The following is a 71,851-nucleotide window of genomic DNA, read 5'->3' on the forward strand; positions in this document are numbered from 1 at the left end:
CTTTTTTTCTTTCTCCCCCTTCTCTCTCTCTCTCTCTCTCTATTTCTCTTTCTCTATACTCGCTCTTTAGCCCATCAGATTTATTGAATACAACGCCGGACAAACCGACACATGTGTTCTGAGAGCGAAACAAGGATGAAAGAGCGCGTGGCAGTTCACGATGATAATTTTTAGACGCGACTAACGAGGTTTCTCCGAGTTCAAACAGCTCCGCTGTTAAAAGATGATGAGATTAAACCTTAAACTCCGCGGCCCACATGTCATAGTCACCAATGTCGATTTTAAAATTATTGGTTATCATTCGACATAGTACGAGCGTGGGAGCCACTCAAACGCGCATATCTCATGATGAACCCATATGAGAGTGTGGCTACAATAATTCTTCTAAAGGACTTTTTCCCACTAATCTCATGCACGTATGTATTACGTAAGGCACGCGTTTTACAACGAAAGCTGTTACGAAATCACAACTCGGGTCACGCACAGTTGTCCGCCGCCGCCGGTGTCGGTAACCAGATCGCACAAAGTTAGAAAGTACGACCGTGCTTGTGACTTGTTCGCAAACTTGCCTATTGTTATGAATTTGCTCTGTCGCGATGGTAGCGGTGGCGAAGAGCGGCAAGCCGTCGAGCGGACTTCGATGAAGCCTTAGCCCGAAGGTGAAACAGGGAGGCAATCCGTTTAGAAAACAGCAACAAAAGTAGCGTTTACTGTAGCAGGTTGTCGTTTTACAGAGCCGGCCAGCACGACAACGTCGGCTGGGGCAAAATCTCTCTAACATGGGGCCGGCTCGGCCTTAAATAGCGTCTTTGGTCCATTCTCTCCGACCAGTTCTCGGGCTCGGAGGGGGGAGACGTAGCCATACCCGGAACTGCAAAGTGGTTCGGCGGAGGAAACGACGTTATCCCCGGACTGCACGGTTCTCCTGCACAGAAGGCGGCGCTGGGAGGGGGGGGGGAGACAGTTCGTCGAAACAGGGCTAGATCTTGCGAGACGTGCTCCCGAACGAGGAACATGTCTGTGGCACAACAGCACCCCCGCCGCCAGACAATGCATCCGGAGTTTTGAGCCGTCAGCGCGGCTCGGAAGGAGGGATGCTGGTTGACCATCGGTAGCCGTTCCGCTCTCTCCGCCCGTTGAGACTTCCATAGGCCTGCAGAGGTTCACTGGAACGACGGAGTCGAACACAAAGGCGAACCACTCCGGCCAAAGCAAGCACCCTCCAAATGCTGATCAAATCGCCAGACCAGCAGAAACGAAAATATTTCCTAGAGATTTAACTGAGCTAAAAAAAAAATAGCATCACGAGCAATGTATCTGAGGAGCAATACATAATGTGGACACTCCTTTACAGTGCATGACACTGCTAAACCAAACAGAATTTTTTTTTTCGTGAGCGATTTTCGATTGTGACCCGGGCAGATTAGGGACGATCGAAGCTGCCGATGTTGACTCAATTTGGTCCCGAATCTACAATTTAGAATACCAAGAGTTTTCGAATCACGCACATTTGCGTCGCCTGCAAGCATAAGACCGCTAAACAAAACAAAGCCATTCGATAAGCCCTAACTCAAAGTGTTCAGCCAAAGAGCATCCCAACAAAATAAAACGCGCTTGAAAAAGTAAGTGAATAACAATGAAAATCAAACTTGCGCGGGTTATACAAAACAAAGTGAAAATTAACCTACACTGACACGCTTACCAACACGTAATGCCAAACAAAGAAGGTATTTTAAACAGGGCTTTTACTCAGCCTTCTCTGTTAAAATAAAACACACTAACTGTTACTTTTGAAATATTATGAAAACAAATTTAATCAAACAAACATATTAATATGAGCTTCTGCGATGACAAGGCAAGTAAAACTTACAAAAATTTAGAACCATTCCTTGCTCATCGGCAGACGACAAAACTAGAAAAGCTATTCTCAAATTTAAATACAAAAAATACACTTTTGGTATCAGCAGGGTGGCACTCTCAGACGAACTCTGGGAAGTCGCCCACTCCATAGTTTGCGTGGGCTGCGGTCTGGACAACAGGACGACGAAAGAACTTGTTCGCCGAACTCAGTAGTAGCGACTTGTGACCCGCAGCCGCTGGACTCGAAGAAAGGGGCATCTGCAGTGCGTCGTTTACCCCTCCGGTTTGACCAGTGACCCTTTCGCCATGGTGGGGGATAACAGCCTTTGTTACCACTCAGGCGTACGCGATGCTTCTCCACGTGATTGCCTCTACGCGGCAGCGAAAAAGATGAGACCAGGCGATGATCTCGGCGTCCAAATTTCACTGAAACTCGGTTTTTCTTGACGGACTTCCCGCCTGATCTCAATCTCAGTGATGGTCTGAGATTCAAACATTTCCCACAGAGCGTTTTCGAGATCCTACGCCTAGTACTAAACCCGGCGCCTCGAATGAAGAAGTCACAGCATTTAACGGCGGCTTTAGCGTGCTTGGCGTCAGTCGTCTTTACCGCGCTATGCTTATGCCGGCGCCTCTTTCTGTCAGAACTTCTCCCAATACTAGCAGTCTCGGCACACTTACTCACAAGTGTGCTGCCTTCTTTGTGTGGAGTTGAAGCTCCCGATTTGTTAGCTAGCGTTCCCTCGGGCCCGTTGCTAGCTGTCTCTGCCTGTGACAGAACGGGAGTCCCGATGACTTTGAAGCTAACCAACACGCTTACAGAGCTATCTATCGGTGGGGGTCTATCGCTGTCGGGGATAGCCCTTTTTCTCTGGCCTTCGAAGTCGGCCTTTTCCGCTCTTTCTGGTCGACAGGCGTCAACCTGTAGCGCCTTACGACTCGACTTGTCAAACTCTTTTTGATGCGATGCATTTGGATCATGTGTGCTGTGAAGCGGCTCCGTCTCTAGCGCTTCGCGATGCGCCTCGGCGTCCTTAGCCGTGCGATGGGCCTCGGCCCCAAACTCCTTGCGATGCACCTGAACGTCTGGCTCTATCCGACGCACTTCGGCGTCTCGCTCTCTCTGGCACACTTCTGCGGCTTGTGCTTCGCGACGGGCCTCAGCTTCCATAGCTTTTCGGCATGCCTTTTCTTTGCGCGCTTTTTGGCGCGCTTCTACTTCTAGCGCTCTTCGGCGAGCCTCATTTTCACGCGCTTCCGCCTCGATCACCTTACGCCGAGCCTCATCTCGCTCTCTCTGACGCACATCGGCGTCCTGCGCTTTGTGATGGGCCTCAATTTCTAGCGCTTTGCTGCGCGCTTCAGCGCTGTACTTGTACGCTCCACTTTCGCAGTCGGTAGCACTCATAGAAGCAAAGTGGCGGAACAAAGCGTATTTAACCCTATCAAAGTCATGCGCTTCCTCGGTGGATAAGCACTCCAAAACGCTTGCGACTTTGCACGGAAGCAACGTCGCAAGCTTTTCCCACCATAAGTCTCGCCCAACACCAACATCGTCGCAGACCTCTTCAAAATTAACGAGAAAAGACACAATGTTCTCGTCCATTCTGAAGAGTTCAAGTCGGTATTGTGCTCGTTGCCAATTAATCGCTTCAATTTGACGATCAAGCTCTTTCATTCTGAGAGCATGCTCTCTCCTTTTGCGACTCTCTTCGGCCTTCCATTGTTCGTGCCTTTGAGCTTCTTCGGCCTTCCATTGTTCGTGCCTTTGAGCTTCTTCGGCCTTCCATTGTTCGTGCCTTTGAGCTTCTTCGGCCTTCTGCTTTTGCTCACAAATAAGCTCCCAAAACTCGTCAGCTTCCTCGGCCGTCACATTCTCTGCCCGCATCACCTCGAGAATCGCTTCCTTTGTTTTAGCGGACCCGGCGGAAATCCCCATGACTCCACAAATTTCAAGAAGGTCCTGCACCAGGTACTGCTCCATCGCGATCTCGTCCCTCGTGATGCTCTGCTATTGATATTCACCGTACTCTAAAGCTAATCTCATGGTTTAGAGCACGTGAATATTAAATTATAACCAACAAAACAAAACAAAACACTCTCCTAACATCTGCCTGTGCTAGAGAGGTCTGGCGAAATGAACAGTAAACGTTGGGCACTCACCCAACCAAAGTAGCCGACGATGGTCTAACTCGTGGCTGCCGTCGAACAGTATCAGGCCTCCAGGGATCCGGTCCCACTTGCCAATGTTGAGATCCGGGGTTGCTTGTCCCAGCTTGCCGAACGATGAGAACAGGGTGGCGTATCGCAGCGTAGCCAAACGCTATCACGGCGGTCGTCCTCGTGCACGGAGATCCGATCCAACTTTTCAGCCGTTGAGATCGGGGTAGCGGGTCCCAGAGCAGCAAAACGTTGAGGACAGGGGTCTGATCCGGCGTGCCAAACGTAGGATATCGTATCCCACCGCTGCCACCACTGTTAGGAATTTGCTCTGTCGCGATGGTAGCGGTGGCGAAGAGCGGCAAGCCGTCGAGCGGACTTCGATGAAGCCTTAGCCCGAAGGTGAAACAGGGAGGCAATCCGTTTAGAAAACAGCAACAAAAGTAGCGTTTACTGTAGCAGGTTGTCGTTTTACAGAGCCGGCCAGCACGACAACGTCGGCTGGGGCAAAATCTCTCTAACATGGGGCCGGCTCGGCCTTAAATAGCGTCTTTGGTCCATTCTCTCCGACCAGTTCTCGGGCTCGGAGGGGGGAGACGTAGCCATACCCGGAACTGCAAAGTGGTTCGGCGGAGGAAACGACGTTATCCCCGGACTGCACGGTTCTCCTGCACAGAAGGCGGCGCTGGGAGGGGGGGGGGGAGACAGTTCGTCGAAACAGGGCTAGATCTTGCGAGACGTGCTCCCGAACGAGGAACATGTCTGTGGCACAACACTATATAGGCAGGCTTGATGCTGGGAAAGCAACCGCGTTGATACGACTTGTAAAGCGTTTCGCTCAACCGCACTTGTTCTGGCGGCGGACTATTGTATCAGTATATTTTAGAGCATAGTACTCCAACCGACATTGGTACTCTATATTCTAATACCAACAAAATTTAAAGAACAGAAATATAGGATATGAACTTGATGGCGTTGATTGGTTAAGGGTGCAGAGTAAACATTGGATCAGCGAGAATAAAATTTGCCCATTCCCGACGGCGCTCTCTAAAGTCAAGAACGAAGTCAGATCAGTCATGTGTCATCAATAAATAACTCTTCTCATTGCCTTGTTAGGGAAATACGCTGCAACTTACCCAGCGCACTAATAATATTCAATTGAGCGCTATAGTGCACAATTAGGGGCCACATATATAAATACAGATCCATGGGCCCCAGCCAGCTAGAAGTGCTATGCTTGACCGGGCCCGCAAGCATATTCAATTTTGCCGTTCATAAAAAAAAAATCATTTGTTCACACAATTCCCTAAAATATGGTTCCCTCTTTAGAAAGCGCATTATTCTGCATTAAAGCTCAAGTCATCGTTAGTGCCTTGTTTTTACAGTATGTCGAATGCAGGACGAAAGCCACACTCAATAGTCTACAATCATTTTGTTTTGCGCAAGCTGCATGATTAATTTTGTGCCTGTTTTTTTTTCTTAATTTCATCACTTCACGCATTTTTTTGCCGTAATCGGCTGCCCTATTATTCCCGCCATTTTTATACTGTCCATTATTCAGTCGCCCTGTCTGCCTTGTAGATTACACGCCTAGAACTCATCCCTCTCTCTTCCCTCCCTCAATATCAGGTAAAACATCGGGTAAACCTATTTGCTCTTTGATCCACTCTGAAGGACCCGCAGGTCGCGGGATCAAATCCTGGCTGCGGCCGCTGCATTTCCGATGGAGGCGGAAATGCTGTAGGCCCGTGTGCTCATATTCGGGTGCACGTCAAAGAACCCCAGGTGGTCGAAATTTGCGAAGCCCTCCACTACGGCGTCTCTCATAATCATATGGTGGTTTTGGGACGTTAAACCACACATACCAATCATCAACGACCCTGTGACAATAGTCACACCAGTTTTTGAATAAAGGCGTGATGTTTAAAACTGCGTGGAATTAGAAGACCATGAGGAAACAAAAAGATCGTGCCACCCAATAATCATTCGTTTTATGCTGTTGTTCATTGGAAAGCTAGTAGCAAGTGTTTCCCGAAGGTGACAATAATACGTGGTATTGTATCTTAACGATAACCTCGATGGAGATGTCTTCTTAGTTGTTAGAATGTTTGTTATCGAAAATTGGCTAAATAGAAAAAGAAAGGGTTCGGTAACCTCCGACTGCGATTCGTAAGAGTGGTGTGTATGCTTGAGGACCAAGCGCTCGCCAGACTGCGGCGCCAGTTTCTTTTGAACAGAATAATTACTATTCGCTAAATATGTCCCGCAGAAAACAGACTTACAGCAACGCATCGAAAAAGAAATGTTCAAGTACTGTGTGAGAATACACTATGCTTTACATGTGAATGGTCACTTTAATTGACAAGCTTTCTTTAGAGTCTCGCACTAGGGCTCTTCCACGTGGACTGCTCGCTAATTAGCTTTCTAAGAGATTCACTACCGAGCTGTATACAGCGTTGATAAAACAATATTCGCGCTTCACGTGTGTGAAAAGAAAAAAAAAAGAGCTAGAGGCACCTCGCTTGCGCTTTCCCTTGCGCTAATGATAGTGCGTTACCGAACCCTTTGTTCGTTCGCTAGCTCGGCTATTCAGTCGGGCGCCTAATGAGTGCCCGAGACATTCTGACCTGCCCTGAGTGCGATGGTGCTTCCCTCGCACACCACCTTGCTTTTCAAGCGTCACGAATGAGAAAAAAATGAAATGTTTCATTTCCGCGTGTGAAATACGCTTAACACAGCTGCAGTAAACAAGGACCGCTTGTCACGATTACCACTTTGGGGTAATGGACCCAGAGCGTCGTCCCGGCACGGAAACACCGCCAAATGCACGGGACTTAATCCTTTTTAATAAGCCTAGTGGATCTGTGCGTTCACTGTATAAGCACGCGGCGACTTTTCATATGCTTTAGCTTTTTTTTTTTCTTCAAATGGTCAGACGACATTTTAGGCACATACGCGCGGTCCGTTTAGGGTGAACGAGAACCGATTAAAACCATGCACCAGATTTCTTGTTAATGAACTTTCACTTACAGAAGAAAGGCGCTAGCAGTTTCGACTTTCAAGCATGACCTAACCGAGACCTACATACATACTCACAAAGAACTGCTGAAGTACTGTGGTCCAGTGGCGGGGGAATTTAACAATACGAGGTCATGTGTTCCTGTTCCCGCCTTCACGAGCACACTCCCGTTGAATCAAACAAATAGAGAAGGGAACGAAAGCGACAGAAAAAGCGCTGATAACTTGAGAGTATAATTTAGATGTTTTAAGCGCGCTTTTAATAATAATAATAATAATAATAATAATAATAATAATAATAATAATAATAATAATAATAATAATAATAATAATAATAATAATAATAATAATAATCAACCTGACTATACCCACTGTAGGCCAAAGATCTCTCCCATGTTCCACTTATCATCCCGGTCCTGTGCTTTCTGCTGCCACGTTATACGCACAAACTTCTCAATCCCATCTGCCCACCCAACATTTCGTCTCCTCCTCGTGCCTTAGCTTTCTCTTGCAATCCAGTCAGTTACCCATGACCAGCGATTATCGTGCCTACTCGTTACGTGCACAGCCCATGTCCATTTCTTCTCCTTGATTTCAACTTTGATATTCTTAACCCTGGTTTGTTCCCTGACCCACACTGCTCTCTTTTTGTCAAAATTACATTTGCCATTTTCCTCTCCATCGCTCAATGCGTCATCATCAATCTAAGTTGAAACCACTTTTTAAGCCTCCAGGTTTCTGCTCCGAAGCTTTATTGCATTGTCCCTCATATATTTAGATAAACATCCCGCTTTTCTGTACCATTCATTAAGACACGATATGGCAGAGTTGTTAGAAAGGTCTTCGTCCCCATTGCTTTTAATGACCTCCCTCAGTTTTTTTTTTTCCGCAACGGTGAAATAACTTACTCTTGAGGGATAGTGCTCGACTACATTAGCGTCGGCAAGGGGGTGCAAACGGGACATTTGCCCCCCTCAAGCCTCACCTGCACTTGCCCTCCTAAGCTACATCATTGCTCTTCCCCTCCCCCAGACGTCATGCAACCCTGGTTTGCACCCCTCAAGGAAAAATCCTGCCCACGACCATGGTCATCTATACCATTCATGATTCGAGCATGTTTGCCGAATGTACTCCATCCCACTTTTATTTTCCCTGCTATTTCATTCCCATGGTTCAGCTCCGAAGTGACTATATACCGGTCATAAGTAAACACATTCTTTACAATTTCTTTGCAAGTATCCACAGTGCGAATGCAAAACTGAAGTATAGTACGTTAACATGAATTTCACAATGTTTTTGTCGATACAATTACGGGAGGCGTAATCTTTGTCCCTACTTCGAACCATATGATCTAAAGCATTGCCTCCGAGATGCGGCGCACAGCAATTCATTTGTAGAGCAGACGACGGATGACAACTTGCCCTAAAGCGTGTTCTTCAGTCTAATGCGGCAGTATTCGTGCCCCAAATGATAAAAATTTGTTATGAATCGTTTATGAACTCATTCAACATTCAATTCTCTTACCCAACGTGTTGCAAACACATGGCCGTCACAGCAGCTCCATCTGTGTGTCAGTAATGGAGATGCACTACATATTAGAAGTCTCAGTGCTCTACGTATAAGAGTGAATTCAGATACTGTAGAATACCGTGTTCAAAATAGTTACTCCTATCTGCTAAAACAGCCTTTCTTCACCAAATGCGGTCACGTTTGCTCGCGTTTGAAGCTTATTGCCGCTTTTCCGTTCCGATTTCTAGATTTCTCAACTTATCAGCGCATTCTCGAAAAGCTGTGATTTGCACCACGAATATTGTCGCTAAAAACAAAATAATGCAACATGTTTTTCTATATTACTGTATAATGGCCTTCGGTTGTCTATTTACGAGATTTTAAGAAAAATCGAAGATGGTTTTTTTTATTATTCAAATTTCAGTGGAGTACACTTTTGTCAATATGAGAATTTTGAGGCAATATATAAAAATTTACATTTGCCCTACGGCAGCAATAATTTATGTACCTAATGAACATACTATATCCTTAAAACGTGTCAAGTTTGAAAACGCTACTTGCAATACTTTCGGAGAAAAAAAAAAGGGGAATACGTAACTTATTTTAAACTGTCACAAAATTAGACATTTTTAAAAACAATTTTCTTAAGGTCTGCAAATTTGAAACTGTATGAATTCATTCTTCATTAGACATGCATTTCAGGTAAAACATGTCTTCCTTGAAACAAAAATATTTGTCTTTTTATAGCATCTGCAATTTTCGAAAATGACAGGTGACGAAATTGGTGCCTCCATGTTGGTGAAGTTTGATTTTTTTTTCTCGTAAGTTATGCCGTTAATCATAAAACGAAATTGACTTTCGGGCTACCTGGTGAGAGGTGCACGAAATATAAACTACTCAATGAAATCTAAAATATCAACTTTTGGACCCGTGTCGATCTCTCGTGGAATCACCCACTAGATATATATGTATGTGGGTTGGTTCTATTCAGCGTATTTCTCTATTGCTTCATTGATAGTATGAATATCATCCATTGTGGAGTAGCCTGTGCGAAATCCTGCTTGGTCCTTTGGTTGATTGAACTTTAATACCGCTTTAATTTTATTAGCTATTATTTTTTGTAGATAGCTCGTAGAAAAATGACAGTAACATGACAGTGGCTGATCGGCCTGTAATTTTTCAAGCCCTTGACATCTCCTTTCTTGTGGATAAAATGATATTAGCGTTCTTCCAAGATTCTGGTACCCTTCCCGTCAAGAGACACTTAGTATATAAGGCGGACAGTTTTTCTAACATAATTTCTCCGCCATCTATTAGGAGGTCTGATGTTACTTATCCTTATTAGCGGTTTCGCCTCTTTGCATTCCCTCTAGGGATTTCTTTACTTCCGCTGTCGTTAATGGTGGGACGCCACATTCCTCTGGACTATTAATGCTTCTTACAATATCATCCTAGTTGTCTTGGCTGTTGTTCATCCAGATCTCTGTAGAACTCCTGCCATATACCTAATATCCATCCATATTGGTTGTAACCTTGCCTTCCTTGTCTCTTAATGCATACATCTGATTTTTGCCTAAGCACAGTTTTGCCTTCACAGCTTATAGGGTTCTTCCGCTTTTTACAGCATGTTCAATTCTTTCCATGTTATACCTTATTATGTCGGCTACCTTACGCTTGTAGATTAACTTTGAAAGTTCTGCCACCTCTATTTTGTCTCTTGCATTTGAGGCATTCATAGTATGACGTCTCTCAATGAAGTTTAGTATCTGCTGGGATATCTTGCCAGTGTCCTACCACCAACTTTCATTGCACGCTCCTTAAAGATGCTGCTCAGATTCTCTTGCATTGCGTCAATGTTCCTCCCTTAGAGCCACGAATCGAAGCGAAACGCCTAATTCCCGTACTTTCCCTCTCAGCGCCAGCTCACTGATTCAATGTTAACAGTGGATTTTCATGTAACTGCGACATCCCGTACATAAAAACTGGGAATCGCCCGGGAGAATCGACTAAAAACTTCTCACAGGAGTGGCCTTCTATAGACACCTGGGACCATATTGCGTTGCGCAGATTGTTGTATTTTTTGTTCATTTTGTCCCTTAATATCGGCTCACCGAAAACCACGACCCCGCTTAAACAGTGATTCACCACTGCCCTCTTTAAAAAAAAGGTAGTGCTACTTACTACCTTTTGAGGTAGTACAGTGCTGTCACAACATTCACTTGCTAACTAGCAACTGCAAGTAGTAGACCACAGACATTTACTACTCTGAGGAAGTAAATACCTGTGGTCGACTACTTGCAGTTGCTACTTAGGTAGTGAATGATGCGACAGCGCTTTATACCTCAAAAGTAGCACTACTTTTTTCTTAAGAGTGTGGGTTTAAAAGCTGATATAAGCGAAGGCAAATCGCAAGATAACGAGGCTACTAGCAAAGACTGCGCTTGCGCGAAGAATGGCCCGCGAACCAGCCGGCAGCCTCCCTCCACACAGGTGCAGATCCGACTAACGTTATCATTACGCAGTTAGCGCTAAGCCAGCGCCACGGTTAACTGCCTGCCGCGCAAAAAAAGTGTAACCCGCAGACTAGACAGTCGGTGCGCTTCTAATGGGACTAGGAGTGCGTGTAAACGTAAAACCCTGTAGCAGCACCGCGAAGATGACACTCGCGCCCGCGGAGTGTTTTTGCACCAGATTCGTGCGCAACAAAGCGGCGGCCGCCCTTGAAGCCCGACAACGACCGTGGCAACCGAGCACCTTCGCTCACGACTCTTTCTTTCTCTCGCTCTCGGCAAGGCTTCTTTAGGCCGGCCCGTGGCTACAGCGGATGCCCTTCATGTTTCAGGGCGCCGATTCGGCTCGCATCGCGTTGACGCGCGAAACACGGGCCCCCGTGGCCGAATAAACAGGCCCGCGTGCGTTTCCAGAGCCCGTACGACGGCGGCACGCGCGCTGCCCGCGGGACTCGCAAAGTTTCGGAAAGCGCGAAGAGAAAGGGCCGTGGAGAGGGAGAGTGGAGGAGCGCGCATGGTACGCTCGCGCTGCCGCTCGACGTCGCATTTCGGCCCACGCGTCCCATTCGGATGAACGCTTGATAACAGCTGAGCGGCGACGGTGAGTCTCTTCGCGACGTACTCCGCGATCGTCCGGCACATTTTACGAGGGATATTGCGCGAGAAGGCGGCTTACCGACGAGCCTCAGCGTTCACTGCTTGCTTTCAATGCTCGCCGCCACAGTGCGCGCAACGGAAGCACACGACAAGGCTGGGGTTGCAGCGCTCGCAGGACTCCGTCGCGGATTTCGCACAGACGCTGGCACCGAACGACGCGCAAAGTTATTATCTCAAGGTACGGTGCTAGTAACCTTAACTGTGCAGTTTTCTGCGATAATTCGTCGGGCGATTATGTCGCTTGACACGCGTCTCCGTGGTGAACATGCTATGGCCATACGACGCGCGTCCAACGCTGATGGCAGCTGATGGAGCGTCACTGTGGTGGCGTGCTTTAGCATCGTTTCACGTTATGGAAAGAGAACCAGTGACCGTATTTTCGAAACTATCAGTTAAATTTTTTAAATTGTCTTCATTCCTACGTCGACGTGATACGGTTGCACGATGAACCAAGTATATCCATTCTGCGCCAGCAGAATGGATATACTTGCGAGAGGAGAGTCGTTCGCAGTTCACTGGCCTTAAGTTTGTTTTACCATTTCGTTTATAGCTGAGAATCATCTGGTACAGCGTTGGTAATTTATTGTGCTTACGTAATGGTTATAGCGCTTGTTCACCGTTATTTTCTCGCATGGATTTTGTTTGTATATTTGCCACAGTGCACTAACTACAAAAAACAAACGTACCTTCTGTAAGATGTATTGATCTTCACTTGCGAGTTCACTGAGCAAGTGATGTGGTGTTTCAAACTAACATAATAACAGTGGACAGTGTAAGCTATATAACAATATTTTTAGCTAAAACGTAAGTAAGGCAGAATAAAATAATGTTCTGCGATATATGAACACGCCGCTGTATTTTGAAAAGGATACGAATCTGTCATTTCCTTCTTGGTTTTCTTGCCAGCTGTATTTACTACTACACTGTCTTTAGCCACACGTGACGATAACGCTATCACGGAGGTTTTGTGAACGCTCCTTGGCGTCTCTTCATCTTCGGTTCTGATAGAGAAATGGTGTTTTTATGCAGCTTAAGAAAACGCAGTCGATCGCTTTGTATACAGTGCATTGAAATCAACTTTGGTGAAGTGTACATTCTGTTCTCATCAAATGAAATGTGCGTTCAATTTTTTTTTAGATAGCGCTTAGTCGTTAAGCGATTGAGCCGAATGGAAATTAGTCTTTTTCGAATGTTATTCATGTTCCCTAAGTGAAAAGATGACCGTATCTGCTCCTAATGCGACAATGAAGCCATGTGTTCCGGACCGCGCTTAAGTTACAAGTTAAGTTACAAGTTACAAATTGACACTACGTGCTCCACACGATATCACAATGTGCCTATCCACCTGCGTGTATGCAACTACAGTATTTCAACTAACCCCTCAAACCTATGCGAAGTAAGCGCGGGAAAGCTAGATTTGTCGTCGTGGACTTTGTTGCGATTGACTCGTAAGTCGTAGAAATTTTCGAAAAGCAGAACAAGAGCAAATCATTTGTGTTTGTTCTTTTTTTTTCCTTCTTAGTATAGAGAAACGGAGTGGCCGAGATACTCGTTGACTCGATTCCCACACAGAACCTCCTCCCATCGGTGTTTAACATATCGTTTTATTCTTGCGCATGTGACAGTTATCACTATAGACGTCGAAGCGGCACTGCAATTGTTCACATTCCATTTCTTCTGTCATTTGTCTCGCTTGACGGCAAACGTTTATCCAGCTGACGTACCCGGCTTTAGTTGCAGGACTCAAGTCAGTCGCTCGCACACGTAAACTTTAACGAAAGCTATACATCTTAGCTACAGAATACCAATCAACAGAATACCAATAAAGCAACAGAATACCAATCAAGAAGGGTGTAAGGCAGGGGGACACAATCTCCCCAATGCTATTTACCGCGTGCTTACAGGAGGTTTTCAGAAGCCTAGAATGGGAACAGTTAGGGATAAGAGTTAATGGAGAGTACCTTAGTAACCTGCGCTTGGCCGATGACATTGCATTGCTGAGTAACTCGGGAGACGAATTGCAACTCATGATTACGGAGTTAGACAAGGAGAGCAGAAAGGTGGGTCTTAAAATTAATCTGCAGAAAACGAAAGTAATGTACAACAACCTCGGAAAAGAGCAGCGCTTCGAGATAGGTAATAGTGCACTTCAAGTTGTAAAAGACTATGTCTACTTAGGGCTGGTAATAACCACGGAGCCAAACCACGACATTGAAGTAACTAGAAGAATAAGAATGGGGTGGAGTACATTTGGCAAGCACTCTCAAATTATGACAGATAGATTGCTATTATCCCTCAAGAGGAAGGTATATAACAGTTGTATCTTGCCGGTACTTAGCTACGGAGCAGAAACCTGGAGACTTACAAAGAGGGTTCAGCTTAAATTGAGGACGACGCAGCGAGCAATGGAAAGAAAAATGGTAGGTGTAACCTTAAGAGACAAGAAGAGAGCAGAGTGGATTAGGGAACAAACGGGGGTTAAGGATATCATAGCTGAAATAAAGAAGAGCAAATGGACATGGGCCGGGCATGTAGCGCGTAGACAGGATAACCGCTGGTCATTAAGGGTAACTAACTGGATTCCCAGAGAAGGGAAGCGGGTTAGGGGGGACAGAAGGTTAGGTGGGCAGATGAGATTAAGAAGTTTGCGGGTATAAATTGGCAGCAGCAAGCACAGGACCGGGTTAACTGGCGGAACATGGGAGAGGCCTTTGTCCTGCAGTGGACGTAGTCAGGCTGATGATGATGATGATGATGATGATGATGATGATGATGATGATACATCTTACAGTATGTAAGTGACGAGAAAAAACGACTCTCCCGTGTATTCACGTTGCTATTGCATTCTGTGAAACAATATATAGAGCTGTCTATTACACCGTGATGGCGCACTCAATTGCGTTTGCATTTCTTACAGCCTACTATAAGTGGCCGGAATTAGCCTTCATCTTTTGGTCCTCTTGTTTGCTTAAATGATCACTCTTCCGTATCGCCTTTCTTTCATGAAGCGCTTTTTTTTTACAGTATCTTCAGTGTTATATAATTGTTGGTGTTCCCCGTCCCACAAACACGGTGTGATTATGATGGCGTCTTTCAATGTGCCGCTAGCATTTTGCTTCCTCCGAAATGCGGCCGCCGCGGCGGGGACTCGATCCTGCAACCTTTTGGGTCAGTGTTCGAGCACATTGCATAACTATTAAACCACAGTGGTGGGCAATATTCAGTGTTACGCATCTTTGCGTCGATCAATTCTGCAAATAGAGTTCGACTTTCGCAAGTCAGTCAGTCGCCGCGGCGGTATAGCGGTGGCGGTGCTCGGCAGCTGACGCGAACGTCGCAGGTTCGATGCTGGCCGCGGAGCTCTCATTTCGGCGGAGGCGAAACGGTATAAGCCCGTGTAGTGTGCGATGTCAGCACGCGTCAAGGAACGCCAGATGGTCGAAATTTCATGAGCCCTCCACTGCGGCGTTCCTCATAATCGTATCGTGGTTTTGGGTTGAGAAGCCACAAATATTAACTTGCGATGTGAGAAGGGGCCACCGAACGCAGAGCTGTGGCCTCCATACATGGCGTCGCAAGCAACTGAGGCCAGTCATCTCCGCGCGCCGCCACACAGTGACCGTGACGCAGAGAGCGGAGATACCCACTCCCCTTCCTTGTTGTGACGTGTAGTGGATCCGACTTTCCGCAGTATACGGTGTGTGTGTTCACGTCACTGTATAGTGCATGAACACCCAGAGACTACCACATTGGGTTTCGGTGACGTGAGCAGTCTCTGTATTCACGTCCGACGTCGCGCTGCGCTTAGAGTGCGTTTTGAACGGGTTCAACCTAATGTCAATAATGATGGCACAATCAAAAAATCCATGTTTCGTCAATTTAATATGCATCGGTAGCTATCCAAAAACAAAAAAGGACGACGCAAAAGTTTTCTGTCTGTATGTACTCTCTTAGATAATTTTTTGACCAAAGAAGCCCGCGCTATGGAAATTCAGTCTCAATAGTCCACGGGTTACCAACACCTGATAAGTGAATCACATATTTTATGCCCGCCAGTTTATGCCTGACGAAGTAAGTTGACACTTTGAGCTGTTCGCGGTGCTGGCACGTGTATATCGTCCCCCTTCCTTTTACTCTCTATCATCCTCCAAATTATCATCATCACTCCATGTTGTGTCCACTGCAGGACTAAACATTGCACCAATATCTCCAACTGAGCCTATCATGCGCAAGCTCATTTTATTTTACGCTCGAAAACTTCCTAATCATCACACAGGCTATTCTCTGCTCTCCTCTGTTGCGCCTCACATACTTCTAACAGACCACCTGGTATACCTTTCCTGCGCGTTACAAGTCCTGCACATGTTTTCTAAATGCCAGATATCAGCTACACCAGTTTGCTATTTGATCCATTCTGCTGTGTAGTCTAACCTCTTCTCGAATTTTTTTGTTATCTTCCAAGTTTCTCCCTCCCCCCTCATGTCAGTTAGCAGGTATTACCAGCAAAATGGTGTGGTTCAGCACTTCCAGCTTTAGGGACTCCAGTTAGTTGCGGGTCATGGTTTGGAAACGCCTGCCGTATATGCGCCACGGCCCATCCTTATTCTTCAGTGAAATACTTTTTCATGAGTAGGCTCCCTGGTTAGGAACCGAAACCTGTGTGCATGCGAACACACTCTATCGCAAACCATAGGGCTGGTTGGCAAGTGGGGAATCCTATTCTTTCGCCAGGCGTTATTTTAGTATTTTGAATATTTATCCTAAACTCCAGTATATCACTTTTTCTCTCATTCTATTATTTGTTGCAGTTTATTGCCATTATTGGTGAAGAGCACGATGTCATCTGAAAATCGTAAATAGTGGAGATATTCGCTATTAAAAACCTTTACATTTAGTGCTACAAGTCTAATTACGTTTGAATGCTTCCTATGTGCATTGAGTGAACAGCATCTGAGAGGTTGTATCTGTTTGCCCAACTCCTTTCTGATCGCTATCTTCCAGATTTTCTTGCGAAGAAGAAAGGATGCGGCGAGTCGTTATATATATTTGCTAAGGTATTCACATCTGTTCCTTCATGCTCCTTGATGACGCAATGTCTCCATGACTACTGGTATATCTACTGAGTCGATTACATTTGTGTAGTTTATAAAAAGCATAAAAAGAGGCGGCTGTATTGATCAGATTTATTATTTACCTGGACGATCACGTGGTTGTCATCTATAGCCGAATAGTCATTCCTGAAACCAGACATAGAGTGACGTCCGATGTTTCTATACTATTTTTCGAAATTACATTCCTGAAAATTCTGTACAATACAAAAAGGTGAGCTATTGAGTCTATAACCTATGAATTTTTTACGTCTATCTTCCTGTGTCGTAATATAACGTTCGCATCCATCCAACTCACTTAACTCTCAAGGCAATGTGCGTGGAATGTCTGAATCTTTTGAAGTACCTAACATCCAGCTTCCTTGATCAGATGAACTGTACTTCCATCTTATCGAGCCATCCTTCTCCTCACCACCTTCGTTTACTTCGCCTTCAACTCCATTGCGATTATAAACTTACTGCAACTCAGACTATGTTGTCAGTTTTCGGCAATTATCTGAAAACCAAGATTCGAACAGGGTGTAACAAAAGCAGTTAGCTACAATGTATATATATATATATATATATATATATATATATATATATATATATATATATATATATATATATATATATATATATATATATATATATATATATATATGAGATCTAACAGACAATAATGCCAAGGAAAATGTGTAGGGAAAGTGATTAGAACAAATGTAATGTAAATAAGAAGAAAGTCAGTCGCACGAATGTACCTTCGGAGAAAGCGTTCGGGATGTATCAAGACACATTTTGTCGCGCGCGCGCGCGTGTGTGTGTGTGTGTGTGTGTGTGTGTGTGTGTGTGTGTGTGTGTGTGTGTGTGTGTGTGTGTATGTGTGTGTGTGTATGTGTGTGTAATTGCGTTTGAGCTCGATCGTGCCCATTGTTTTGTAGTGTTAGGCAAATTGGTGTTCTTTATTAGTATTAGCCGCATTCACTGATACAAAGGCATAGTAGGTTGGCGATAGTGAGCAGATGACTAGACACCGTACCGGTGTTAAGTCACCTCCACAATCATAAATAATAAACGAGTCAACCGTAAATACTAAATAGTTATGCGAGATTTTTCTTGTCTTTTCTATTCTAATACGCTTGGCTAAACTTTCCACCCCGTCTGAGAATACCTCGAGAGCGATAGCGCCGTAAAACTGGGTATGGCGAAGCACTCACAATTGGAATGCAGCCGCGACCGGGCGCGAAGATTCGTTGCGTCGAACGTACTCATTCGTACATCTCGCCGTGAGTTCGAAGACATCGACCGTCATTCTGGAGCTATGCGAGTCATGTGAGCTTGTGGAACATATTCAGTAACTCCACATCTGTCGATGGTGCACGCGCTTAGCGAGAAACACGAATGTACGCGCACGTTGGCTCACCCTTCTCCTCCTTAACGCGGGCACCTTCAAAACACAAATCATTCGACCATGGTGACGCTATACGAGAGACAACTCGTGACTAGCGCAGATCGCAACGCGCGCGCTCCCCTCCCTCCCGCAGTCAAGGTGAACCTAATAGCAGGCCGCGACAAACAGTTCCTCGCCACACGGGCCGTCCTTGCTAAGACAAAACGCCGAGCAGGGTCCGTCTGGAGCGGTGGCCATTGTCCGCGGCGCGGACGAAATGCATATGTGACGCCAGGGCTCACAGTGCGCCGCAGCCGTTCAGCATCGGCGGCTCTGCGGACGCCGCCCGATGACCTTCTGCGCGGACTCCCCGCAAGAAGAAAAATAAGCAGTGAATTGGCCGTGATGTTGCCTTCCTCAAGCGCCTACGGAAAGCGTTGCGCCATGCCTCTCCGCGCGCGCGACTTGTGACAGCTTTCCCGCGATGTCAGCGGTGCTCGGGCTCGCATATGCGCAATTAAACGCATCATTTCGGCACTGGCTGCGCAAGCACGTTGGGCAAAGGCCCGCGCGACAAAAGCGGGCGGAATGCTTTCTTCTGGAGGTTGGATGTGCTCGCAACACCAGAAACAAGCCACCCTCCTCATTTGCCAAGAGCGCCATATCCTATAGGCACTTCGTGCGGCAAGCACGACCCTCGAGAGCGCGCTCGCTGCTCCATGGAAGGGCGGGAAAATGGCGCAGTCCGGGAAAGCCCTTGCCGAGGCTTTGCCGCGCTGACCCGTGTGCACCCACAGTGGAGGGCGCTTGGCGTTCGACGAGCGCCCACGAGGTGCTCCATTAGTACGCTTCATCGGCTTGGCCGGCGGGCCACTGGCGCGTAACCTCGGCGTTCTCACGACACTAAGGGGCTTTACAATGTTGCTTCGCTCGAGCGCCTGTCCACTGTTGCGGCAGCCAGGGTAATACTTCTACAGCCGCTATACAAGACCAAGAACAGGCCAAGCATCCGCCGTTTCCGCCATAGCTAGTTTATCGGCCATGGAGGCTGCGGGCCCGGAGCGAGCAAAAGTTCACCATATGTATGATGACCGTTACACGGCGAACTACGTCCTAGGAAATTCCGGTGGGAATAATGCCTGCACTCGCGCCGAGCAGCATGTGTAATGGGAATCCAGCGCTGCAAAGACTTAACAACCCGCAAGCGAAAAAATTATTAACTAATTCTAAATGCTTAGGGGCTTGTTCCAAATAGTTCAGTGGGGGTAGCGTTGGCTCACTTTTGGGACATGGCGGAAAACAGATAGCCACGAATTGCAGGAAATTAACAAACTATCAAAAAACTTCAGTCCTCATCGTGCAAACGACGTCTTCGCTCGTTTTTAAGTGTTCTACGTTTCTTGGGCAGTGTTCACACAAATCTACCTCCCCCCTTTCTTTTTTTTTCATTAGTAATTTGTATAAAAGTGAATTACTGGTTGCCTTTGCGAATAATATGTCCAGGTTCCTAACTGGGATGTCATTTACTCGCTCTAACAGCTAAAACGTAACAACATTCTTTTTTTAATACAGGTATAAGCTTACGCGCTATTAACTACCTCGAGTATAGTCCGATAAACAAAGCGCGGCCCCACTCTCTCGAAAAGTTTAGTACTGAAGCAACATGGCTTCTCGCACGTGAGGCATGAACTCATAAGCCAGACCAAGCTGACCAAGCCAGACCAAGCCAGACCAATCACTGGCACATAAATATTATATGAATTCCTGAAATCATGTGCATAAATGAATTCATCCCTCCTGAACAGCTGTTTATTCTCACTTTTATTGACGTTGAAGTACTAAGGTGAAAATGGAAGAATGTGTAAAGTGAATACATTAGTAGTTTTTTCGGAGACTGTTTGCTGGTATTGTGTATACGACAAACAGGGGGGCTTATATAGACAGGCTACTGAACGAACACGCTCAACAGCGGCTGCCTTTACATCAAGTAATGGAGGCCACTGCAGGCTCGTACTTACTAGGAAAAAACAATTCTCAGGTTATAATATATGTATGTACGAACAATTTTTTTCCTATGGAGTTACTGGTGTATTATCAGCCAAAAGAGTTGACGAATGGCAAGGAACATTTACGCCGCGGTGGTGCAGGGGTCGCGGTGATCGGCCGACCCGAAAGTCGCGGGTTCGACCCGGTCGCATTTCGATTGAAGCGAAATGCCGGCACGTCTACTCGGCGATGTCAGTTCGCGTCGAGGAACCCCAGCTGGTCCGTATTTCCGGCGTCTCTGATGAACATGCCATGCTTTTGGCTTGCATAAACCCACGAATTATGATTGATTACGAAGAGAGATGGATTCCTGAATTCTGTTACTGATTGATTGATTGACGTACTCAAATTGTAGAGGGTTTGCCTAAGGTAGTTATATACGGCAACTGTAACCATATAGTCGGGTTTTAATGTCGAAAACTGGCATGTTGCTCTTTTCAACGCGACATAGGTCCTCGTTTTGTCTTGTGTTCCGATTTGTAGCCTTTTGCATGAAGACGCTTTAGATAACAAGTATTATTATTATTATTATTATTATTATTATTATTATTATTATTATTATTATTATTATTATTATTATTATATTATTATTATTATAACTAATAACAATGGCGCTACTATATTAAAGGAGCGGGAGCTTTTATCTGTAACCAGAATAGATATTCCGATACATATTGTAGGAAACTCAATGGTAACAAGTTGTTGTAGGCCCGTGTGCTCAGATTTGGGTGCACGTTAAAGAACCCCAGGTGGTCTAAATTTCCGGAGCCCTCCACTACGGCGTCTCTCATAATCATATAGTGGTTTTGGGACGTTAAACCCCACATATCAATCAATCAATGGTAACAAGTGCTTGCTGGTGACGACGAATACGCCACCCTGTCTATTAGTTCTCCGAGGAAGCGCTAACTGACTAGCACCTCATGGGAAACTTAGGGGCCGCATACATGTACCGTTGAATAGCGGTGGTGCCATTGAAGGGTATAGGGGGGGGGGGGGGGGGGCTGGATCTCCCCTATTTTACCTCCCCAATATTTCCGCCTGCCCCCATCTTTGCCCCACCCCACCATGAGCAAACATATTCAAAACAGTGGCCTAAGTTTCCAGCCTCCCTGCTCCCTCAGGGAACTCGCTCACCCTTCCCCTCCTTAGTAAAGAAATCCTGGCACCGCCCCTGCCAACTCTAGTAAAGTGGTCACGAAAGACCGTCCTGCAGTGTACTAGACTATGGCTTAACCGGGTGAGGTTAGTTTTTACATTTTCGTTGTTCTGGACTACGAGAAAACCGAAACGCAATGAAGTGTATGACCTTCAACTCCATCATACTTGAGGGGTTCGTAAATGACCACATGTGAACAGGCCATTCCAAGAAAAAAAGAAAGAAAGCATCAACTATGTATTTTTTTCGTGTGACGTATAACGAAACGATAGTATTCGCCACAACAGGCGCTGCCCAGCGCGTTCGACGTTGCATTCTGGGCCTAACTTTCCGCACCTTTTCTGAGCGCGGCGTCACAATAGGGGTGATGAGAGAGTCGAAGAAAAAGAAAAAAGAGGGCCCGCGGAAAAGGCCGCGCACTTTCACGGTCGACTTGACGGGCTGTATGAGGGGGCCGGCGCTCTCACCCGCGGATGCGTGACGCTCGGTCGGCGCCTCCGGCTTTCTCTTCTTTCGCATCTAACCTAATAAGCGCCCAGCTGGCCACCAGCAAGAGGGCCTCGTTTCGTGACTCGCCTACGCAGAGAAGGCATCAAATCCTTAGCGCGTCGTCTTCGAAACGAGGGCAGCAAAACGAAAACGGAAACCCTTTTAATCACTTCTCTCTGTGTTTCCCCCCTGCGTCGTGCGCTTCGTGCTAAAGACAGCGGTTCGCTTGTCTCGCTCGCAAAGCTATTGTGGTTTGCCTTCTTGTTTCGGTGGCTCTTTCGCACACGAGCGGGAGCATTTCGCTGCACTCGGCGATATTTAGAGGCCTGGTCGCCATCTCGCTATCGATGTTGCCGATCGAGGCTTTCGGAACGGTCCCTGCTGGCTTCCCTGGCCATTCGCTGTCTGCTCATGACCGCTGTGCGCGAGGACAAAGCCACCGCCCGAGTCAATGATCTCCGCGCGCTCTCACGCTCGGAACAGACACTACAGCGAGGACGGTGCTCTGTTGTTTCTCCGTTGCGCATTTGCGGTATAGTGTTGTCAAAGTGCAACATCTCACGACCCCTGGTCTCTTTCTCTGTCAGCCTCGTATCACCTTGATAATGCCTAGAATTGGGAGCACTATCGCTGCTTATACTTTGCTCTATACCGTTCACCGATAGCCGTTATTGTTGGTTTTCAGGTTCATTATTTTTGCGATGTCCAGTTCTCGCTAAAAGTTGACGTCACTCGAGTTGGCGTGGTATGCGAGTTCCGAGTCACATCACTACTTGTAATAGTTTTTTTTTTTGTGTGATTTATATGGCAGACACATTCGTGGCGTAATTTTTGCGCCAAGGTCATCGCTACCAGTCGACATAAAAAAAAAAAACGTGTGTTTTGAATGAGTCGTTTTGGCTTACTGCTCCAATTCTTTCACATTTCTTTGTTTTTTTTTGTGCATGTATGTGTAGGGGGAAGAACGGGGTGAAGTGTTCCACCGTCAGTAACAATTATGACAGTACACCAGCCGTTTTAGTAGACGTTACCACCAATTGCACTGAGCGACAACGTGTTATGTCTTCAATCACCATAAAACGCTTGGTATAAGACAAAGGGTTATTCTGACCCAAGGCACAGACAGCCTAGTTATATGTATATCTGCTGCGGCAGCCGAACTTGCAGAACCTCATACACCACGGAGAGGAATACTCCGAACATTTGGCTGTTTAGTGACTATAATATGCACGACACAAACAATTGAGGTTGCGATGTAATTTTTATACAGTGATGATTTTATCCACTGTAAGTTTCTAACGCATAGTTACGTTCTCTTTGCTAGTCATTTATGGTGTGCTTGGCGTTTTTCATTGAAAGGAGCACTTGAGAAATCTTATGGGGAAAAAACGAATGAGAGAATTGGGAGTAGCGTTGGTATTCAACTGATTTTACTTCACGAAAACTATACCACCGGTACACAGAAGAATAAAGAGGAAAGTTTGGTCGTAACATTAACATAATATTGGCGCTTTACGTCCCAAAACTACGACGTGGTTATGATCGAACGCCGTTGTGCATGGCTCTGCAACTTTCGGCCACCCGGAGTTATTGAACGTGCATCTAAATCTAAGTACATGCGCCTCAAGCATTATTGTCTGAGATCAATGAAAGCCGTTGACCCTGGCCATCTTCCTGGTCCTGTAGATCAGGTTGCGGGGCAAACGTTAAAGCTGGGTTTCTCAGCATGCTTAAGCCCACTGACTTACTTACAAGACACCACGATCACCACAAGCTACCATACAATAAAAATGGTGAAGCAGGCTGATCGGAGACTAATGCGAAAGCCTTTTTTAGCTGTCCCTCTTCGGCGTATACCTAAACACTCAACACTTCTGCACACTTCTCAAACAACAGCGGCGATATGTTAATCGTTTTCCAAGAAAGAAAGTGAATATCTCGAAGATTTAAGAGCAATTGATCAGTCAATAAAACGTTTACCAGTTCCCATTCGTAATTGCCTCACCGACAACGTCCATTTCTGGCCGCGCGAAGTCAAACATATAAGCATGACAAAGTGTTATAACATTATACAACCTCTGCTCAGTAGTTGCCTTTTCTGCATTGCTGGAGCGCAACGCGGGACAGCGTCGCATAAGCAGCACGTGCCACAGAGCCTATACCGTGCGTCCTCGTGGTACACGGAGGACAGAGGACGTCGTGAGACACAGAGGACAACAGAATCGCAGGACGTATTTGATTACAGAATTTTGTAATTGTTGTGTTTAAGGAAAACTTGATATAAGTTGTCGGTTCCTCAGAGTGTAGCCGTCGACGACCCCTGTCAAAAGTGGTGTGGCTACGCTCCCATAACTTTTCTCCGTGAAGAGCTAGCCCTCCCCCAAACCCCCTCCGGTAGATACGCCTATGGTGGTGAAATTCTTTCTTCGAGAAGACTATCGAAGAAGTGTCTACGCACCTATATATGGCTTGGTTTTTTTTTTAATAAAACTTGAGCTCGGCGAGTCAATCTGCGTTTTTTTTTTTTCTTCTCATGATTACTGTCTCAGATATTTGACTGGGGAATTAAGCGCGGGGTCCTCAACGTCGCTATGTGACAGATCAAGAAATCACACGGCCGCACCTGTGAGCACCGAAATGTTGGAAATATCGACAGAAGGTTGTGTCTGCGTTGTAACCACAAGCGTGCGCAGGGGTCGAAGGTTCGTCGCAGCACCTCCCGTCTCCGTATTAAGTCAAAGTTTGGGGCATATTCTGCCCCCCCCCCTACTTAGGTGACCAGAAAGGCTGCCCCACCCCCCATCCCTGCACCCCTTGTGCACACGCGTATGGGTGCAACATTGGTGGATCCAACGGTGGCTGCGGTGGCGGTTTCATCATGCACTCTATTATATACGGCGCTCGCCCCCTCGTTCTACTATTTCCATGCCTTGCTCGAATACTGTTTTCCACCTTTTCTTATCTTGCGCCTGTTGGAACTTGAGAGGTTTGCGCTACGCCTTTGCGCTCGATTTGTACAAGAGAAGAAGAAGAAAAAAATAAAGGGAAGGGGCGCAACAGAAACACCTTATACCGAGCCTTAATTTGCCGCCGGGCAGTGTGCCGCACGTTCGCGTGACCGCATCGTGTACGGCGGAGGCAATTGACACATGGCCGGCCCGTGTTACTCCTTTGTTGCGGGCGTGAGCGACCAGAACAATGGGACACCGAGTCTCCTCGCGCAGCTGGAACCGACGCCGCCGATCTGGGCGCGCGCGGAGGCGGTCAGCGCACCTTCCTTTGTCCCTGCTCGCTTTGTTTTCTCTTTTTTCGGCTCCATGAACAGAGTTGTTTTCCACCGATGCGCGGCTCATGGCGCGCGCGGCTATAACGGGACGCGGCTACCGAGCATTTCAATGCGGCCGCCGTCATTTCGCGTCCAGTGCCTTGGCGCCCACTGCGGACGATTCGAAAGCCGCGTGACCAATGGTTTCCGCCGGTGTTCCTTATCGGCTTTACGAGTGGCTTAGAGAACACCTCCGACGCGCACTCTTCATTGTTTCATGCTGTCCCTATATACAACCTGCCTGGCCATTCAATCTTTCTCTCGGTCTTTACATCATCTTTTTACCCTTCACTGCATCGTCAAGCAGAACGACAGGTGGAGGAGGCGCCCGACGCAAGAACACAAAGAGACGGGAAGAAACGACGTCCGTTTACCTCTCATTTCCATCACCTTTCAGATGCGTGGCGCAGTAAGCGTTCCATGATGCTCCAATGAGAAATGAATGGATGGAGGCGTGGGAAAATGTATTTCGTAGAACGTAGTGACGCGCTAGCCGGCGCAGCGGGTCACGCGCACACCATTTCCTGTCTGTTTTCCTCCTCCACTTCATTGTAGCTCGCCATGTGAATTATGGCGCCTGCATTCATGAAAATATCTACAGCTAGAGTTGTTCGAAAAATATCAATCAATCCTGACGCTATAGACATACTATCAGTGAAGGTGACCAGCGAATAGCGCAACAAGAGAGCGGCTATATTTGTCGGCTCAGAAGTATCAGAAGACTTGCGCACCTTTCGCCATGGCGTCGCGCAGGACTGCCGATAACTGTACATATTTCAATAAGGAATGCGACGGTCACCTTTGGTACGTTTTTGTTCTTTTTTTTTCGAGGCACCTGTTTTAGAGAGTGGCGACAGAGTGGCCTCTTCTGGTCCACAGTTGCAGCTGCCTGGCAGCTACAAAACTCTCGTTCGCTTCGTTCTTTTTCCCAAATGATGGTAACTCAAAAAGCATAAGAACCAAAAACTTACAAAAATGATTATACAGCTTGAATACACCTATAAAGCTTCAAGTACATTGCTGTATTTTCGTTTGTCCACTTGAAGTCGCCTGTTTTAACTAGGACGTATAATTCTGGAATGTTTAGTCAGGCATGGATATTAGTCAAGAATCAGCGTACACAAATTTTGTATATATATATATTTTGCCACCTACTTCTGTAGTGGGTCGTATGCCAAGGTGAAGGCTCACACCACAGAGAAAAAGAAGTGCGCGTGGACCCCACGCGCACTTCTTTTTCTCACATCGCACTTCTCACATCGCACTTCTCACATCGCACTTCTGCGATGTGAGAATCAATGCTAATTAGGAGAGTTGTGAGTTAATGAACAAAATCTTCCTTAAATAACGATAATGGAAACAAACTGAGTATTCATCTAGTGAAAATGACACTAGTGACAGTGAATTCATAATTGTTGATTAGCGTTGTCACAGGCCAATATATATTTTTATTTTCTTATTTATATTTGGCAAATTATGAGAAGGTAGCCTACGTTAGAGCCAGCTATCCGAACGTCGTGACAGTAATGTACAAGGTAAATAGCGCACGGTTACACAGTCACACGTGGCGGTTTCTATCTTCTAGTAACCTTCGGCAAACGCATTCTAACTATTTTTTCTATTTTTGACCAAGTTTCACCGGACGTTTTTGCATTTGGCGTCATTCGAAGGAATGACGATATATCAGCAATAGGGTGAATGCAAGCACTGCTGCAGTGGACGAGGGGTTACAGCGCTCAACTACAATTTAGGAGGTACTTGGTTCGATTCGCAGAAACGCCGAGCACTTTTTTTTTTTTCAAGAGGTTTCCCGGCCTGACATTATGCGTGGTGGCGGGTACTAATTTTTTGAGAAGGTGGCTTTCGCACTTGCTTCTTTCACTCCTCTTTTGAGCCAAAAGCGCAGTACCATGCTCCTTCATAAATTACATAACGCAGGGTTCATAATTTTCCCCTCCATCCTCTATTATCGCAAAAGTGTCCAGTGCTGAAATACCCATATCATACCTGGTATATTACTTTTCACGTGTTTGAATATTCGACCAGCGATCAGTCGCCACGGTGTTTTGAAGAAAATCTACACATGCAGCGAGCTAACTGCTTGCGGCCAAGTTGACGGCCTTTGTAGGGACACGCTTTCGTGTTAATTTGGTGGCCATCATCACATGCAGCAAGAACAAAGAGCCCGGACTGTTAGAGCAGACACAAACAGAGTGATTAGTTTGTGTCTTCTCTCCCGCTATATATCATGCTGTGCGCTTCAGTGTAATGTCACTGTCAATGGTTAAAATGAACTATAGCAGTTAATCGAGTACTGCTGCGAGGGTCCCCTATTGTCAAGAATGGAACAGAACAATGGCAGCTTGATTTGTGTTATAGAGAGATACTCTGCTTTTGGTTACTAGAATAAATTTTTAAACCGAAGTTTATTTTTTTATTAACAACAGTTCTAGATGAAAGGTGCATGGACAAAATTCGTGTATTCAGCTTGAGTGGGTTTGTGACCTTAATTGTAATTGCCAACCGGTATTACAATATACATAAATATCACACTCATACACAACCACGGGTGATAGCTTGCTTATTCTGATTAAAATTGGTATGTTGAAATCGACATATTCGACCAACGCAATGTGTACAAGATATGCCATGTAGAGTAGCTTCGCTCTAAACTAATCTTCGCAGGTTCGTTCCTTTTTACCCAATTTCTTGCCCATGACTGTAGGTTGGCAAATGAAACAACTTCTTCGAACACACATATTTTGTGTAAGGTTACATTTATTTTTATGCAGTACAAAACAAATTGAAATGCATAATGGCTCAGAAGAAAAAAGAACTAGAAACAAATTCAGCCAAATTATTACCAAACTTACTCACCAATGATGAGCGGATTCTCATTTAAAAGATACATACATACATACATACATACATACATACATACATACATACATACATACATACATACATACATACACACACACATACACACATACACACATACACACATACACACATACATACATACATACATACATACATACATACATACATACATACATACATACATACATACATACATACACTCAGGTGTAAATATTAAAATGAATGGCTATAAAACAATTCTAATACACTCATTTTGAATATACAGAAAGTAACTTACAAGAGAAATCCACCAGCACTGTTATTCCTGAACACGGTGTTTCTCAAAACATCTCGCAAAAGCTTGATGCATAGTTTCTGCTGCTGCCCAGTGACAAGCAGTTTTTATAAGAAACACTACAATAAAGCCCTTGATAATATCATGCTAAAGAAAAGGGCTGGGCATCAATATTTTGTACATGTCTGGAATATCACTCTGTTTATTTACATAGCTTGGCTCATTCACAACACACTAACAAAGCATGTTAGGACACTTGGGCTGAAAGTTGGCACAGCGCAAAGAAATTCGAGACATACAATATTGACAGCTATAGGCGCCATTTCATTTCCCAAAAACACTTTTCAAAAGTAGAATCAACTTTATTTAGCTAAACGTTTCTATTCCGGCCCGTCGTGGTGGTTCAACGGGGGAAGTGTCTCTTTCGGCCAAGAAAACAAAGACCAATTATTTTTCCAGTTTCGTGAATTCACCTTATGCTAACATTGAGGCGGCTGGTAGGAGTGGTTTTCGAGAGAGGAAACCACCACATTCCCGCCAGTTGTGGCCTTGGGTAGCTAGTTCACTTGGACTAAAATGATGAAAAACACTCCTCAAGAAGACTTCAAAGTTTGCACATCAACACTGTTCCCATACAGCTGTCTATTAGTCTGCTTGAAAAATATTCAGTTTACTGGTGGGCAATGACTGTACACTAATTATGTGAGGTGATGCTCCAGTGCACTGCATGTATGTCTTGCTGCTGGCCTCAACGGCGAGGTTGTTCAGCACGTATGTGTAAAATCACAACTAATACTATGCCACTACAAAGTAATTATGTGTCATTTGCATGAAACAGGGACCACAATGAAAGAACATAAGAACAATTACCTTCACACAGTTAGAAAAATGTAAATACATTTCCGTAGAGTTTTCACAGCTCATCAGAGAATAGTAATAATGGTTATACACATTATTACTTGTCTAACGAAGTATTTTAAGATGCCAGCTTCAATATTATAGTATACCAGTACCCTTGTAGGGCTAAAGAATTGTACAGGCATCTAGAAAAAGATAAGTAAATGCATGCTATAGCTACATGTAAATTAAAATAGATACAATTATTTCTAGTATAAGTAAAGCTGCACAGATGATAAGTCACTTGCATAGTACACATTTACATTATGAACAAACCTATCCGAGCAAAGTATTCATTAAAAAAGTTACACTTACACAGTAGAAACAGATAAGTAGACTGTTGAAGGACGGACAGGCAGTGGGATAACAATACACAAGCACTAAAATCTACTGTTAAGATATACTAGGAGTAGTGATGATCCTCTTCCTTCCAAATAAAATAATTCACATAGATTCACTTCCCAGAGCTTATACACTCATGGCATCATTGGTGCTATACCAATGAGTGTAGACTGAAGGATTAGATCGAATAAGTACAAGATTACTGCATCCAAGGCTTTACTTCTTGTACTACAAAGAATGCAAACACCGTTACCATTGTCCACCATGGATGCTGTGATTTATGACAGGTAAATGCAGAGACACGCAGGCACTTAACACGCGTGTTAAGAACTTCAGCTCAAAAATATTTGCCCACTAACACTACAGCAGCCTTTAACTTAGTGTCATAGTTTGGTATCTTTCATGCAAAATTTAAATAATTTGGGATGCAAGCAAAGGAACTGCTGAATAATGCACTGCTAAGAAGTTAAGCTGTAGCTGCACAGAATGTTCTACGTATACAATTCAAACTGCTCCTGACATCACAATGTGCTCTTTCTGCTGTCGTAAACTTTGAGCCGGAGAACAGTCACTGGCAGTGCCTTTATACTTGTTGGTCTTCTGTGCTCTGTTCTTGATACACTGTTCATGACCGTGAAGCACCGGATACCTTGTTGCTGCTTGAACTTAGAAAAACACAGATCATTGTTACAACCATGCTACATGCAAGAGTGTACAGTTGTTAACTATGTGCTCATATTTACAGATGTCGTATTTTCAGAAGCCAATGACAAGCCTCAACACACACACAAACAGTGAAGACTGAAAATATATTTTATTATGCTACAAGAGCAAAACTACAATGTTATAGATGAAGGCATGAAACTTCTACCAGGCATAAAAAGCCAATGAAGTTTCTTCTATTTTGACTTCACACTAGGTGCGAGAAGCAGACCACAAATAAGTTCACTAAGAAACACAAATTAGACTGCATTACAACACAACAGCCAATGTTCATAACTTTAAGGCTGTCTAACATAGCCAGTTCACCACACTGCGTATAGGAGCAAATGGGCAGTCTAGAAGACACAAAGCACTTGTGAATTATAGTGTGCTTGTTGCTGACATCTATTATTCTAAAAGAAGAAAACCTTTCAAAAATGCACTTTATCAGGGGAAATAATCAAACGCAGCAAACACAATGGGCTCCTACAGGTGCCACCAACACTCACCATTATTGTTGATACCGGTGTCTTGTCGGATGGATATGCTGCATCCTGCACGGAACACCAAAGAAGCGCACCATGACTTGGCTTGCATGTGTGCTGGCTGCATCGCACTGCTGCTGAAGTAGGCTAGCCACAGACAGATGAGGAGCCATGGCTTTGAAACAAACTGAACGTCACCTTTAGAGATCAACAATGCATGCTTAGGTCAGGTACAATTTGTAGAAAAATATATATCATTATGCAATCGTGGTAAACACGTTCGGCTGAAACACAACAAGCCACATCACTGAGAGAGAAAAAGCTACATGAAGTGAAAGATGCAGTTACTGGCCCTATGTCGCCTGAGGCTTGTTCAATAGGTCTTTCTCCTTGCAAGTTGTGAACAGCCAGGCGATTTTCACCCATTTGCTATTTCCTTCCAGAGCACTCGATCCACAGAGGGAGTCACAAGCTCGAGAGCTCAATAAGGAATCAAAGTATTTGTGCTCATTCAAAAGGACCAGCTTTTGAGTCTCGGATGATTCCAGTTTCATTCATAAGGTGTAGGCTTTCAACTTTCAACATTCTCAATTATCTTGCTATTTAGTTCTATAAATGTTGAATAAGAATTATGTGTGAGAATAATACAGGTATCCACTGCAAGCAACCATGCTTGGGTTTTCAATTTGTGCAGAGTAAGTGGTGTTCACTTAATCGTATGTATTAAAGAAAAACTAACCTTGCAGCCAGCCGTTAGGCAGTTTTGTGCCCTCGAAGCTCCCAAGCAGACCGCAGTCCTTCCAGATGAGGCTGCCATGCATGCTTCCACGCCACATCCGCTGAATGATAACAGTCCCAGCAGTGACATAGACTTGCACAGTTAGGGAGCACGTGTCCTTCCTATTTTCGTACAGGTGCTCCAATTCATGATGAGGATTTATGTGCCAGTGTGTGCAACCGATGCATCGCAGGACATTAACAAGCCGATCTCTGCGATCTGTTAAGAGCCAAAAACGAGATATTTAAAAACAATCATTAAAAGCACTGACTTCTAATACTTCTTTGATGAAGCTATCACTTCGTCAAAGTGACCAAAATCTGCTATAATCACTTTGAAATAAACTGAAGCTTCATGTAAAATTTACGTACCGCAATATATATGTCCTAGGGAAGTATAGTGCTACCACAGTGGTAATCGTCGATAGAACTAATCTTCCAAAATAACATGAATTTCCTAAGTGCAACCTAGCTTCTGGAAAATAAATTCACATCAACTTTCCAACTATCAAACGTGGTAAATCGACAGGCCCAACCTCATAATCAAACAAGAGCTCACTTGTATCAAATCACAAAAATCTTCTGATGTATTTGCTCCATAATATTTGCATGTATATAACAGTAGTAGATTATTTTTCATGCTTCAACATACCATAGGGAAACATTACATCTAATGGGCTCAAAAACTTGCACATGTTATAGTACTGCGCGAATTATAGTACCGGTGAAATTTATATCTGCAAGGTGAACTCACCAATGGCAGAATTTAGTAGCCGTCGGTGTCATGAGGAACCAAGTGGGCTCTACGGCCAACAGGCAAAGGGAATCTGCAGACTGGAAGCTGCCGATGACAGCAATGAAGGGCTGGCCAAGCGTGCACGTCCATTGATAAAGTGTAAGAACTGGCCATGACCGGCTGTTGTCAAGGCTCTAGTGCCGTGCAAAACGATGACCAGAAGAACTCGGAAACCTGTAGTTAGGCGGTATTGGCCTACGACTTCATCCAAAGCAAGGCACCGGTGAAATCTTTGCTCTTTCTGGGGGCCGGAGGGAAGCTTGACGTTCACGGGCTCTCGCTGCCACATAAAACTCTCAAGTTGTTACCGAAGAACAGTCTAGGCGCGCTTCCAAAGTAACACGATCCACAACAGAATATAGCATCTCGCAGTTTTGGTTGATCACATCACAGCACTAGGACTATGGTTATCACAAAAAGGAGAAGTGACGAGTTAACAAACAAAAGCGCCAAGCTCCACCACCACAACGTCGAAGGGCAAAACAGTTATCAACGCTGTCTTTCAATTTTCGGTCACACGAGCACAGCTTGTTCACAAGTCTTGGAACGTCAACACAGCACCACTGTTCACAACGAACATCGTTTCACTCCCGAACACTAGATTGCTCTCAAGAAAATAGAAGCGTACGGCCTAACCAGTGGCGAAGGAAGAACCGAACACAGCGCGTAGTTCATACGTTTCCGTACGGACTTGGGGTCACTCAAGTAACGTGCCAAAACGCTGTCAATCCGAAATGTCGTACAGCACCCAACAAAGACACTGGAAAGTCAAGCAAACGAACTGTTACCGGCACACAAACACACATTGCAGGCTTCTCGAGTGCTAGTTGCCGTCGATACACCGACGCCGATCCCCGCTTGATAACCACACCGACGCACAGGCTTCGCTGCGCTTCACCGTACACCATAGCACTGCCGCAGCTTTTCGCACTGCTTACACGCACCGAAAGAGCTGCCGTAATCACAACGCATCCAGTCGAACACTAAAGTAACTCATGCGAGAAGCGTTTGCTGAAAGTCGCACCGACCGATATGCTGTTTACGACGCCTTGTTGTTTTCGACAACTGCGCAGCACGTACAAAGTACTTGTGCTATTTTCACGGCCCTGCTGACCCGCAGGTCGCGGGTTCGAATCCCGGCTGCGGCGGCTGCATTTCCGATGGAGGCGGAAATGTTGTAGGCCCGTGTGCTCAGATTTGGGTGCACGTTAAAGAACCCCAGGTGGTCAAAATTTCCGGAGCCCTCCACTACGGCGTCTCTCATAATCATATGTGGTTTTGGGACGTTAAACCCCACATATCAATCAATCATTATTTTCACGGCATGACAAAATTTGCTCTTATGTGCGAGGGGGGTGATATGACGAACACGCAGGCGTGCCAGATGAAAGAAGTGTTTTGGCAACGTCACGGAGTGAGCTTATGTGGAGGGTATTGCTCCACAACCAATCACAAGCTGTGCCCGTAGGCCAAGCCGTCGTCTGCTCGCGTTTGTCGTCTGCTTCGATCAGAGCATGCGATAGGAAATTCGCCTTCGCAATGCTATTATTCTCAGGTCAAGTGGTCGCTGCGTCGCACAAAATACATGTCAGTGGCTCGCTCTACCTTTGAATGATGTTCGTGCGCGAAGTTAAATGGCTGGTAATTGACGCAGGGATGAATTCAACCAAGGTTTGCTCCAGAATCGTGAGGGTTTGCATATTTTCGGTGTCATACAAAGTTACTAGGGTCATTTTATTCCAACTGCTTGCCATATTATCACGGTCCATATCGGTGTCTGAGCAGTGAAGGTGAAAATGCATGATTTGTTTGTAGTTCCATGCATAATAATGCGCACCCCTAATACGCATTAGTTTACAAAGTACGCTTTGTTCCAGATCGTCCCAAAGTGTATCGACTGCTGTATTTCAGAGATCGCACCCATTGGACAGTTAGAGCCAATGAAAGTACACTAGAGCACAAGCTTTATGAACCACTCACTAAAAACGTCCTCTCATTTTTATTTCCAATAGCGTGCAAGGAATGTGCTCCCATTAACCTTTTTGGTGGTAATTTCCACCAATGAGGCATGAATCTCGAGTCGCACTTTTAATTGGATGAGATGGGGCGCAACACAACAACATAACAAACAAGGTTGATCCTATGTCATGCCACGTTCGAATGCGCCGACCATTCACGTATCACATTGGTTTTCATCCAACCACAAATCTTTACATGCATAATTTTACGCCATTGACGCCCAATAGAATTCTTCAATTACTGCGACTTCGAACTTATTGGATGACGGCGGTTGTCAACAGCATCCACTGCGTACAAGGGAAACAACACACGAAACTCAAAGCACCGAAAGAAATAAAAACGCACCAGCAGTCATCAGGCAGCCCTTCATGGGCGTGAATTAGCTCAAAACCAGCCAGGGCACCAGAGTATACCGCCGCGGCAGCAGGTTATAAGTAGCCACATTGTTCCTAAGAGTGGTCCGGACCACTCTTAGGATTTTCTCTCAGCCACGCTGTTTTTACGCACAATTTTGCTTCGTGAATCCACTTACGAGCACTTTTCGGTGACGTAAGCAAATATAGCAACTGCATCACCATCGCTGACATGTTCCCGGTCAGTCACAGTGCGCTTTATTGCAGTGGCCGATGTGACAACGATGGCCTCTTACGACGTTTTTTCGTTTCGTGAATCGACTTACGCAACAAAATTTCTCTTGCGCAAAAATGTTTTCGTAAGTGAGTTTTGTGAATCCGGCCCCTGTATGCCGCATAGTGGTGCCTTCTTTTTTTTTCAATTACTTTCACGGATACATTTGTGCGATGTCTCATTGGAGTGACGGTCACCATAGATTTTCCTAAATATACGCTAGAGAAAACTCTGGTGCTGGTGTCTATGCTTCAGCTAGCATGATAATTATGGGTAGTACATGGATTTGCCTAGTCTTCGTACTTTAGGTTCCTTCAGGCGCCGCGTGGCTTTAAGCTGCTTTGTCACGAAACAACAATCGGCAAATGTTGAGCAGTTACACTTCAACTTCACCTTTTAGGATTACCATTTCAAATCAGCTCACGAAGATCAAAAGTGTTGGTTCTTTCATTCGATACAAAACCAAAACAAAGCAATAAACAAAGCCACAAGTGGGATTCGCTGCCCGCTAGGAGGAAGACTAAGCAAATCTGTCATACCCATAATTCCCATGGTTTCTGAACGATCGCAGTGCCAGAGTTCCCTCTAGTTAATTTTAGGAAACTCTATGACGGTCACTGTCTGTTGCCTTATCGAATGATTGTGCAGCGAAAGTGACTAAGCGAAAATCGAGGCCATGTGCCAATGAAACCTTAATAGGTGGCACACGGGCACTTCCCATCTAGGTCGATTCTCGAACGCAATTGGCTTCATTCCGATTTTAACACAAATAAGCCAATTGCGATCAGGAATCTCGATTCCGATGGGGGCTCAACCGCAATCTAAACTGCACTGTGTGGCATCCGTATCAAACCAACCAAGCGTGTGTTCGTGCAACGTTATGTGTAACACGGAGCATGGTGTGCTGGCACCACAGGCAAAGGCAGAAACAAGTGAATTTACTGGACACAGCTCGTGTGTGTAGAAAAAAAAAGGGGGGGGGCGTAATCTAGTACTTGTGACTCCTCGGCTGGCGAAGTGTCCGCAAGATGATGAAGGAAAAAAAGGAAACCGCATGAAGGCACTCACGCAGTTTCAGTCTCAAACTTTTGAAAAGCGTCTTTCGGGCCCATTGTCGATCGGCGTCCCTTGCTCCATGCCAGACTAGACAAGCGTTCACCCGGACCACGGGCAAATGCGCGGCCTACTTCACCTTGATGAACTTGTGCTGGAGATCGTAGATCCCAACGGCTTGTTTCCCTTCTTCGTCGTACTCGGCCCACTCCTTGCTCTCGAACTTTACGTCGTCAAAAACAGTTCCACTTTTAGCAGCTGTAGCGGTGAAACCATCCCTGGCGTCAAAAGCGACCGGTTCCACGCCGCGGCACTCAAAGACAATGATGGTGACGAACTCGAACGAGTCGTCAGCGCCGTAAGCTTGTATCTTGTCGTTCAGAACGTCCATGCTGTTCACACGGTTGCACAACTTGCACTTGAGAACTAGATTAGCCTCCCTGCGACTGCCTTTCATTGGCGACCGGTTGGAAGCCTCCACAGTTTGCCAAGCGCTGGTCTGCTCGCCGCAGTTCAAGCATTTCAGCCGAAGGTACCATACGCACTCTGGACTAGGCTTGAAGGTTGCGACATTTTCTAGGTTGGCGCGAAGTTGTAGTGCAATCTTCACCATTTTTTTCTCGATGAAACGTATATCTTTGCAGCGAGCCTTCACTTACCAAAGGAGGTCGATCTTGGAACCGATGCCTAGCAAACGTTCGAAAACGAGCAAGATGTCAGTGGCGATGGTGCTAACTACCGTTTTGGGCATTCGTCAGTTTCGTCAGCTTCCGCTCGTTCGATATTTTGTTTGCTTTATTGCTTCAACACTGCGTGATAATTCCGTGGTCATTTCCTTTTGTTATCAGCATGCAAAATAACCAAGAAGCATATGTTTTACGCATATATTTGCTTATTTTGTGTATGTGCACGAGTGTTCAGCGCACGATGAAGGAGCTCGTCGTGGTTTAGTTTAGCATGCAATGTGAGCGCACACCAACAGGCGGGAATTTCAAAAGTGCGTCCAATCCGTTCGTCGTCTGTCAATTCATGATGCTGCTAGAAGACGATCGGCAATTTGCAAGCGAAAGCTCCCAGATTACGGTCATTCGCTCGGTAGGCACTTCTTGAAGGTTCATCAGCACCTGCAGGCCCGATGCACGAGCACGTTTATTTTGGTAGACTTGTATCTGTATATATTTGAGCATGGATGTAGACTTTGGCCAAAGGGAGCGACTTCGTCCCGTTGAAACGCATTGCCGAGAGGCAGATGACCCTCCCAAAGCAGAGCCTCTCATATATTAACTCTATGCTCTTATATGCCTCCTCCAAGAACGTAGCCAGAATTTTTTTTTTTTTTTGGGGGGGGGGGGGTTTACAATTACTCATTATGTATGTTCGTGTATGTGTTGTGTGTGTCGCTGTGTGTTATCTTCACCGTATCAGGTTCGGGAAATAAAAAGGATGAAGCGGGCGTTATCAGTAGCACATACACATTCAAACGTCTAATCCATGAAAATTAAAAAACAACTAGACAAGCCACTCGCGTTCTATGAAATAAAGAGATAAGTGTCACTAGTTATAAATCAATTCACAGTTCACATGAACCGAAGCAAGAAAGTCAAGGACCGCACTTCACCGTGCGGATTGGCCAGAGAAACATGGAGCGTCCCAGATGCAACGCCAGCAGCGTATACGTTGAGTCACTATCGATGCTCCGCAGGGAGTTAAACAATGGGTCTTGGGGGCGCATTAATTGTGGCGACTCACGTTCGGGTGGACTCTGGGGCGGCCCGTGGACTTCTTGGCGATCCAGAGCCACGGGATGCGAGGCACCAGGCGTCGAAAGGAGCCCCGGGATCTGTTCCTGCTGCTTCCGCCAACTCTCCTCTCCCCACGCGCTGCCCCTCCGCTCCTCTCTTCTCCTTCCCCGGTGCTCGTGCCACGAGGATTTCCCGCGTCTCTCATCTTATTTTCTTTTTGTTGTCTGTGTCACAGTGACTCAACAGCATTCTCGTCTTTGACGCCATCACTTTCCCGGAGTCCTTACACTCAACACATGACAATGTGTAATAGAAAATTTTCGGGAGTTGACCCCCCCCCCCCTCCCGTGGCTACGCCCTTGGCTTTCTCTCAAGCGCGCGGCTGAGTGGCGGACCAGACCGATAACAGCTCTACGGACTTAAAAATCAATATAGGTATAGCTTCGCAGCTCTTTTGAGAAGTCATTGTACCACAACTGCAGTTAAATAATAGCTGATTGGTGTCACAAGAACAGTTACTCGTTCTGTTACCCCTCTTCATCGTAGCTGAATCGCAGGGCTGAGCAGTATCGCGTTAGTATTTCAGAGATAATTTTGAGTATCTGTAATCTGTATGGAGATACATTTTAAAACTGCATTTGTATCTCAATAATGAATGTATCGCGACACTACGCAGGGCACGACGTCTTTGTGTGTGCGTGTGTGTGTGTGTGTGTGTGTGTGTGTGTGTGTGTGTGTGTGTGCGTGTGTGTGTGTGTGTGTGTGTGTTTGTGTGTGTGTGTGTGTGTGTGTGCGTGTGCGTGTGCATGCGCGGAGGGCGGTCAAGAGACACTTTATGCATGTTTTTGCGTGCATGCGTGTGCATACACAAATGCAACATTAAAAACTAATTTCGTAGCAGGGGGCCCCCCTCTGGTTACGCCAATGATAGGGTTAAAACGGGGACGAGGCACTTTATGAACTGAAAAGCAGCCGTAGACGTGAATGTCGCATTCGGCGTTTCTATAGTGCAGGTGCGTCCACTAGGGAGCCATGAGGCGACCGTCCTTGGTGGCGTTGGTGACCCTTCTGGTTCAGGTGAGTGAGTGATATTGTGTGGAGTGCACTGTCCAATTCAGCGCGAGCTCCTCGGATAGAGTTCGAAAGCTGGAGGACGACCGGCGCAGATTCTAACCGCTGCTGCTGTTCAATCAGAACAGCTCTGAACACCATATACAACAAGCCAGCTCCCCTTTAGGTGTGTTCGACGAACCGCATTGGAACTCAATGAGTGGAATATGTGGACCTGGCGTCTACAGCTGTTAACGACGTTCTTACATGTACGCGTCGTGCTTGACGAAAACTAAACGGATTGTACGACAAAGCCCGGCTGGGCAGAGCTGCGGAATCAATCGCCATATTATTTTCATAAACATAGGCTGATATGCGGATCACCTCGAAGAAAAAGGCCCGAATGCTGTGCTTGTGGTCCAGTATACAATTACGGAAGGATGCATACGAATTCGTACACACACTGCAGGTGACAGTAGACACCACAATTAAATATTTGTTTGAAGCAGTGAATCAGGGTTGATAAGTATATAATAACATGTACGGCATCAATATTTATGAAATATGTACAGACGTCATAAGAGGTCATGATAAGCTGATTGGTTCACTGGCAAATAAAAAAACAGCGTGACAACTTCATATAAATTAGAGTCGATTTGTACACATTACTAATACTGTAAGCAAACTCCCACCTCATGGGTCGTGAATACATGTACAGCTCATGATGGTTGCATTTACGATGCACACTAGAACGTGTTACACATTGCGATAATGGTATTGTTGCATATTTAAAATGGCTTCAGTTGAAGTAAGAATGTCAAAAAAATGACTGCGCAGCTGCGTGCTGCGCTGCAAATGTCGTTGAAAGATGATAGTCTTCTGCCGACCGTACTACATGAGTCCTGGTCTCATCCACGGCCATTTATGTTTTGCATTGCCTCAGGCAGCGCCTCCTCTATGTTGAATAGGCCGTGTATGGCTGGCATTGATTCGTGAGATATATGGACGCCATCTGCTGGTGGATTCGGGAAACACAGTCTTGTGCAGAACCCAGGGCCACTGCCAGGTGGCAGCACCATATCGTCGGCAGAGGGCTTTTTTTTTCGTGCACCTGAGCGTCGCCTTTTCGGCGCAGCCTAATAAACACTCTTTAGAATTACGTATATATGTATTTTCAAGTAAAGAGATACACCACCTTGTACTTACGTATTGATGTCGTGCCTCAGATATTCGTGATCTTTGCTTTTTGATCGACAATGTTCACAAGTATGAACGCAGTCATCAGTTCAATATGAATGGGCATTCAGCAAGTGCTTAAACTTAGGCCGGGTGGCCGAACGTGTGACAGACAGACGCATCTCTAGCGGTAGAGATATCCTCGTGTCGGCACCTAAGAGACTGAGGTTGCATTGCATTATTTAACTCTCCGCCTGTGGAACTACGCGTCGTTTAATTCGAACAATATAAATTAGCTTCACACAGATAACTGTGCCGATAAAATTATTGCCACAAAATGAGAAGTGAACCCATTTTATTGGCACTAGGCTCTCCTTAGTGACAACTTTTGTACCAAGGGCGTGCTGCGTGTCATTATACTGGCTGTGAGCAAGCTATAAATATACTCAGCGGTGAGGGAATAGAATGTTAATTTCAGCGTAGAAACAGCAGAAGCGTAGGTGAATTCATCAGCAAGAGTGTTAAAGGGTAGGAGGGATGGTGCGGTAATCAACTATAGTCAGGTAAAACTCTGAAAGGCGGCGGTATTTGCTCTTCAGAGGCGTAGAAATATGCGCCAGTACCAATGGGCGCGGAATTTAAACAGACGACATGAGCTGGATGGCTGGTGAATCCGGCCATCGTCCGGCTCGTGAGCGAGAATTGGTCGCGCTTTGGTCGTGTGGGCGGGGCCTCTTCTGCCCTTGCAAGTTCCGGTAAGCAACCCTGACCATACCGAGGAGAGAACACTGGCATGAATAGCACCCACACAATTAAAATGCATAGCGCGCAACGTTGTCACCATCTGTAATGAAAAAAAAAAAAAAATCAGCAGATCCCACGTACCTTGGGAATCGACGTTAATTTTTCGCGAAGCATGCAGAGGGAAGTTCACAGTGTTGTATTTTTTTTTATTGAGCAGCACGTCATGAAATGACGTCTAATATGTATATAAATGTTGCACGCACAGACATATGCTGAGAAGTTGCAGATGTTTATATAACTAGTTGTTTGCACATGCGTAACAGCGCCAACAGGAACATGAGTATTAGCAAGACCAGAAGCGATAAGCTTATATGAAGCGCTGGTCGTCGAGTCAACGCTGCCGATGTCGAGTTTTTCTTAACACTTCCGCGTTAAAAATTGCCCATGTGTGTTCTCGTCGTTCCTTGGTAGATACTAAGTGTTAGTCACCTGTGGCGCATACCCGCCCGTGTCTGGCGTTTGACGACTTACGCGATGAGATAGTGACATTTTTCATGTCTTGACCAGCGCGTCATATTCGTCTTACCATCTTACCGTCCCGCAATAATTTTCGTTAAGAGCATCCAGACATAAGCGGCTAGATAGATAGATAGATAGATAGATAGATAGATAGATAGATAGATAGATAGATAGATAGATAGATAGATAGATAGATAGATAGATAGATAGATAGATAGATAGATAGATAGATAGATAGATAGATAGATAGATAGATAGATAGATAGATAGATAGATAGATAGATAGATAGATAGATAGATAGATAGATAGATAGATAGATAGATAGATAGATAGATAGATAGATAGATACTTAAAGTGCTTGCAGTACGTGCTTGCCCCGCCGTGGTGCCCAGTGGTTAAGGTACTCGGCTGCTGACCCGCAGGTCGCGGGATCGAATCCCAGCTGCGACGGCTGCATTCCCGATGGAGGTGGAAATGTTGTAGGCCCGTATGCTCAGATTTGGGTGCACCTTAAAAAACTCCAGGTGGTCAAAATGTCGTCTCTCATAATCATATGGTGGTTTTGGTACGTTAAACCCCACATATCAAGGAGTAGGTACTTGCAGTACGCAAAGAAATGATTTAAAAAATGGATATATCCCAGCTGCCACCGCTGTTTTAGGAACCTATAGTGGAAAATTTCATTCAGCTGAATGCATTTGTCTCTTTAAGGTGAAGGTCGTGAATGCTTGTGAAGCAATCAAATTAAATATCCCGCGAAAATGGCGCATATGTTCTCGTTTTCTTGATAGATTGACTGTGTATATGCACTCTCAATTTTTCAAGTAGAATAAAGGAAGTAGTTGTTCTCATATATTCATCGACTTACACTACTTTTCAGTTGGGTGCTTTGTCCCGTTTGTCAATCTGGCAGACGATACTAAGCCCTGCTTTCATTTTATTGATTAGTGGACTCGGACTAGGGCTCGTTTAATTTTGATAAAGTTTTCTCTCTCTCTGTCGATTAACAGAGGCGACCTTGGAGTGATCGAGGCGTAATGGCCGAACGCAACTCTTTGCTGCCTCATTATCCATTGAACGCGGCCACTGAATTAAGATAATGATTTGTGAAAGTGACTCGCCAGGAATCCGGGCCTGCATACGAGAGCCGCGTTGGTCTGGCCCGCAGCGGCCGATCGAGCTTCTCGCTTCCTCGCAGGTGGCGTCCCAGGGAAGCCCGCGGCGCGCGCGCCAGGGAGTCAGTACGACGCCAGCGGACCAGGCTTCGTTGCTGCCGTCGTCGCCGCAGGGTCTGGCGCAGGTCTCCAAGGTTGCCGTGCGCTGCACCAAGAAGGCGATGGAGGTGCGCGTCGAGTTCGACGCGCCCTTCACGGGCGTCGTCTATTCCAAGGGCCACTTCGAGCAGCCAGAGTGCCGCCACGTGCAGGCGGATGCGACGCCCGGCAACTCCTTCGAGTTCGTTATCCGCGCGGACCGCTGCGGCTCGTCTAAGGTCGAGCGCAAGACCAAGGACGGCGAGTCCTACATCGAGAACACCATCGTCGCCCAGAATGAGCCCAAGATTCAGGTGTGTGCGGGGTCGTGAAAGGACATGTGCGGCACACGGTTTCCTATATCACCTGTACGACTCGGCCGCCAGAACTTGTTTTTTTTTTCTTTTGGGAGAGAGGGCGCTTGGTTCCTTTTTCTATGTTTGTGCGTGTGTTTGCATGTTTGCTTGTATGTGTATACACCTGCAAAGCTGAAAATTTTCAGGATAGGTGAAGGGGGTGAGAGGGGAGAGCAAAACGGCATAAAACAAATAGCTTTCAAAACAATTTTTTTTTGGCTCTTGTCGCCTGTGAAAACTTTTTTAACAGCATAATATTTTTAGGGTGCCTCGATTCTCCTGCTATGATAGTAGGGGTGGCCCCTGGTGGTGGTGAGGGAGGAAGGTCAGAGAAAAGATGAAACCTGTCTCCCCTCCTGCCTCGTTGCACGCAGGTAAAGTGTTCTAGTCTAGAACACTTTAACGCAGGGGCGCCAGAAAGCTGGCCCTCTAAAGCACGCTGCATGCTGTTGGGGCTGAAGGAGCTCGACATGCTGGCCGGAAGACTCCTCTGTGCTTTTCCTGAGAGGTCAGCGCTTAGTGAATATTGGTTATACACGGGAGGGCACACCTTGTTTATGTTATGTGTGCCCATTAGACGAGGATATGTTGTGAAATTATTAGGCTTGTGCGGACAGCAAAAGAAAATTTTAAGATTAAAGCGAGTACGAAGTGAATAGCGATTTCGTAGAATATTTTCTAATTGAATCGAAATAGTGTACTACAAAAAAAACTAGCATAAAAGCCATGAACCAACTAAACTCCACAATATACTTTTTTGAAATTGAAATAAGGAAAAGTGGAAGTGAGTTTGAATTGTTGCATAATTTGACTTTCGGTAGAATGCAATTAAGTGATAAAACGTTTTAAAATGTGCTACTCTTGGAGCATAGAAGCCGGTACAAGAAACTTTTAAGCTTAAAAACCGATTAATCCATGTGAGGGTAATAAATTCATTTAACCTTGCAATTGAGCTCCATGTCAGCGCGAACTTTTCCTAGACAGATGTGCTTTTTCATGTAGCATTTTTGTACTACAGCAAAACATTCTTTACAGGAGGATTACTTGCGGAGTAAAATGCACCTATTCGCTGATTTCGAATACTTGGAAATTCCTAATTTAAATCTGAATAGAAGCGAATTCGAATGCCTTAATATCCATTCGAATATTCGAAGGTCTCGAATATTCGCAGAAGCTCAGAAATTGTGTGCAGTCAAATTATGCAGAATAGATCAAATGCTGTGCTCAGTGAACTGCTGTGTGTTGCGTGGCATTGTCCATACCGGTGATTACGTGAAACTGCGCGACAAAAGCGGCAAACCATAGGAGACAAGGACAAGCGCTGTCTTTTTCCGGCGTCACGTGATGAATCAGTACCGACAAGCTTGGGTCCCCACAAAAGCATACGGTGTGTGCGCGCGCAGGAGTGGTCGGACTCGGCGCGGCGCCTGCGCTGCTCGTGGGACACGAACATCGACCGGACGGTGAGCTCGTCCATCAGCGTCAACCAGCTGGAGGTGCAGCAGGCGCGCTACGCGGGTTCCTCGGCAGCCGACTCGTACATGGACGTCCAGCTGGGACGGGGCCCCTTCTCGCCGCCCGTCACGGGCCTGGTGCGCATCGGCGACACGCTCACGCTGGTGGTGTACACGCTGGGCACCGATCTGGACGTGCTCGTCAAGGATTGCCTGGCGCACGACGGTGACCCGCGTCGCGCCGTCCAGTTGACGGATGCGCGAGGCTGCGTCGCCAAACCGAAGCTACTGGGACCCTGGCAGAAGACGAGCAACACTGGCGCCACCGGTGCCAGTACCATCGCCTTCGCATACCTCAAGGCGTTCAAGTTTCCTGACAAAGTTAGTATCTGTTTACGACAAGGTTAGTATGTATTTACGGACAAACTGGCACTGCAAAAAAAAAAAAAAACTTGGGGGATCCTTAAGCTTCGTTTTTAAGAGTTGTACGCGATAGCGAATACCGGCCCTAGTGCGCTCTTCAACCGCTAAATGCATACTTAGTAATATGTTTTGTTACACACACACACACACACACACACACACACACAAACAAACAAACAAGCGCGATGTACTTATAGTAATGGTACAGATTTTCTATCTATTTAACACCACTTTCATAACAACTTCATGAAAATGTTGTACAGTGATTTTGTCACATGATCCCGTATTATGAACTGCGCGTAGGCGTGACACTTGTATTCGTAAATGGCCACATTCTGTCGTCCGTCTTGCGTTAGTTATCTGTAAATTGTTCTACTTGTTCTTCTGCTGACCTCTTCCGGCCAACTGCAACAAGCATCGCTTTATGGTCGGTGAAATGGCAACTGCGGTACTTCACTTCTTTGATGGTGTCGTGAAAATCAAAAGCTAAATCTATGCAAGTGTTGTGGCTTGTTGAAATGGAATTTCCTTGAAAAAACACAGTCGCCTGGATCGGCGCGCGCGGCCGCGCGCGCTGATCCAGGTGGTCGTGGAAGGGGTCATGGCCTCCGAGATTGCGAGTGCGCGGCGGGTTTCTCTGCGCCGCGCGCTCGCAATCTCGGAGGCCATGAAGGGGCATAAAGAGTCTCACAATGGCTCAAAGATAGCAGCAAATTATCTAGCATTTGCTCTTTGCTTGATCAATGCCGCTGGAAAAGAAGCATGATATGTTTGCCGCTATAGAGGAACATAGTTATCCGTTTTTAGAGCTGTTTGAAAGTTCCTGCGTGTTTTTAGCGGCGATGGCTGCACTATACCGGCCTTTTTCGACGTAGTTTGATGACCTCTCAAATGCGCCTACAAATCGCCGAATGGACTTGTTTCGTTATGACACCTGTCGAACAAAATGCGTTAAGGAGACTCCTTGCGCATGGCATTTATGTAGTGTTTTTTTTTTCTGGACGCAGCTGTAACATAATGACTCTGTGGTATAGGACACTTGTTTACCACGCGAACGGCCCGCGCTCGATCCTTAATGGGACCAATTTTTTTATTTTATTTGCTTTTTTCTCGATTTTTCGCTCACAACCAACGGTACCGACACCGACGGCGGAATTTATCCGACACGATCTCTCTAACGCCATCGCGTTAAAAGAAGCTTGAAACTGAGGCGGTGCCAGTGACGGACACGGGGGACTGAAGCTCCCTAAAACTTTCGCCTGCCCGCTTAGACTCCCCCCCCCCCCCCTCAAAAAAGCCTAGTCTAAACACAACGCAAATGATCCCCCCTTTGTGCCCCCCTTATGGAACTCACTCGTCGTCGGTGCCCCTCCAGAAAGAAAACCCCGCCGCCGCCGTGCCTCATATCTTTCTTATTGCTAACATGATAGCCTAGGAGAATTTATGGCGTCGCCAAAATGTTCGGTATAAATACAAAGATATAGTAGCAAGTTCTGCGTGGAGTTAAGGGGACGCTAAAAAGAAAAACATTTTTTCACATATCAACAAATTAGCCTTAAAATTTTAAAATCACCACTTTACCAGGAGAAAACGCACAAAAAGAAAATGCAGGTGGCGATGTCACTTAGATATTTCAGCACTAAACTTAGTGGCGTCATAGCTTTTAACGGTTACTACTATAGGGCAATCCAGCGTAGTTCCTAACCAGTAAAAATGAAGCACATAATAATCGAATTTGTTGCTATCGCATTCATTGCTTCACTCTTTCGGCAAAACTGTGACTTCCTCTTCATGAAGAAACACGAATGGAACCAAAAACGATACGAGTGCCCCATCCGTGTTCCTTTAAATGCGATGTTTCATCTGCTGACCCATGTGTCAGCTCATACGGAGAGTGCTCGCTATTGCATCCCCAAAAGGCACACGGCACTGCTTCCCCGCAGCCACTTCATCTTCACGAGTCACATACTGTGGTTCATGTAGCTTTGTTTTTGCAGCGAAATCTGCTACGAGATAAAAAATCACAACGTATCTAAGGAGTGAATGATGATGACTGGGGCGAAGCGTTCGTCAGTCCGTCCATGCGTTCGTCCGTCCATGCATGCGTCCGTCCGTGCATCTGTTCATACGACCATCCATACATCCGTCCGTGCGTCTGTCTGTCCACCCGTGCGTCCGTGCGTCCGTCCGGTGTCTGCTTGTCTGTCTGTCCGTCTGTGCGTCCGTCCATCCATCCGTGCATCTAATGAACTCTTCAAGTACCGCCATCTCGCATCTTTTCATCATATATTCATCACATAGAAGTACCGTCATCCAGAGGACATTCCAAGGACTAAACAAGATGTGGCTTCCTACTACTATGACAACTGCTACTACTACATACATCGGGACACACGACCCACGGCTAAAGGAGCTTCATCCCTAAAACAGCAGCCGTAGTTGGCGGCATATAGTTGTCCGCTGCCGACGTTGCTGCCGGAGCTTGAAGTTCCCTGCCAAAAACACCTCATACTGGCTAATGTCAGGCAAGGAATCACGCTATACACGAGCGTTGTAGAAGACTAGAATACCACCAAGCAGGCCCGTAGCCAGGAATTTTCGTCATCGAGAGAGGGGGACGGGTGCACCGGTTCAAGACCTTGAAAAACGCCTATCTTGATTATTTGACATTGGTAAAACACCCCCTCCATCCGAATTTCGGGGGAGGAGGGTGGCTTGGGTACCCCTGCCCCTGGCTGGGTGCCTGCCACCAAGAGTCACAGAGCGCGAATCGCGTGACGAGTCTGCAATGCCTGAAGCTTCCAATCGAGCTCAGTGATAAAGCTTCCTCGTTATCAGCCGCAGAATCAACAAAGCGCACATAATGCATCAGAGATCTGTAGCGGGTACCTTGCTTCTCCTCAGAGTGATGAATATAGACTGGATTTTAGGCCGTGTTACGTTTGGCGCGGCAGCATCTGGGCAGACGCCATTGTGCGTGAGCCGGTCTGCTAGGGATGCTTTAAACCCCATCAGTGCCCAGTCTGCAAGACGCTGTCCTGTAGATGTTCCAGGTAGCAGTCGGATCTCAACGAAAGCTTCGCGAGACAAGCCTTTTGTTGAACGGGTTCGAACAGCGTGGTACGGTGCCACTGTGGCTGGTCTCATTAAGTCAACCTCTTGACTTGGCAATTGTCATCTACTCGATGCCATCGCAAAGCACCATCAGTCCGGAAGCGTGGGAAGACGTCGAAGAAGCAGTTCTCAGGGATCGAGTGTTTGGACTGTTATGTTTGAGAGAGTTCTGGAAGCCTGAAGCTGAAAGCAGCCATGGACCACTGCTGACGTTCGTGTCAGCGGCCATCTCCCCGGAGGAGCACAACTTTTCTTCTCCAGACTCTACAGGCTCGTTCACACTGAAGGTGGTGGTGGTGAGAGTGGTTAGAAGATGAGAAAAGGCACCTAATTTCTGCAACCCGGTCGGGAGCATGGCGCAGTGCCTAGGAGCACGGCGCAGTGCCTACACACACACTGAAGGCGGGTCGGCTAAAGCGGTGAGATGGCAACGCGAACAGCTGGAAAAACCTCCTCTCCAGGCAGCGAAAGTGGGAGAAAAACTAGGCGGAAAGGTGATCCCTCTCGGAGCAATTTTTCGCCGCCTGCCGAGGCTCGCCGCTTTGCCACAGCCAATCAGAACGCCACGCAGCGGAGGCACGGTGGTGGCGCGGGTGTACGTTTGGGAGGAGCACTGTCACGTCATAGCGACATGTGCGCAAAATCGCGAGATGCCTGCCTCATCTCGCTTCTCGCCGACCAGCAATGGGCCGTCCAGCAGGCCCACGAAGCGGCCGCCAGGTACTTCCTGTCGGTCCCTACGTGGGAGACGCCCACTACGCGCTAAGCTCGTCCTGCAGGACTGAAATAAGGTTTTTTCATTCCATTCCCTCCTCTTCTTCCGCGTGGCCAGACGAAGGAGGCATGCGATCTGAACAGGTTCACGCACTCGCCGCCTCGCTGCTTCGGAAATCCCTCTTCGCTTTTGCCGCGCCGCCTTTGGTGTGAATGAGCCTTACCGCCTCACCCTGCGGTGCCTTCAAGGCAGGGGCCGGGTGCGTCATTATGTGGTGCGCTCGTGCTACCATTGGACCTTTTCACCCAGCCGAGTGGTGCAATATATGCACCCTTTCTGGTGGATGGACCACTGAAACTGCGTCACCGGATTTGTGGCAAGAGTAGTCACCGCCTTCTTCGGACCTCCGTGTACGGAGACGGCGGGCTATAAAAGCTGAAGACATTTTGTAAATAGGAATGGAATTATAAGCTGAATCATGAGATGAATCTTTGTACATAGCTGAATACCTGTACAGTTCCATCTTTCAACTATCATGTCAATAAGCCTTCATTCTTTCTTTCTTACGAACGCGTCTACTCACTGGTGAAGATCGGCCATGCGGACGACGGCGGGGAGCCAGCCACTCTAAAAAAAACCCGCCATACCTACCATCGACCTCGAGCCCTTCACAGCAGAAACCATTTTTGTTCATTGCGTCCCCATCGTACCACTTTGGTATTTGAGCGTGGATGAGGTTAACGAATGCTTTCATAATGATTTTTAGAGTGCCTTTAACTGTACATTTTTTACGTCGGTGCCTTAACTCTTATAAGTGCCTATAAATGGCTATTATTAAAATCTGTGATATGAACACTATTTAACCTCAAATATTGATTTGTAGTACAGTTTGAGACCACTATATATTCGTGTTACCGGACAAAATTGACCTTTCTGAACTCTATGCAATACAACCTAGTTCAACAAACTCCCGTAAAGCAGCAGTGAAATGGGACGTGCCGGCCTCCTTACACCTCCGCACTGACACGGTGCGTGTGGTTAGATGAGGGGCAGTAGAATGGGGAGAGGGAAATAAAGGCGGGAATACGAGAAGGGAAGAAGAGAGGAGTGGCAGCCATGGCCGAGGACGTGGCGGGTTGCGTTTAGCGCTGGTTTGCCAGTTCCCCCCCCCCCCCCCAAATTTGAAGCACCTTCTTGAAGACACGGATGTGTAAGTGTGGAAAGGGGAGGCAGGGAACAAAATGTGCTTTTGAGCAGCCGCAGAAAGACGTATAATGACTGGGAAACCAGCGAGTGCCGGTTTCCCAAAAATCAACTAAATTGCAGAGGTGAACATATAACTCCATCGTCGACCGTGTTCACCGCAGCTTCACAGCATGGGTAACCGCCTCCTTTTCGTTGGACAAGATTAATGATTAATAAACGTGTCACTGTATCGTTCGAAGTGTCACCAAACTACCCTGCAATGTTTTCTTTCGTAATGAAGGTATAGCTGCTGCCATGGCGGCGTTCAGTCAGTTTTTGCGCAAAGCACCGAAACGTCGGATCAGTTTTTAGTTTTTAATGTTAACATTGAAACTTTAGACTAAAAGTGTCTGGAGAGTTTATTTAAGCCCTATAGTATAAACTCGTGTCACCGCCTTTTCGGGAGGGCTACCATGTCACGTATTCTAGAGGAGCGGCAGCTCTTTTGGAAGACATGATTTCTGGAGCTGTCAACATTTTTCGGCCTCTTCATAAGAAAACCTTGGGTGACGATTGATTAAAATGTCATTAAGCGGTCCCTAGTGGAGTTAAAAAGTAAGCGTGCAGAATAGGTCGTTCTTAAGAATAACAGTAATCTACGTCAGGGCTAAATTACAGCACCGTGCGAGATTATTAAGCGCGGTACAGAGGTGTTTTTAGCATTGCCGTATGTCCTAATCAAAATACGCAGCCGCTGCGGTCAGAAGCACATGTCGAGAGCCGGCGGCTGTGCAGCGCTTTCAATGCGGCAGTAGAAACTGACGTGAATGGTCTATGTCGCAGGTGGAGGTGTACCTGGAGTGCAACATCGAGATGTGTCGCCGCAAGTGCGCGGAGCCATGTACGAAGTCCAAGCGCAGCCGGCGACAGCTGTCCAACGAGTCGACGCTGCACCACGTAGTGGAGCCGGCGCGGGTGGCGCGCGGCATTCGCGTCGTGGCGCCAGAAGACTTGGACCCACTGCAGCCGTCTTCCGCTGCGCCTGGCTGGCCATCCCGGGCGCCCTCCACTGGAGACGTCTGCCTCTCGCTACCTGGATTTGTGACTGCCCTGTCGGCCGTGCTCGCCATCTTGCTTAGCTCGTGCGTCCTGTCGGCGCTTCTCTACCTGCGCGTGCGCCAACTCACCTCGGACCAGGCGCCAGGCGGCAGCAAATCCAAAAGCGTTCCACCGTCGGAGTTTGTGCGCAAGGTGCGTCGCGTTCCTTAGCGAGCGACTTGAGCTTGCCGATCGAGATATGACACAGCGCAGAATGCGCAGCAAGCAAAAGGCCGCTCAACGTGAGCCGCCGCGTGCTTTCCGATTTCGTCCGCTAAGTCGCCACAGGACCGTTCCCGCTGCAGGCACAAGACTATGTCACTTTTTTGTTTTACCTTCTCCGAGATGGGCATTTCTGAAGAACTCTGATGGAGGACCACCGAGTCGCCGACTCTGGAGCACCAGTTCAGAAGCCGAGCAGAGATCGCACTTCTTCCATGCGAAGACTGGTTTTTCGCAACAGAACGGTGGTGTATACCTGACACGCTGGTTCGTCCACACGACCGTTGCAATAAAAGCCAAAAAGTGAACAAAGCTTGCATGCGGAATAAGTTTATCGCTCCGAGCACATAAAATACATAACCTGTCTATGTGCTTTTTTTTTTGCATGAAGGAGAACGTTCCTGTTGGAAAGTACTTGTCATACGATCACAATGCAAAAATATTGTAAGAAGCTGGCAATTTGCTGTCTCAAGGCATATTTATATTCACTTAAGGAACCATTAGTAGACTTTGTCCATGTGGCTGCTAAGCGTTTAAATAACTTTGCCGGAGTTAAAAGCAATTGCAGTCTTATCATACTCCAGGATTATACGCTGCAGTATATGCTGATGCATTTTTGTTGTATGACCACATATCACATCAAAAAGATTTCTCTCGCTTAATCGTCGCGGTTGGTGACAGGAGTGTGTGAATAGTCAATTTTTTAACCAAATCGAATAGTGATGACGAAGAATCAAAAACGTATTGAATACTATTCGAACAGTTTTCAAATAGCAAGGCAACCATTTTCAAAACAGCTGTGGAACTTGACAATATCTTATTAGAAACAAATAGTGGCAAACTGTAACAATGAGACATTGCGATTAACTTTAAAACTAATGAAAAAAGGTCACAGTTAAATAAATTGAGGTATAAGCTCGTAAAGCAGTGGCAGCCTAAGGGATATTTTGTAACTGTATCTTGAAACAGCAGTTGCTTCAGAATTCAAGGCCGTACCTTGTTACAGTGTACTTTTAAATAAAAAAGATGCTTAAAATTAAACAACGACGTATGAACACCATGAGTGTCATGATGAGCATAACAGAATGAGGACACCTAGCTTTGGCGACACTATTTTTTAACGGAAGCACTGGCGGGCGCCGCAATGGCAGGTGCCGCAGAGAGAATGGGGTTCTGGCAGAGAGTACTAGAAGTGTTGTTCTGGTGCCGGAGGAGAACCTGATTCGTGGACCGATGAAATTCGGCGGTTCTTGGTATCGCATAGTATCGCTGAGAAAGCTCGCGAAAAGCCACTGGACTGGTCGTCTCTGCCACGGCGCAGCGTGGGTGCTCTGACACAATGGCAGAGCCGGTCGCGATGGATGACCACGAAGCTGCTCTAATCAGCGCCTGAAATAGAGGAGGCGCTGCTCTGACGCATCGGACATTCCCACGCTCAGGAAAGCGGGGCCACGGCAGAAGACGTACAGCATGCGGCCCGAGAAAGTGGGTGTCTGAGCTGCAGTACTGATGGACGTTTCCTCAATGTCAAGAAGTCAGTTTTCCATTCCTCGAAGTCATGACTTGATGCACATAGCCCAATCTTGGTCCGTGCAGAAGAACCGACACGTTACCTCAACAACAGCATTACTAGTGCCGTGAAAAGTTGGGCTGCGTTTACCTTGGTAATCCCATAATTATAACAGAAGCGCTCTCCCGATGTTCTAAAGCGTTCTCACCTTGGGACTCTTCTCTCAGTGCCAAATATTTAAACAGTATTTTTAAAAAATGGGTATTTCAAACATCTGCTATTCTATTAAAATACCGAATGAAAAAAAACACAATGAGATTGGTTATTCAAGATTTTTATTATTCACGCATCCCTAGTTGATAAGCTTAGATTCGTTTCGCAAATATCGCCTCGCGACTCGCCACCAGATCTTGGAGTGGCGCCCTCTCACGTGTGACGTCAGAGCGGGGACTCGTCTCTGCTCTCAACCGCACTGCAGCCCCCGCTGCTCCGGTACCCGGATCGTCTGCTTCAGGCGGAAACTTTGTCGAAGGAACAGCCTCGCCAGGATTAACGCCTGAAACGAGTGCTTTAGAGTGCAATTATGAAGTAGTTTTAGTCGCAGCCCAATGGACGAAGCCAAGAAATCTCCCGGATGGCTGACGAGCACACCCATGCTATACGTAGTGTTCATGCGATGTCACCTCCGCCGTTCTTGCCATCTCCCGCCATGCCCGGGTACCTCGCTGGGTACCCACAGCAATTTGCGTGCTGCAGCGCAGTTTCTTGAGGGCTCGTCATCTGTTGCTGTGCGTGATGTTTGAAGAGAAGCCGTGCGGTTTTTCGTTGTCATGCTTGAACGAGCTCATCGGGTCAGGAAGGCCTCGCTTGTTCACTCGATATAAGACCGGAAAATCAAAACGTGTAACACGTGTACCAGCCACCGCGTACACCGGCTGCTCCCCACGATCTACGAGGGCCCGTTATCTCGCTTTCACTACAAATTGCGTGGTCTAAGAACAAGTGAGAGCACAAAGTCTCTCAAGCCGAAATTTTAAAAGTGGATGAGCGAAGCGCACAGCTGCCATCGAAAACGAGTCATCGTGCAGAGCTAGGCAAGTTTACAGGAGATATATTATTAATAAAAATTTTAATATATTGCTGCGGCCCACACCACCAAAGTGACAGTGCGGCTCCCCGAGTGTTTTAAACAGTGCTGATGTTTAGCGTCCTTGATTGGAATTTGTGGAAACAGCCAAGGAATATATTATGCAAGGTAGATACTTCGCGTGGTGCGTGCCACGCTGACGCCGGTCACTTTTTTTTTCGCGTATGTTTTGACTCATTTTTTACCTTGTATATTAATTTTGTCAGGACAGTATCATCCCTGAAAATGATGCAGACCGTTTTAGGGAATCAATCGACCAATTCTTAAAAAACCTGACCCCCGAACCCGAATCAATCGGCTACACTTCAAATCGCGAGTGAACGAATATTGTTTCACATCCAATTTTACACTTTGTTTGAATTCAATACCCGAATTCCCGTGATTGCCTTCACAATTTTAACCACCTCCCTGCCACGCTGATTGTGCACGCAGCGGTAGCGGACAAGTTTGTATATACAGCACCGATCTCTGTTCGCAGGTACGTGCTTCAGGTGTAACTTCATTACTTACCCGTAATAAAGTTACACCTGATGACGCAAATATCACCGGTTCTTCAAGTCGTTCTTGTTACTCTGTGCCAGCCAAACATGCTGGTGCTTTTCGGAAAATCGCAGTGTGCGTTCTCAATTTTAGGTAAAGAGAACGTTCGGCAAAGAGAACACCCTGACTCTCTACTCGCTCTTCGTGGACTGTTATCTCAACTTGCCTCACCAGCAGCTGATAATTTCTCCAACTTGCATCGTTAGGCAAAACTAAACGGGCGTTGAAGATTGGGCGAGTTGGTTCGTCGTACTTGGAACTGGTATAGCGCATTACGGGGAAGAAGAAACGACCGAGCAGACAGACACAAGAGGAAAGAGCGCTACAGAGTAGTAGAGTAGTAGGACAGAGTAGCGCTCTGTCCTCTTGTGTCAGTCTGCTCGGCCGTTTCTTCTTCCCCGTAATGCGCTATACCAGTTCAAGTAAACGGGCGCATGCACGAGGAAACAACACGGCAGTGGTCGGCCACGGAGTCAGTAGGTACCCGGGCATGTCGGTGGCGCATTTCGGAAGTGACGAATCGGCGCTGCGTGACGCACGTGCACACTATGTATAGTACACTGTACCCATGCAACAGACCACCAAGGTTGCTAGATTTGGCTACTTTACGCAAGATTGGCTACTTCTAAAAGGGAGCGGCGACAAAAAAAATGACGTTGGCTACTTGAATACTTTTTGGCTATCATTCGCTGATGGCATGAACACCTAATGTACGCTAGAACCAAGCGCAACTATGAAAAAAGTAGTAAGTGTTCATTCACACTGCCAGCTGTGGCTCCCCCTGTGTAATGGGATTTTTTTTTCTTTTCACTCAGTGTGCCGGAAACAATTAGGTGTGCTTAAAATGCGTTCCGGCGCCATGGTTTCCATGTTATCAATGGACCTCATATAGCTTAGGCAGCACTGTGACGTAGCTGGAGGGAGCTCGTTCAGGATTTTCTAGCCGCTGTCCGCCTCCCGCGCTAATGCTCTGAGCTGTACAGGTGGCGCCACCCTAAGCGGACGTTGGCAAAGAGTTGATGCGCGCGGCTCATAAAAGCCCAAACCTCATAAGCGCGAAAATGCACGTGACAGCGACGAGCGATGCGACGTATCTATAGATCGTCTTCGCGCGATCAGTCGCTAGCGCAGGCGAACCTCATCCACGCGACGGCTTCGGTGAGCGAACTCCATTGTTGCTGGCATGAGGCCGTCTACTCGCACCAAGAAAACCGCGTAGTGAGCAGTATGCAATTTAAAAATACGATGTATTGTTGTGTAATGGAACGGAAAGTGTTTATGAATGCCTTGCAGCCCTTTATTTATATGCACATGCGTAAACATTGCGTTATTTCTTGTTGCCCACACGTTACTCGGGCAGGGTCACGTGCAGTGGATCCGTGGCGCATCGGCGCAGCAAAACACCTGTGTAGTCTTTGTCTTTTCCGGTTTTTCGCTATCAGCTGCTTGAGCCCAGCACTTCCGGGCGATGAGCGACGGTTTCCAAATCTGGAGAACCGAGTGATCGCGCGAAAACGAGCACTGCGCGACACGTCGCGCGAACCCCCTGTTTCGTCGCTTATAGCATCGCTCGTCGCTGTCGCGTGCATTTTCGCGCTTATGAGGTTTGCTCTAGAAGCCTTGCGCAAAGCGCAAGCATTCTGCTATTTTTGCATTCATTTTTCATTTTGGTTTAATATTCTCCCTTCTACACTGCTGCACTTGTCAGCTATAACGTCTGTTATGTAGACGGTTCTGTTTTTGATTGTTTGGAAACCACAAACCTATTTTTATCACTGTGTGCGCGTACAATGCACTGCATTCGCGCTCCTTACATGAATGCGCCTGAGCTGTTATTTGCATTATCGGCACAGATGCAATGAACAAATATTTGGATGTCAAGAGCCCAGCCGGTTTTCCGCAGGTGTTTCTCCCTGAGCTCCCTTCAGCTGTAGTGAGCTCTCTGCGCCGGTACTGTCACGTGTTTCAGATCAGTGCGTTGTCTTGGTCACGCGAACAGGCCACATTACTTTAGCTGGATTAGTGTTCTATGAATAAGTGACACACATTATCGCAAGCAATACAACGAACACAGGAAACAAGATTACTCCGGCCGCGCGGCTAAGGCGCGTGTACTATGCGACGTCACTGCCCATTAAAGAACCCCAGATGATTCAAAATATGCTAGCCATGCATCGACTTCGGCCTGGCTTTTAACTAAATTGTGGTTTTGGCATGTAAAACCCAAGATAACATTATTATTAACAACGGTCCGCCTCGGTGGAACAGCAGTTATTGTGCTCGACTGCTGACCCCATGGTCACGGGTTCGATCCCAGCCGCGGCGGGCGCATTTTGATGGTGGCAAAAATGCTTGAGGCCCCTCTGCTGTGCGGTGTCAGTGCTCATCAAAGAACACCATATGGTCTAAATTTCCGGAACCCTTTACTACGGCTTCCCTCATAATCTTATCGTTCCTTTGGGATGTAAAACCACACGTGTATATGATTAATACTGAAGAGTTGTGTTGTATCTATACCGTCCATTCGCTGCTATTTTCTTATTTACGGGCTAATTCAAGCCCCAGTGAAGTCCAAATCTACCCCTGAATATGGACGATAGAGGGGCATATATGTAGATTCTGAGGTATTTTGGAGACATGGGCACGCGGGCGAACGAATGATTGAAGCAAGCGTAACGATACTGGCAGTAGAAAAATCTATGTCTTTCTCAGTTTCTCTAAAAAGAACGCATGAGTATATGAGCGCCGTTAGACCGATGTTGTGCACAAAGTAAAGTAATACCTGATATACTTGCGCAGACGCGTAGCCAGAAAAATTTTTCGGGAGGAGGCATGATTTTGGGGAGAGCATCCGCTTGAAATTATCATTTTTTGCTTTGCACGCCATGCAGAAAAAATGTGTTGGGGGAGGGGGGCATGGTCCCGGTGTGCCGCCTCTTGACTTGCAGTAATATGTCAACGTTAAGCATGCACAACTAATAAGCCCGACAGTTAATTTTTTGAAGGTGGATGGTTCTCCACACAGGCGCTCTATTAGATGCACGCGGCAAGTTTGGCTGTCCGATTGAAGCAATTAAAGAAGCACAAGATCCTCGTCTTGATCTCGCTCGTAGGACAACTAATTACTGCATTATAGTGCTATTGGAACTATTTATAACGTAGTGGCTCTAAATTCAGTCTCAACTTAACGGCCGAGGTTAATGTGTATTTTATTTATAACTATATACTGTGCGTATTATTTTCCGCGCAGGACGTATTCATTTCTCTAATATATGTTGTTATAATGTGAATCAGACTATGATCAGCAATGATTCTTTGTTTGTATATATATATATATATATATATATATATATATATATATATATATAGTCTAGTAGATCCTCCGTGAGCGGTCACAACGTGGTTTATTTCGACGTTTCGGCCTAGAGTCTGGCCTTCATCAGGAATAAAGATACAGTTTGTCGGTGCTCAGCTTTATACAATCTCAAATCAGAGGGCAAGGAAAGAGGGAAAAAAAAGGAAAGAAAAAAAAGAAAAGGAAAGGAAAGAAAAAAGAAAAAAAAAAGAAAAATAGAAAAATAATATACGGTGGACGCCCCTCGGGTGCCCCCCTTCCACTTTTCCTTCCACTTCCCCCCTCATCTCTCTCCCCCCTCTCCCCTTCACCTTTCTGATGTCAGCGGTCTGTGTATGTTTCCGTTCACTAACGCATTCCTCCCGATCAGACGGCCCCTCCTGGCACTGGCGGTTCGGTGTGGGGCAAAAAAGAGCTTTTCAGGAAGTCCTAAGCCTTTAACTACTCGGGGTCCCGTAAACAATTCGTCGTAGAAGGACGGGGGCCGCGTATTGTGGCAGAGGCTGGTCAGCGGGCATTTTAGGAAGTTCTAAGCCTTTAACTACTCCGCGCCCTGTCAACATTTCGTCGTAAAAATAGGGGTGCCCCGTATTTCGGTAGGCTGTGCAAGCGCGTGCAATGCGAATTCCTGGCCCGCTTCTAAATTACGCGTGTCGTGGGGGCCTCCCGGCCGTGCACATGGTTGCTGTTGGGCATGTCGTGCATGGCACAATTGATTGGGTAGTAAAATAAAACAGAAAACAGACGACAGTTGCACTTAGGAAGAGTAGTTACACTTGGAATTGTTTTGGGTTGTCCAGTGCCCTTCGCAGCTGCAGTGCCGTGAACTCAGTTACTATTTTCATTGTTGCCATTATTGTTTTCTAATGCTTTAATTGATGCAAGTGTACCAGGATTCTCATTTATTCCTCTATCGAGGGTGTTAAATCGGTGGATAAGGTATGACTCTCGTTGTTCACGTTCTCGATTTGATTTAAATCCCGTCTCTAAGAGCGTTACTGATAGTTTGTCGAATGCATGGTCGGGAAGATTGAGATGTTTTGATAGAGGTAGACTTGGGGCTGATTTCGCATGGGCTCTGTGATTATTGAAGCGAATCCTAAATAGTGTTTCTGTTTGTCCGATGTACTGCATACCACACACGTTGCATTCGAGTAGGTACACCACATTAGAGGAATCGCATGCTAGGTTTCCTCGTATGTTAATCGAAAACTTGGATTGCGTGCTGGTTGCTTTGTCTGTTTCTCGCATCGCCTTACATACAAGACATCGTGGCTTTAAACAAGGGTGGCATGAATTATTGGGGGGTGATGTGTTCATTTGGGAGTGGACAAGGGTGTCTTTGAGGTTACGTGGTCGTCGGTAAACGACGCCTGGAGCGGATGGGAATGCGCGTTTCAGACGTTCACTTTGTTCCAGAATGTTGTAATGTCGTTTAAGGATTTTGTTTACATTGGGGAAGTTTGTGCTGTAAGTCAAGCAGAGGTTTGTTCGTTGTGGGTCTTCTCGTGGTGGTCGCTTCATAAGTAAGTCTTCACGCTTTAGTTTTCTCGCTTTTTGAACAGCGTCATTAATTACATGTGGGGGGTATTTTTGTTGCTCGAGCATAAGTTTTAGCCTCTGTGAGCTCGTGTCAAAGTCAGCGTCTCTAGAGCAGATTCACTTAAACCGGTGAGCCTAGCTGTATGGAATACTGTTTTTACAGTGGCGTGGGTGATCGCTTTGGTAATGAAGGTATTGTTGTCGATCCGTTGGTTTGCGATATAGGGTTGTAGAGAGCTTCTCTTCTTCTATCGTTATGGTAACATCAAGAAAATTTACGGTAACTTGCGAGTATGTGTGTGTGAAGTGTATGTTCGGATGTACAGAATTGTAAGTGTCTATTGTAAGTGTCTATTACAACATTACAACATTCTGGAACAAAGTGAACGTCTGAAACGCGCATTCCCATCCGCTCCAGGCGTCGTTTACCGACGACCACGTAACCTCAAAGACACCCTTGTCCACTCCCAAAAGAACACATCACCCCCCAATAATTCATGCCGCCCTTGCTTAAAGCCACGATGTCTTGTATGTAAGGCGATGCGAGAAACAGACAAAGCAACCAGCACGCAATCCAAGTTTTCGATTAACATACGAGGAAACCTAACATGCGATTCCTCTAATGTCGGACATGGTGTGATTGAATTTGTTGCATAAGTCCAGGACATCTTCAATATAACTGGTGAATGACTCACCAGCCTGCTGAGCACGTTTTTGTAAGCGCTGCTCGGCTTGCAGCTTACGAACAGTAGGGTGGCCAAAAACGTCGACTACAGCGGTTTTAAAATCGGACCAGGTTGCAAAATCAGACGCGTGGTTGTTGTACTACAAACTGGCTACGCCCGCAAGGTAGAACACCAAGTTCGTCAGCTTGCCGTCTTCGTCTCATTTGATGGGGACGCTCACGTGCTCGTAAATGGCGAGCCAGTCCTCCACGTCAGTGCCATCGGCACCAGTGAAGATGGGTGGATCGCGGATCCTGGGGACGCTTGGACAAGGGGTGGCATGGGAGGAGGCGTTTGCTGAGAGGCGTCGTGGGGCATGGTAGATGGCAGGCCACGTGATCGAAGCTCCAAGGGCATCGAAAGGGAACGCAGCACTCTCCACCAATTTGTTAATGCATTTATTACCCAGCAACCAGCGATAATACGCTATGGCGACAGTCACGGCCAAGCACGTGCGAACTCACAGTGCGAGCGGTGTCCTTGTTGGGTAGCCCCAATAGAAGGTACTCAGGAGTTCGACCCATTTCAGAGTTCGGAGGCTTCGCTACAGTGGCGATAAACGCTCACAAGCACAACGCCACCTACCGCTCAATAGTTGTGACCCCTAAATGCGGCTTCTGCGCAGCTCATGTCGCAGATATCGCGTCGCTAGTGTAGGCCCCGTTGGTTGTGAGAGAAAAATTGTGTGCACGTATGTGAGCGAAAAAGCAAGTTACAGAGATCACCGTGAGAGGCCACTACTTGTCCAAGCGTGAGCGCGCGCGATCACACTGACAAAGTCGCGCATTCGAAGAAAAAAAAGTGCTCAAGGTCACGATGCGCGGTAGTTTCCTTGCCCCTGCCACCCCCCTCTGCTTAGCTTCCAGCGCTTTCGGCAGGACGAGAGAAGAGATAATGCAATTGCAGCATGCGACAAACTTTGTGACTCCACTCGCACTGGACGCGGATTCCTAAAATTTTTGCGGCGTTGAATTTGCGAGGCAAGCTATTCTAGTGAATTCATTCTATGGTTAATTGAAAAAAAAAATGTTTCAGGACCCCTATAAAGCATTTTTTTCGACAGGTGTCACGATGAAAACGTACAATCTACTGTGTGTGTGTGTGTGTATGTAACAAAACATATTAATGAGTATGCATTTAGCAGTAGAACGGCGCACTAGGAGACGGATTTCGCTATCGCGTTCCACTCTTAAAAGCGAAGCTTAAGGGTCCCCCAATTTTTATAGCACAGCACGCGGCCTGGAATTCACAATAAATGATCAAATTCAGCTAAAATTGCTTTCTCTTCTCTCGTCAAATCACGTTATATCCCCGAAAATCACACGTCAAAAACCCAACTATCAGCCATTGGCTGATTTGAACACGCCCCGCCACGGTGGTCTTGTGGCTAAGGTACTCGGCTGCTGACCCGCAGGTCGCGGGATCGAATCCCGGCTGCGGCGGCTGCAATTCCGATGGAGGCGGAAATGTTGTAGGCCCGTGTGCTTAGTTTGGGTGCACGTTAAAGAACCCCAGGTGGTCGAAATTTCCGGAGCCCTCCACTACGGCGTCTCTCATAATCATATGGTGATTTTGGGACGTTAAACCCCACAAATTAATCATCAATCAGCTGATTTGAACATGGCGCGCTCGCTGGTTACAAATATCGCCACGAGAGGCTGCTACTTGTCCACGCGTGTACGCGCAATCACACTGAGAAAGCCGCGCATTTGAAAAAAAAAAGAGAAAAAATTGCCCGCAGCTTCCCTCGGGGGAACACTGAGGAGGATGCGGACCATATAATTGGTTAACGGGGTGTTAAAGTGCGACTTACTTGGGTCGATGGCTAAATTGGTTAACGTGGTTGTGAAATGGGGTGTTAAATTGCGACTTACTTGGGTCGATGGCTAAATTGGTTAACGTGGTTGTAGGAGGGGGTGTTAAATGAGTGAACACGTACACACGTATGCGAAAGGGCGGCGCTGGTCGAAGGGACGTCGATCATTGTGTTTGTGGATTCGTTGGAATTCATTTCACTGCGACCTTGGACGTCGACGCGCCGTACAAACCAACCGACGAGCGGCAACTGAGCGAGCGAGCGCCGACCTTGAGTATATATACAGCCCGACGGCGCATGCACTGTCAGCTGTTGAATGTTCTCGAAGCGCGACGCCACATGCGCGTCCACTGGAGAATCAGGAGAATTGTAGATGTCGAACGCGGTGTGTAGAGGAGGAAGGGTGCACAGATGGTGGAGGAGTGAAGCGCGCGCGGTGTGTAGAGGAGGAAGGGATGCACAGATGGTGGAAGAGTGGGCGACGGCGCGACGGCGCATGCGCGCGCGTCAGCTGTCGAATGTTCGAGAAGCGGTGCGGACGGCGCGGACGGCGCACTACAAGGCGCGAGTATAAGATGCTCCGCATCTAAAAAAGTGCTCGAAGTCACCAGGCGACCGTGATGTCCTTTTTTGGCCCTGCCATTCCTCCCTGCTTAGCTTCCAGCGCTTTCGTCGAGACGAGAGAAGGGGGAATGCAATCGCAGCATGTGACAAACCTTTGTAACTCTACTCGCACTAGACGGATTTTTAAAATTTTTTTGGCATTGAATTCGTGAGGCAATCAGCTCTTCCAGTGAATTCATTCTATGGTTACTCAAAAAAAGTGTTTCAGGGCCCCTTTAACATAAAATCATTCTCATAGGCATGCAGTCACAAACATCGACAGTAAGAAATTATTCGCGACTCAGCTAAGTAAGCTAACCGTAAATGTTATTATAAATGTATAAAAACATGCTGCGTATGCCTTTCGTTCTTCATTGTAAGCGGAGCCATCCTTGACTTGTGAAACGCAATTTGCTCTGACGAGGATTATGCGATCTACGCTTAACAGAGATTATTGATTAATGATGTCTTCTCCGATCGGGCGGGTAATCGCAATGATGCGTTTTCTAAGACTAGTCCATTCAATGGTGCAACAAGAGGTCGTTGCTCTAAACAGTCAATCTATATAGCCGTTTACTGTATTTTACTGCAATTACTTTACTTACTCTCTTCACAAGCATACGCATGGGAAGAGGGGGGCGCCTCATGGATAACAAATATATGCGACTGGTGCAAACATGATGACCATGAAGTGCGTTTCGTGTAAGAACATGACTACATGCTACACTCATAGTGCTCTCGCGAACATTTAGCTAGCTTCACATAAACTAAGTTTGGTATTATGTGACACGAAGGGACGACGAAGATAAATGGCATGTCCAAACATGATAATCATGACATGCGTGTCATGCAGGAACATGACTACATGCCACTCTCATGATGCACTCGCGGCCGTTTTGCTAGCTTTGCGTATGTGACGTGAGTGGTCTTACCCGCTGCGGTGGTCTTGTGGCTAAGGTACTCGGCTGCTGACCCGCAGGTTGCGGGACCGAATCCCGGCTGCAGCGGCTGCATTTTCGATGGACACGAAAATAATGTAGGCCCATATGCTCATATTTGAGTGCACGTTAAAGCACCCCAGGTGGTCGAATTCTGGAGCCCTCCACTACGGTGTCTCTCATAATAATGTGATGGTTTTGGGACGTTGAACCCCACATATCGGTCAATGACTGGTGCAAACATGATAATCAAGACATACGTGTCATGTAAGAACATGACTACATGCCAACTTATGATGCGCTCGCGGCCGTTTCGCTAGCTTCACATATAGCGAATTTGTTATTACATCACGTGAATAGACTACGAAGATAAATGACACGTTGTAACATGATAATCATAACATGAGTGTCCACGTAAAACATTACTACATGCTACACCATTGGCATGTAGTAATGTAAGATTGTGTGTGAGAGATTTTACCTAATAGTTGTCTTTTTTTGTTGTTGTTGCGACAGCAATTATATGGACTCTTGGCTAGATTTTGCCGTCGACGTCATTCGTAGTATATGTATACATATTTATATATATGAAAACGCAAGAAAGAAAAATAATTCAGAAAAAGACTCCGGCGCACAGAATCAAACCTGGCACCTCTTGTTTGTGTGTGCGAGGCGTTAGCCACTGAGCCACGAAGAAGCACCTCCTTCAAGGTTGAAACGGCAAGCTATTTATATATATCGCTTACAGCTGGCGGAGATCATCTCGGGGTTAACTATCGTGTTTTCAGCATTACCAGCGAGATGGCGCAATGAGCGCGCAGTGCCAGATAGTCACGACGCGGTGGAGCGCGCTCTCATCTCCCACACGTATTTTGCCCCACGGAGAGGGGTTTGTGGGTGGACGCTCACACGTTCATCGCTTATCTCGCAGTTTCGAAAATCGTTTGCCTTAGGCTTTCACCGGAATGATTCTATTGTTACTGGGCAAACAAAGGTCACTGCACTTGCTGCACAGTCTCCGTTAGTGAAAGGGGCGCGCTTTTCAGACGCAGCGAAGTAACATGTGAGACATTTATTCGCGTTCATTCGCGTTACCTGTGAGTACGTTTAGTGCGTCATTTGTGCATCATTTGTGCGTCAGAACGGCGGGGCACGTTTCGATATGCTTGCCATTCTTCGCGTGACCTTCCGATTTGTTGCTATCGCGTTCATTCCTTTGCCTTTGCGACAAAGCAGTGACTTTTTCTGATGGGTTCCCTTGCCCTCCCTTCCCTCTCCAATATCTTTTTCGGGGTAGGAGTTTAAGTTGTGCACTCAACGATTGCATTGCGGCTCCGCCATGTCGTTGCTAAGCATTTTTCAGGTGCAGTACCCGGCTGCACATCCCCTATTCTAGAGCCCTTTCCTCCCTCTCTCTCACTTTCATTTGCAGAAACGGCATGGAAACAGCAATATTACCACCTTGTTAAATGTTTTCTGCAATCATTGTAGGGTTGAGTTTTAGAGAAATATGTTTTACGAGTCCTAGGATTCGCAAAAGGCCGAATTCTAAAATGCTGAAAGCAGCATCAAAATCTCGATCTGTACTGTACTTTAGTTTTGCAGCCTGCTCGGTAATTCAATTAATTAGAAGAAGAATGCCCTTAATAAAAGAACTGAAATTTTTGTTTCATCCGTGAAACTTTCGCTCCGCAAGTTTTGCGGCCAACTTTGCTTATAAGCATGTGTGTTATATTTGCGCATCGGTGATACACTTTTGAAGGCATTAAATTTAGAGTACTCCAACATGCTAGCTAGCTTTTATGGTGGAGAATTCACGCCTTATACGTGAGGAATGACAGCATGCATTCGGGTGCAGGCACCGAATTCATGGCACGGTTGCAGGATCAGTTACAGCAGTTTGTGGCCGTGAAGGTCTCTAGCGACCCGCTGTGGCGTGGTGTTTACCTCTCGGGCCACCAGGTTTGTTGTTGCAACTTTATTTTAATTTTACTTTTTCTGACTGGCTACTCTAGTGGTCAAAGTTGGCATGCGCATCACTTGTTGTTTATCAAAGAGTCCTTTAGCATTTCTTCTTCTTAACGTGCATTCCTAGCTTTAACTCTTCAAGAAAAGAAAGAAAGCAACCATATATTTTTCACCCCCACTTTTAAGCACATTTTTCAGTTTTTCTTAGTGCGACTGATACGCAAGAAAATATGGTATTACCGGTAGACCTAAGGTGCATCAGATGCCCTATGCCTTTTTTGACGATGTGTATAAGAGTCACTTTCAAGAGGTAAAAAAACATGGAAGAGTTTGAGTTCTTTCGCCAGGGAGATGTACAAGAAGGATTTGATTTCGGGTGAACATTGCGGAGTGCAGCGACGGCGTAGTGGTTAGAGCATCCGCCTCGCATGCAAAAGGTCCGTGGTTCAAATCCCAGTGCCACGCAGTTCCCAACCGGATTAAAAAAATCCGCGTGGTGATGGAACTGCATTAAGAGGCCTGGGGTGCGGCCTCACTGGTAACCACCGCCAAAAACGCACTCCCTCACCAGAGAAGGATTGGCCACCCTGGTGCAGTATATGGCCACTACCCCCCACATGCATACGTCAATTAACTCATGGCCCTCAGTCCCCAGCAGCTGCGAAGCAACTGACCACGGCGGCGGTCAGATCTGCAACGCAGCAGAGGGTGCTAAGAATCTCTGGATACGGACAGGCCGCCACTGGAACCTGAACTTGGCAACGTTTAACGCTAGATCCTTATCTAGTGAGGGAAGTCTAGATGTACTATTCGAGGAGCTGGAGGGTCTTAAATGGGATAAAATAGGGCTCAGTGAGGTTAGGAGGACAGATGAGGCTTATACGGTGCTACAGAATGGGCACGTCATTTGCTATAGGGGCTTGGCTGACAGAAGAGAACTGGGAGTGGGGTTCCTAATTCACAGAAACATAGCTGGCAACATAGAGGAATACTATCGCATTATTGAAAGGGTGGTAGGTATTGTAATTAAACTGAATAAAAGATACAGGATGAAGGTGGTACAGGCTTACGCGCCTACATTCAGCCATGATGACGCTTCAGTTGGAAGCTTCTATGAAGACATGGAATTGGCAGTGAGCAAGGTAAAAACACCGTATATTATACTGATGGGAGACTTTGATGCAAAGATAGGGAAGAAGCAGGCTGGAGACAAGGTAGTAGAAGATTATGGCATCGGTACTAAAAATGCCGGAGGAGAGCTACTAGTAGAATTCGCAGAACGCAATAATTTACGGATTTTGAATACCTTCTACCAAAAACGAGGAAACCGCAAGTGGACATGGAGGAGCCCTAATGGCGAAAATAAGAACGAAATAGACTTTATAATGAGTGCACACCCAGGCATCGTGTAGGATCTGGAAGTAGTTGGCAAGGTACGATACACTGACCATAGAATGGTACGATCTCGAATTCGCCTTGACTTGAAGAAGTAACGACAGAAACTGATACACAAGAAGCCAATCAATGAGCTAGCACTGAGAGGGAAAGTACAGGAATTCAGAGTCTTGCTTCATAACAGGTATTCGGCTCTTAGTGGGGAAACCAACCTTAGCGTAGATACAATGAATGATAATCTGACGATTATCATTACGGAGTGTGCAGTGGAAGTTGAAGGCGGGGTAGTTAGACAGGACATTGGCAAGGTTTCCCAGGAAATGAAGAATCTCATTAAGAAGCGTCAAATAACGAAAGTCTCAAGTACAACAGACAAAATAGAACTGGCAGAGCTTTCAAAGTTGATTAATAGGCGTAAGGTATGCGATGCAAGAAGGTATAACATGCAGAGAATTGAACACGCTCTGAAAAACGGAGGACGCGTCAAAGCAGTGAAGAGGAAACTTGGAAACAGTGAAGAGGAAACCACGACTTTAACACTGTAAGAACTAGCAGTAACCCAGATGACACCCCACCAGTAATGATAGAAGTCAGAAAAGCTTTGAAGAGCATGCAAAAACGCAAAGCTGCTGGTGAGGATCAGGCCACATAAGATCTGCTTAAAGATGGAGGACAGATTGTGTTAGAAATACTAGCCACCCTGTTTACGAGATGTCTCCTGACGGGAAGAGTACCCGAGTCTTGGAAGAACGCTAACATCATCTTAATACATAAGAAAGGAGATGACAATGACTTGAAGAATAACAGGCCGATGAGCTTGCTCTCTGTAGTATACAAGCTATATCTACAAAGGTAATTGCTAACAGAGTAAAGAAAACAATAGAATTCAATTAACCAAAGGAACAAGCAGGATTTCGAACAGGCTACTCAACAATCAACCACATTCATACCATCAATCAGGTAATAGAGAAATGCTCAGAATATAACCAACCACTATACATAGCCTACATGGATTACGAGAAGGCGTTTGATTCAGTAGAAATATCAGCCGTCATGCAGACACTGCGGAATCAGGGCGTCGATGAAGTATATATAAACATCCTGGAAGAAATCTAAAGGGGTTCAACTGTTACCATAGTGCTTCATAAAGAAAGCAACAGAATACCAATCAAGAAGGGTGTAAGGCAGGGGGACACACTCTCCCCAATGCTATTTACTGCGTGCTTACATGAGGTTTTAGAAGCCTAGAATTGGAACAGTTAGGAATAAGAGGTAATGGAGAGTACCTCAGTAACCTGCGCTTCGCCGATGACATTGCATAGCTGAGTAACTCAGGGGACGAATTGCAACTCATGATTACGGAGTTAAACAAGGAGAGCAGAAAGAAGGGTCTTAAAATTAATCTGCAGAAAACGAAAGTGATGTACAACAACCTCGGAAAACAGCAGCGCTTCGAGATAGGTAATAGTCCACTTCAAGTTGTAAAAGACTATGTCTACTTAGGGCTGGTAATAACCACGGAGCCAAACCACGAGATTGAAGTAACTAGAAGAATAAGAATGGGGTGGAGCACATTTGGCAAGCACTCTCAAATTATGACAGATAGATTGCTATTATCCCTCAAGAGGAAGGTATATAACAGTTGTATCTTGCCGGTACTTAGCTACGGAGCAGAAACCTGGAGACTTACAAAGAGGGTTCAGCTTAAATTGAGGACGATGCAGCGAGCAATGGAAAGAAAAATGGTAGGTGTAACCTTAAGAGACAAGAAGAGAGCAGAGTGGATTAGGGAACAAACGGGGGTTAAGGATATCATAGCTGAAATCAAGAAGAGGAAGTGGACATGGGCCGGGCATGTAGCGCATAGACAGGATAACCGCTGGTCATCAAGGATAACTAACTGGATTTCCAGAGAAGGCAAGCGGGTTAGGGGAAGACAGAAGGTTAGGTGGGCAGATGAGATTAAGAAGTTTGCGGGTATAAATTGGCAGCAGCAAGCACGGGACCGGGTTAACTGGCGGAACATAGGAGAGGCCTTTGTCCTGCAGTGGACGTAATCAGGCTGATGATGATCATGATGATGATGATGATGACACCATTAGCGCGCTCGTGGCCGTTTCGCTAGCTTCACATATACCAAATTTGTTATCACGTGACGTGAATGGACGACGAGCACAAATACCAGGCGCCAATCGATAATCATGACATGGAAGTCATGCATGGAATAATTTACGTCAACCCCGTAACTATGAGCTGATTTAATGTGACAATTCAGCCTTCCTCATTTGTGCTTCGCATATCGTCGATTCCCAGTGTATGTAAGATATATCATATTTTTTTCTTTTTGTTTTGGGTACTTGGGCTCCCCTTTGATAGCCACAAAAGAGAACTGTAAAAAGAGCGCCATCGCCCGCTCCACAAGTGGCCAACTGGAGATTCGCATGTGCATACAGGCATGCCCTCTCTCTTTTGCTGCTGTAGGCAAAGTAAAGGTGCCAAAGGTGTGATTCTTTGATCAGTCTAGAGTCTATTTCGAAACGAAGCAGCATCACTGCTGGAAGAACCCGAAGCTGGTGGTTAAATGTCTTCATTTGAATAATAAGTTTTAGGGATTTACGCTGGTAAAAGCTCCAATTTGATTATGAGGGACACTGTAGTGCGGGACTCATAGTTTTGAGCAACTGGGGCACTTTAGCGTCCACCTAAATCTAAGCACAGCAGCATTGTTGCGTTTCGCCTTGGGCGAAATGCGGCCACTGCTGCTGGCATCCAAACCAAAACTTCTTACTGAGCAGCAAAATATTGTAACCATAACCATGTGATAGCTTAGCTTGGACTACATTTCTCCATTTGGTCATTCAGTTGTGCCGTTTCACAGACAGCCTCCAATTTCTTGCTGATGACGACTGCTATGTATAGGTTGATGCAAGCTAAATGGCACTCGAATATCAGATGCTTGTATCATAATTCAGTAGAAACTTGTTATAACAAAATCACTTTCTATCAAATTTTCAGGTCTACGAGCTCCCAATAGGATTTCATAAACACAATTGTATTATTAGAAATGGAGAACACCAAACATCGCACGGCAGCTCAAAACAGCATCTAACCCGACAGCTCACTTTCCACTGTGGCAAATGGAACAGGCAAAGAGTGCTACAAAGGTCACTTCCCCACACAGTGGCACATCTGCAACACAGTAGCTTCATTATGCTATTCATACTCCTAGAACTGCGCGCTTCAAAGCACAGTTAATTAGTCAGCTGAAAGCTGTCTAGACTCAGAGGGCCCGGGCCATCAACGAAGGACTCAGTCTACCGGCGCCGACATCAGTTGAGTCGCCAGATTGATTGGTGGGGCCTTCAACACTGCTCTCTTTCTTCTCAGCACCTCAGTAAATTTCATAGACACTCATTCATAATTTATAATGAATTATTTTAATTGAAGTGACAACAGGCTTCGCACAGCAGCTCAAAGCAGCATCTACGCTGACACTTCTCTTTTTATTGTGGCAAATGGAACAGGCAGAGAGCGCTGCCAAGGTCACCTTGCCACAAACTGGCACATCTGCAGCACTGTCCCTCCATTACACTAATATAACGAGCAGGTGAGGAAGCTGCTCGAGAGCCGATCACAATAATGCTGCTTGCTTATGTACAATATGTGGGTTTGATTCCCCGCTATATGAAGATATACTGATGAAGAATTGAGCGAATCAAAACATTCTAGTCACAACAAAGTTTGGCACGACAAGAATAGTGCTCAAATTTGCTTTACATTCTAGTAATGGTGCTTTGGGAGCTGCACAGCATTGATCCACAGTATTGCTCCACTTCCAAGACATGCACACCACCAGCAGTGCAAAAGGCTTAATAAGAGTTGATTTTTGCTCATGTTTACTGCAGCCACATCAAGATAGTGTCACTAAACATTCATTTCCAAATTTAAAGGACATTGCAACAGCTGGCAACGGGTGAGCCAAAATGCATCCCATTTTTCAAAACAAATGTGAAACGAGACTGTATGAAATCAGTTTAGCCCTATCCGTGTGTTTCTACATCTAGAGGACACTGCAGTGTATGTATTCGCCTTCATATTTCACTCTCTTCCGCGACGACTCGCTTGCTGGATTCCGTGCCGACCTGTTGTGCGCTCGCGCGCTCCGCGCGCTTGCGATCTCTGGCGTCAGCGTGGCTCTGGCCGACTGGGCTCGCCCTACGTCACCTCCTGCCGCCGACGACCTTCCACCTTCGACGACAGTGCAGCTCTGACTTACTGGACTTGCTCTACGCCATCTACCGACGTCGAAAGGAGCTCTCGCAGGTGTGCCCCGTCCTCGGACTCCAGTGACCGTGCTCCCATCTTTCCTATTTCTTCTATCCCCTCACTTTGTCGTCGCTCGCTCTGGCTTACCCCTCACGTCTCTTCCTCTTTTCTCCTTCTCACGCTTTCCCTCATCTTTACTCCTATCCTTTTTATCCCTCCTCACCCCCATCCCTCGTGAGCTACTGTGGCGGTGTCGCTCATTGAAGCAGACAATAACGGGGCTCACTTTTCTCTTCTTTTCTCTTTTAAGAATCACTTCTCACTTCTCTTCCGCTGTACGCCAAGTAGCAAGAGAATGCTCCAGGGAGCGGTTTTCTCCCCATTCCTTTTTAACGTTACTCTCATCCTGCTAGCATGGAAACTTGCCAAACTTCCTTCCATCAATCACTCCTTGTACGCGGATGACATAATCAGCTGGGCCAATGCCGGCAACCATGGCGAAATCGAATCGAAGCTTCAGTAGGCCACTGACATGTTGTCAAGCACGCCAACAGTATTGGGCTCACTTGCTCGGCGGCTAAAGTGGAACTCCTAGTAGTTGAGTTTCAAAAGCAAGATACCTGCCACATTCAATTCATCCTTGATGATACCCGCAGGGTGAATAAAATCAAAATTTCAGGCCTTAATATTTCCGACAATGGTTCCAAAGCTGACACCATAAAGTTAATCCGCCCCGCCACGGTGGTCTAGTGGCTAAGGTACTCGGCTGCTGACCCGCAGGTCGCGGGTTCGAATCCCGGCTGTGGCGGCTGCATTTCCGATGGAGGCAGAAATGTTGTAGGCCCGTGTACTCAGATTTGGGTGCACGTTAAAGAACCCCAGGTGGTCAAAATTTCCGGAGCCCTTCACTACGGCGTCTCTCATAATCA

The 71,851-nt window shown here is 46.3% G+C and overlaps 3 protein-coding genes across 5 annotated transcripts; 1 reads left to right on the forward strand and 2 right to left on the reverse strand.

Annotated features, from left to right (window-relative positions):
* The first annotated feature begins 11,609 nt into the window (after positions 1-11,609).
* Positions 11,610-51,429, forward strand: LOC119176134 (cuticlin-4). Of its 3 annotated transcripts, none has more exons than XM_037427274.2 (5): positions 11,610-11,658; positions 38,816-38,884; positions 42,496-42,864; positions 44,310-44,741; positions 50,641-51,429. In XM_037427274.2, exons 2-5 carry the CDS (start codon positions 38,840-38,842, stop codon positions 51,064-51,066), a joined length of 1,272 nt encoding a protein of 423 aa, XP_037283171.2. In that variant the 5' UTR covers positions 11,610-11,658; positions 38,816-38,839; the 3' UTR covers positions 51,067-51,429. The 3 variants fall into 3 exon arrangements, with proteins under 3 accessions (XP_037283171.2, XP_037283172.2, XP_075733122.1); XM_037427275.2 differs by having other exon boundaries at positions 11,614-11,658; positions 38,821-38,884; XM_075877007.1 differs by lacking the exon at positions 38,816-38,884 and having other exon boundaries at positions 11,619-11,658.
* On the reverse strand, positions 29,761-32,510 carry LOC142775545 (uncharacterized). Its single transcript, XM_075877004.1, has 4 exons — positions 32,325-32,510; positions 31,533-31,632; positions 30,818-30,991; positions 29,761-30,271 (listed from the first exon to the last, which is right to left on the reverse strand). The coding sequence occupies exons 2-4, from the start codon at positions 31,627-31,629 to the stop codon at positions 30,111-30,113; spliced, it is 432 nt and encodes a 143-aa protein (XP_075733119.1). The 5' UTR covers positions 31,630-31,632; positions 32,325-32,510; the 3' UTR covers positions 29,761-30,110.
* Positions 35,884-36,795, reverse strand: LOC119176135 (CXXC motif containing zinc binding protein). The gene has a single exon (XM_037427278.2). It carries the CDS (start codon positions 36,676-36,678, stop codon positions 36,196-36,198), a length of 483 nt encoding a protein of 160 aa, XP_037283175.1. The 5' UTR covers positions 36,679-36,795; the 3' UTR covers positions 35,884-36,195.
* Positions 51,430-71,851: the final 20,422 nt, after the last annotated feature.

This window comes from Rhipicephalus microplus, chromosome X, assembly GCF_043290135.1.
Source record: "Rhipicephalus microplus isolate Deutch F79 chromosome X, USDA_Rmic, whole genome shotgun sequence".
Lineage (NCBI taxonomy): Eukaryota > Metazoa > Arthropoda > Arachnida > Ixodida > Ixodidae > Rhipicephalus > Rhipicephalus microplus.

What these genes read in the sequence shown, in the direction of transcription:
- LOC142775545 (XM_075877004.1), bottom strand. Translation starts at nt 31,629, where the DNA reads ATGTGGCGTGGAAGCATGCATGGCAGCCTCATCTGGAAGGACTGCGGT. An exon ending in GCCTAACGGCTGGCTGCAAG is followed by an intron (nt 30,992 to 31,532) that starts GTTAGTTTTTCT and finishes TGATCTCTAAAG; the next exon opens with GTGACGTTCAGTTTGTTTCA. An exon ending in CACCGGTATCAACAATAATG is followed by an intron (nt 30,272 to 30,817) that starts GTGAGTGTTGGT and finishes TGTTTTTCTAAG; the next exon opens with TTCAAGCAGCAACAAGGTAT.
- LOC119176134 (XM_037427274.2), top strand. Translation starts at nt 38,840, where the DNA reads ATGAGGCGACCGTCCTTGGTGGCGTTGGTGACCCTTCTGGTTCAG. An exon ending in TGGTGACCCTTCTGGTTCAG is followed by an intron (nt 38,885 to 42,495) that starts GTGAGTGAGTGA and finishes GCTTCCTCGCAG; the next exon opens with GTGGCGTCCCAGGGAAGCCC. An exon ending in AGAATGAGCCCAAGATTCAG is followed by an intron (nt 42,865 to 44,309) that starts GTGTGTGCGGGG and finishes GTGCGCGCGCAG; the next exon opens with GAGTGGTCGGACTCGGCGCG.
- LOC119176135 (XM_037427278.2), bottom strand. Translation starts at nt 36,678, where the DNA reads ATGGTGAAGATTGCACTACAACTTCGCGCCAACCTAGAAAATGTCGCA.